Source organism: Xiphias gladius, chromosome 1, assembly GCF_016859285.1.
Source record: "Xiphias gladius isolate SHS-SW01 ecotype Sanya breed wild chromosome 1, ASM1685928v1, whole genome shotgun sequence".
Classification (NCBI taxonomy): domain Eukaryota; kingdom Metazoa; phylum Chordata; class Actinopteri; order Istiophoriformes; family Xiphiidae; genus Xiphias; species Xiphias gladius.
Genome location: NC_053400.1, coordinates 22,759,427 through 22,811,000, shown reverse-complemented (window position 1 = coordinate 22,811,000; position 51,574 = coordinate 22,759,427). Strand labels below are relative to the sequence as shown.

The 51,574-nt window shown below is 39.3% G+C and overlaps 3 protein-coding genes across 6 annotated transcripts; 2 read left to right on the top strand and 1 right to left on the bottom strand.

Moving 5' to 3' along the window:
* Nucleotides 1-2,373: 2,373 nt before the first annotated feature.
* Nucleotides 2,374-6,579, bottom strand: LOC120794615 (ATP synthase F(0) complex subunit C3, mitochondrial-like). Of its 4 annotated transcripts, none has more exons than XM_040135836.1 (5): nt 6,468-6,579; nt 6,080-6,173; nt 4,677-4,748; nt 3,306-3,505; nt 2,374-2,757 (listed from the first exon to the last, which is right to left on the bottom strand). In XM_040135836.1, the coding sequence occupies exons 2-5, from the start codon at nt 6,116-6,118 to the stop codon at nt 2,643-2,645; spliced, it is 426 nt and encodes a 141-aa protein (XP_039991770.1). In that variant the 5' UTR covers nt 6,119-6,173; nt 6,468-6,579; the 3' UTR covers nt 2,374-2,642. The 4 variants fall into 4 exon arrangements, with proteins under 4 accessions (XP_039991770.1, XP_039991788.1, XP_039991778.1 ...); XM_040135854.1 differs by lacking the exon at nt 6,468-6,579 and adding an exon at nt 6,348-6,461; XM_040135844.1 differs by lacking the exon at nt 6,468-6,579 and adding an exon at nt 6,284-6,407.
* Nucleotides 6,580-9,285: 2,706 nt separating this feature from the next.
* rrad (Ras-related associated with diabetes) lies at nt 9,286-12,714 on the top strand. The gene is made up of 5 exons (XM_040136568.1): nt 9,286-9,416; nt 9,660-10,050; nt 10,841-10,914; nt 11,034-11,238; nt 11,717-12,714. The coding sequence occupies exons 2-5, from the start codon at nt 9,678-9,680 to the stop codon at nt 11,992-11,994; spliced, it is 930 nt and encodes a 309-aa protein (XP_039992502.1). The 5' UTR covers nt 9,286-9,416; nt 9,660-9,677; the 3' UTR covers nt 11,995-12,714.
* Nucleotides 12,715-13,578: 864 nt separating this feature from the next.
* cdh16 (cadherin 16, KSP-cadherin) lies at nt 13,579-41,790 on the top strand. Its single transcript, XM_040136553.1, has 17 exons — nt 13,579-13,625; nt 13,738-13,836; nt 15,999-16,133; nt 16,390-16,519; nt 17,281-17,439; nt 19,048-19,244; nt 23,866-23,991; nt 25,642-25,792; nt 26,943-27,155; nt 28,970-29,046; nt 31,571-31,762; nt 35,518-35,759; nt 35,899-36,029; nt 36,870-37,109; nt 39,746-39,862; nt 40,529-40,645; nt 40,902-41,790. Exons 1-17 carry the CDS (start codon nt 13,581-13,583, stop codon nt 41,000-41,002), a joined length of 2,472 nt encoding a protein of 823 aa, XP_039992487.1. The 5' UTR covers nt 13,579-13,580; the 3' UTR covers nt 41,003-41,790.
* The last annotated feature ends 9,784 nt before the right edge of the window (nt 41,791-51,574 follow it).

Below are 51,574 nucleotides of genomic sequence, written 5' to 3'. Positions count from 1 at the left end.
CACATTCCTCTTTATCAGTTCAGTGACTACAAAAAAGTCTTTACAGCATACCTTCCTCTAAAGTTACCCATACTGCATCATCTAATGGGCAAATGAGCTACTTTGTCCTCATGATGAATGACTCTGGCCTAATTTTCATGAACTGTTGGGGTTTTATGAAGCTAAAGTGTAAGCCAGACAGTTAGGACTCAGCTTCTCCTCGGAGGGTAATAATGAGTTGCTGAAACAGCGGATTAGTAAGATGAATGTAAGCAGCCATGGCAGAAGGTGGCTGAGAATAAAATCAGCCTACTGCAAAACCAGTATGAGAGACAATATATTACACTAGCAATGCTCCAACCAAAAAGCACCCCCCTGTTGTTCGTTTACCTGATTATTAGGGGCTCCTTTTAGCTCGTCCGGTCTTAAAACAACCTCGGGAGCCGTGTGACAGTGACACGACCAAAACCACCACGGAGGTGTCGGCGTTAGCTTTTGAGCTTTAAAGCAAACTGTCCTCCACGAACTGTGAAACTGCAGTACTGAAAACATTTATTATTTAGACGTTCGGTTATCTATTACAACTGCATAAAATGTCCGAGTATAATTTCATAATTGTTAAATCACTTTCCTAAAATATGGGCAAACGCTTAACACTGACAAGTACGTCACTCAAATCCGTCCCCCCGCACCTTGAACTATTCTTTCGTTCCACCGACCATCCCGTCGCATTTCTTGTGGAAGGGCCAGTGCTCGGGGGTGAATAGAAATTGAATAGAAATAGAAAGTGAATAGAAATTCAGACCCTTATTGATGCTTCTTGGAACAGTCGATATTTTAATATAGTTTGTGTCTAAGTAGCTGTTTGTTTTAAAATATCCCAAATTAGCCCCATTTGTGAGTTAAATACTCCATATTTTATTCCTTTTTGTTCACGTAACATCTCAACATAAATCTTGTGAGGCAAAATGTTATTTTTTTCATCCGTTATTCACATGGCCAGAGTAACCTTCTAGGGGGCTCCAGGGTAAAGATCTGTTGTTGGGGCTCCAATTAACCTCCACTATACATGCCAGTTTCCTTATTCCCGCCAGATACTCAGCAACCAACCAGTACTCCAGATATTTTATTACTAATCAATTAGTTGATTTACTGATCATTAATTGGCAACAAGCTGATAACTGATTAATAATTTTAAGTCTTTTTTTTTATTAAGTAAAAATGTCATAATTCACTTCTTCCACCTTTCTGCAAGTTTGCTAATTTTCCAATTTTCTGTGATAGTAAACTCAACATCTTTGGGGTTTTTACTGTTGGTCAGACAAAACAAAGCCATTTGAATATGTTCACTTAGGCTTACTGATGGAATACTGATGAGTATACGGTGAACAATCAGTTATTAGACAAAATAACTCGAAATAATTGTATTGATAATAAAAGTAATTATTGGTTGCAGCCTTACAGTTTTCCTATGACGACATAATACTACCTTGCCCGAGGTATTCTGTTTGACACACAGAAAAAAATTAAAGCAAATTGATAAAAAAAAAAACAACTTTCCAACAAATGACCGCAATATCAACTAAGACAATGAAGGTCTTAAAACTAGATTTTGACACAGAGGCCACCAGACTAAACGCCAATCTGATATTGTACATAAGAGATGCAAATTTCTGACACATTTTTGATTAACCAAATTATGTTTACCCAAATAATAGAGTAAACCTGGAGCTTTTGAGGCCCCTAGGCAGTTGCTCACTTGACCAGACTTCATTACTTAGCATTTTCAAATACATTTTTGTGAAATTGTGGATGTCTACACTTTGCCTGTAATTATAAAATGTTTGGGGCGAAAAGCATCTGAACTCAGTGTATTTCCTCAGACTTTGCTGCTCCGCGGTGCTCTTCGCTTTCACTGGAAATATTGGATTTAAACGTTGGTCTAGCCCCAGGCAAACATTTTATCATTCTGGACAGATACCGGACAGCTGTTGGCTCACAAAAATACAATTTGAAGATACAAGCTTCTGCTCAACAACATACAGAGAGCTGAGGTAATGAATAACCATAGGGCAAACTCTAATTTATTTAACCAGAACTTTGAAGACTAGGTAATTTAAGATGATCTAATTTTCTGGAAATCATTTTTGCCCACTTGAGCCTAGTAATGCAGACAGAAATTTTTTTCATTGTCAAACTGTCACAGGTGAGTTTTTTAACTTAATGAGCTATATGTTATAATTGATCTGGGACTGTTACCTCTGCCAGGTCACAGCCAGGAAACTATTAGAGCTTGAAGGTTTCTCCATTTGGGCACCGTGTCTGTCTGAATCTAAATCAACTTACACAAATTACCCAAACATAAAACATCCACTACAAATGTACACACACAACTGATGAATTAAATGTTTTACTTCTGTTACTGGTTGCATGTTTGTTAACAAAAACATTTGATTAAATATACAGTATAATGAAAAAAAAACATCATTTAAAATGATTTGGGTTTGCCAGAGTTCCATACATCAGTGGGTTCAGACAAACTAATGACTAAGAATAATCAATACGATGGGCTGAGATCATCATACCATTCTGACCACATCTCAAACTACCAACTCTTGTTAACGTTGTGACGTGTATCCCTTTACAGCAAACGCCGAACTGGTTTACATGGCAAACAGAATGAGGAACGCAACCATCAGACAGAAGAGACCCATAGCTTCAGACAGAGCAAAGCCCAAGATGGCGTAGGAGAACAGCTGCTGCTTCAGTGAGGGGTTCCTGTTGAGAAAGAGAGAGGCAGCTGAGAAAGGTTGGAGGTACTAAGCGTTAAAAGTACAAGTGTTATGACATTTTAGTGAGCAGACAGTCCCAGTATCTTCCAAGGTGCCCCGCAAAGGACTTAATTGATGTGAGCAAATAATTCTATCAATAACAGGAAGACACTGACAATGCTTAACAATACACTAATATCTTGTTTCACCCAAAGTCATTTTTCCTTTCACTTAAACTTTAAGCGGTTAAGCAAAGTTATTTCTTGACCAAGTAAACATAAAGATTGAATTTGGAATCAAGTATTCCTGTGTTAGTTTTATAGATATTGCTTAAAAAAAACAATCATCTAATAGCAGAACTCCGATCAGATCTGAGCTATGACCAAAATGTAAATAACTTCTCGATGGCAAAAAGATTTTCTATCCACTAAATCATAGGATTTTCTGAAATTGTGGCTTGTACAGTCAAACAATCCAGGAAACATGACCGAAAACATTCCCTTCTCTGTGGAGATTTAAAAAATGTCCTTAAACTAGAGATGATGTTTAATTTACCTGGCATATCCGATAATAAGGCTACCGAACACAGTTCCAATTCCGGCTCCAGATCCAGCCACTCCCACCGTGGCAGCTCCTGCTCCAATGAACTTAGCAGCAGTGTCGATGTCATGGCTCACAGCACTGGTCTGGAAACCCCGCACCGCTATCTGCTGCTGGAAGGCTGCAGTACTCTGTGGTGCCAGGAGGGAAGCAGTCTGAAATACAAAAATTAAATGAGGTTAATATAAAGCAAAGCAGTACAGGATCACAAAGCGGCACTTGATATTTTTCTCCTCTGTATATAAAAGATTTATTTCTAAAACTTAACAGTTTTGAGTAGACCGCCTTATTGTTACGTGATGTAGAACATCCAGTATTCTATATATCTCTGCAATCACCTATTCAGTTGACAGTCTAAAGCAAATTATAAGATTTACCATCATCATTTAAAAAAAAAAAAAAAAAAAACTGACATTACAGACGTAATAAATTATATTTTACCAGCTCCTCTTTGAACAGAACAACAATAAAAATAAAAGAAAAATCAGCAGCGGTTTGCAAATGTGGCTGCTCAATGGCAGTCACTTTTGTTACCTCACTAGCTGCTTAAGTTTTACCTTCAAATATGCAGGTCGGCTATGGTCTATGCCTTTGTCTGGAACACTTAACATACCTTTAAAGTTCCTGCCACAGCCAAACTTTGACCCCTGAATCTGTCTCAACTATATTCTTGATGAATGTTCTCCAAAAACCCAAGTGAACATTGGTGCAGCTTAAGAGAGGTGAACAAAACTTCACATACTGGTGCAGGACTGGCACTGCATTTGTTACAACAGTAGCAACCTATGAGCAGCTAACGTGAGCCACATTAGCTGCTCATGTTAACTGTTGATGCAAATGCTGTTTGCTGATAATTACAAACATTCAGTGGTACTTCTCAATAGGAAACTTTTAAGGTAACTAATGCTACATTTAGCTTCCAATCCTTTCCTGTCACTCCAGTCTGTTTTTGTTTTATGGGAGACATAAAATCCTGCCAGTTTAAAATTAATTGACTTTGTTGGGAAGCTACATTAGACATTGTTATAATATGCAGTCTTGGGTAAGTATGGGTAAGTAAGGAAAAAAAAAAAAAAAACCCCAATTTTAAAATGTATTTAAAATACATTAGGAAGTTTCACAAATACTTTCTATAGTACTGTTAAATCACCTTGCATCAACATATACAGGGGTTTTTCATTGTCTTGTCACTCTTTCCATGAGAGAACAAGGTAATGGGAGCATCAAAAGAGATGATGGAGGAGTTGTAGTATCTGAGTGCCCCTCCTCTGTGAACACCCAATGTCAGTAGATCAGGTCTAATTCCTAGTACGAATGGCTGCTCACCTCTGCTTTCCTGGCATCTGACACTACTGCTGCTGATAGTGGTCTGTACAGTGCCCGGGATCCAGCACGGACCTGTATTAAAAAAAACAAAAAAAAAAAACAAACACACACACGCATGTTTAGTTTAGACAGTTGTGCTCTGATAAGGTGATTTACTGGTATGGTACACTGACATCTGTCTGTATAGCTTTAACTTTGCTGTGAATACATCTACTCTGCTCAGAACGGCATCACAAGCAAGTGGTTGCAGGTGAGAATGTAATGTAAATGTAATTACATTTACTCAAGTACTGTACTTAAGTACATATGTGAGGTACTTGTGCTTTACTTTAGACTTGTCTTCTCAAGCGACTTTCTACTTCTACTGCATTACATTTCAGATGGGAACATAAGATTGAAACTTTTTTTCTCCGCTACATTTATCCGACAACTTTAGTTACTTTACAAATTAAGTTTTTTGCATTCAAAACATATGAAGGGCTTAGAAATGCTCTGTTATAAATTAAACTACCCATCAGTACTCACGAGTACATCTGAAACAATCAGTTTCCATTCTGATAAACCTTCAGGTCATTTTTCAAGCAAAAATACGAAACATTAGAAAATGTGCTGATTTACTGCTTTTATTTTAATTATTTTAATGTATTTTTAATACTTTTGACAAACAAACAACGTGAAGGTGTCACTTTGGGCTCTGAGTAACTGTGATAGGCATTTCAAACTATTTTCAGATTTTTTACAAACAAAACAATAAGTTGATTAATTGAATCTGCTGTAGTAATAGAAATAATAATCTAATGATATAATATCTAACAGTATAACATTTACAGGGTCCTTTTTTTCTGCACGGGGTACTTTTACTTTTAATGCTTTAAGTTCCTGAATAGACATATACCTCTACATAGGTAACATTTTCAGTGCAGGGCTAGTGCTTGTAAAAGTATTTTTAGAGTGTGGTATCAGTACTTTTACTTGAGTAACTTGTCTGAATACATCCTCCACCACTGGTGGTTTGTAGTACGTATGGTAAACTATAGCTGAAATAAAGCAGTGACCCATTATCGTGTTGCTTTGCATCAATTCTGCTCAAGCAGCTCCGCCTTCGACTGTTCCGCAAAAAGAACAACGTGAAACCCCTTCGGTTTGGATGACCCTGATCCACACCAGCTTCGAAAAGGAGACAATGGACAGACCGAGGTTCGTCCTGGCGGCGTGCGACGCAAGGTCGCCCCTGCAGGTGGGAACTCCGGTGACTTTGGCCGAGGGTCAAACGGGCTACACAGCTGAGAGCCACTGTTAGCAGGCCACGTTACGACAGCCCGCGGCTTTATGCCTGGTACCGTCATGTCGACAGGCGCGGGTTGAGCACTGCGGCAGCGCCCGGCTCCTTCCCGGAGACTCACCAGAGAGGGCGTGGAGACGAACTTAGCACAGGCAAACATGACGATGGGACGCGCTGGACAGGTCAAACCGCGGGAGCTGGCGTTGATTCAGCGTCTGCAGAGAGCCACACGAGAGACACAAACAACGAGCAGTTAGTCGGCGCGCTAGATTAAAAAAAAGAAAAAAAGGAACAATTGGTGCAAAGTTAAGACACACGGACACACATGTAAGGTCAACATCGGCTGCAAGGCGAGCAATAACGCTAAAGACAAAGCAGGCTGCACAAACCGGAGGAGCGTGAGCGGTGCCCGCGGACACTAGAGCTACGAAGAAATCGAGTTAAAGGGAAGGGTCCCGGTTATATATTTAACTCGAACACAGTTTGTGACAGAGGAGATCAGCGCTCACCGGTTGGTAGTAGAGGTCGAAGACGCGAGAGGCTTGCGCATGCGCCGTGCCACGTTTAAAAGGGGGGGTCATTTCCGGTTTCCTGTAGTGGGAGCTACTTCCCAGTCCAGAGAGATCGTCGTAGCAACACAGCATGGTTAAATACCTCTTAAATAACGTTAAAGCTGTGTATTAACTTTAGATTAACATTAACTATCACTTGGTCCAACCCTGGCACTGTACTCAAAGGGAATATATTCCTCACCGCCAGATTTACACAGAAAGCTACTTATTATTTACTACCCCCTAGAGGCAATTTGATCAAATGGCTATAATGTACAGTTATATGCTGAAGTTTGGCCTAATTATGGCATGTGTAAAAGTCAGTTTTTAGTAACCACAGCTTGCAAACACTACTTCTAGCCAGCTTTGAGTTCTATTTTTGATTTAGGACTTTTAACGAACTCTCCCTGTCTTGCTCAGTATGTTTAAGATCCAATTTAGATTATTTCACTAAATATGAATATAAACTCGCATAGAAAGACCTTTCTGAGAATTCCTAAATGTAGACAACTTATACCCAAGCAGGTTATTTATATTCATTTCATCATTGGTATCATGGCCATTAGATGGTGACATAATTTTTTCCTTTTAATAATAGTTTACAGTAGCAGAAACAGTCCTGTTTACTCCAACCGAATGTGAATATTATCAGCTCTGATGGGCCTTAGCTGTCACATCCAGTTTATTTCAGGTAAATAGATGTGCCGTATGTGCCGTTTGTACCACTCGCACATTTATTTTCTTGCAAAAGTGAAATCCCAGGGATGAAAATGGCATCGCAGACTTTGCAGTGGGTCTAGGGGAAAATCTCTCCACTACCTCTGAGGTTGCACTTTGGGAACACTCACAAAGCCGACATTAGCAGTGATCAGTTGACTGTAACCACACTGAATTGGCCCTTAAGATATTTTTTTCCTGTCGTCACGTTACCTTGGCAAGTAACTCTTATACAGACAGTTATGATCCGCTGGGAAATCAAGTGAAGTTTGTCACAATTCTAACACACTGTATGTAATATTTACAAAGGTATTTACCTCAAATATTTTAAGAATCCAGAGGGAGCACTTGCCCACACTGTCCTTAAATTTGCAATTTTATAAAAGAGATACAGATCTGATTCAATATGTGGGCCTCCACTATGTGGAAGCTTTTCAAATACAGAATCAGAAAAATAAAAATACACACAGTCAGAGATTACCATGGGATACATGTGTTATATTTTAATTAAACTCAAGTAATTCCAAGAAAGAATATAGCAAAAATGCCTTAAAAGTCAAAGAAATCCTTTAAAATTGGATTTGCATATGATCCAGATTTGCACCAAGAGCTAGAAATAGAGGAATAATAAAATAACTATGCGAGGTTGATTTGGGAGTGGGAATAAAGTAAAATCTGAGACGAGGCGTTGAGACAGACATCGACTGTGATAAGTAAATTTGGGGGGGGAAAGAGCATTAATATCTATATCACTTTTATTTGTTTATTTGTCTATTATTCTATTGTTTATTTATCTAAATTTCCCGCAAGAGACAAAGCAGAAAACACACGCTAATGTTGGACACATACACACACACACATACACACACACAGACACACACACACACACACACACACACACACACACACACACACACACACACACACACCTACGCAGAGTTCTACAGCTGCGCTGTAACAGCTAAAATCACGAGGGGGCAGCAACACACCAGGCAGAGCCTACGATACACACTGGGAAATTAAATCTGAGCATTCGGATGTGCCTGAGGAGCACATCGTATTGAGTGTTGCAGGCCACTTTTCCTGCCAGAAAATATATGTAAAATCCACTGGATACAAGGTTAAACATAAGAACACATGCAGAAGCAAAACAGGTGAAACGGACCTGAGCTGAATCTGGACACTATAACGACAGTTGTCTCTATTAATGTGTTGGATAAACTAGATATCTTGAATTGAAAGCATTTTTTGCATTATTCATCTAATGCATGGTTCAGTAAAAGCAAAGATTAGGGTATAGGTCAAGCGTGTCAGCTGAGATGGATTATAACTGCAAATGCAAGGACTTAGCCTATGGCCTTCATTTTTCAGACAGCAAGGTTGTAGGTGGAAAGCTGGGGGCGAATGATAAATACATATCGCCGTCTGTAGGATTTGTGTGTGTTTTTAGCATTTCCACCACCAAATGTAAGCCTTTATTTTTTTTTTTGCACGTTTGCACATAGAGGAATTCACGTGTGATGGCGGCCTACGGGGCTCTCAAGGACCACCGAATCAATAACGTGTATTTCGCATGTTATAATGCTTTTGTCGTGAAAAGTGAGACGACAGCGCGAGCAAGTCCCTCGCGTTAAAACGGAACCCCCATCATATTGTATAAGTGAGGCAATGACCTCCGGCTCAAAACTGATAATCAATTAAGGCAAGACAAGCGATGATTTGCCCATAAAAGCCTTCATCTGGTCCATCTGGCCTGTGCATTGCGCCCTGATACACCGTAACATCTTGCACCATGTGGGTAATCCTTCCACCATCTCTGAATGTATCTCCTAAATTGACATTAAATATTTATATCAGTCTGGCTTTGAGTGGGCTTTCCCTCTTCAAGGATTCATCTCTGGCCGCCCCCTCAGAGGTAAGCTCCTTTTGGCTATGCGGAAGGGAGATTCCTCTGTCATGCCCCCCCCACCCCCACCAGAGCTCCGTCTGATGTTACCATTACGCACCACTATAACAAGCGGAGACGTGATTCTCTGGGGCGAATCCCTGCCGACGTCACTCCCAGTCCTATATATACTGGCCGAGCAGCCGCTCGGATCAGACTCAAGCGAAACCGCTTTTTCGGCCACGACAACTCCTCAGACCAAGGATTATTGGGTTGCCTTCGTTGGATTTAATCGCCAGCACCGGGTAAGTGTCTTTAATTGAGACCTGCTTTTATTTTGCGTGTTTATGGTGAGTCGAGTTGTATCAACATGCGGTCAGGTCGGGTCGACATGTCAGAAAACAAATCGTTTGGTTTGATAATTGCTTGAATGTAGGCTACTGTGGCTTTAACCCTCAGTATATCTATGCAGTCATTTGCACTTGTCCTTTATTCAAATGCGATTAAACATACGATCAGAAATTTACGCGTTGCACATCTGTCCACAGATCCTCGGTATACGCACAATGACTTTGAACAAGGGTGACAAATTGCGGAACATGGACAGAAGGAGAGGAAGCATGCCGTTCCCCATGAATCTACCCAACTTACACCGGAGAAGCATGCCCGTGGACGACCGGGACCTGCGCGCCACGATGCCACAGACTGGACAAACCGACGAGCTGTCAAACCTCCTGCGCTGCACGTCCTACTCCCCGACCGAGCAGCACCGGGGCAGCTGCGCCTCGGACTCCTCCGACTCCGTGATCTCCACCAGCAGCGAGGCGGAGTCCCAGGTGTACAAGGTCGTTCTCCTCGGGGAGCACGGCGTCGGCAAGTCCAGCTTGGCGCGCGTCTTTGGGGGAGTTGAGGATGCTGGTCACGACTGCGACGAAGCAGGTAAATGGTGATGCTAAGGGATGAGTCATCCACCCTTGCAACCCCCATATACACTCAGAGACAAATGCGCTCAAGATGTCCAGCGTCCATGAATACATGTGATAATTAGGCCTTTCCAAGGTCAGTTTAGTCTACACAATACTAAACAATATATCATCTTGGACTTGTATACCTAATACTTTATACTTGGAGACAGAAGGTTTAATGAATGAAGTGCAGTTCTGAGATAATAAACATCAGTACTTTGGAGGGCACTTTCTACTTTTAAAATGATCTAACCCTTAACCTTTAAAATAAACAGCACCACTCAAGCATTAAAACACGTTTAAAAATAGATGTGATTTCTTTTAATATTACATAAAAGACAAATGAAGCCTTATAAGCTTATAATTCTGAATTATTTTTATCCATGAGAATGGTATTAAAGTTTAGCTGATGGACCAGAAAAAAAACGGAGTCCTTATTTTTGCACGCAAGAGTGTACATGCATTGATTATTGCTATTTCCATCTACAGCGAGGCACCAGTCCTGCCCTCAGTAGTACAGCTGTCAGAAACACATCCAATAGCATAGTGTGAAGGGAAAATATAAAAGGCCAATGACGGCTCGATCAGAGGCTGCGATCAACTTTCTGCTTCAGTGTTTAGACTGCAGAAGCAAAAGTGTGATACAATCAGCGTGGAGAAGAAGCAGCAACACGCAAAAACACATCAACAAACACGACTGTTCAGATAAGAGTTGCTTCTCTCCACTCTATCAGTGTGTAACATTATATTTATTTTTTTCTCAGGAAACACTTATGACAGATCTATTGTGGTGGATGAAGAAGAGGCATCCATTGTGTTGTATGACATCTGGGAACAGGTGAGTTTTCCATTTATTTCTGCGACGTTTGTCCATTGTCATTGATTCATCGATATTAGATTAGTAAAGGATGGGAGCCATGAATGATGCTGAACTCAGTATCTGCTTCTCTCCTGAAGGATAACAGCCAGTGGCTGAAGGAACAGTGCATGAGGATGGGAGATGCCTACATCATTGTGTATTCAGTGACAGACAAATCCAGCTTCGAGAAGGCGTCAGAGCTGCGTATTCAGCTGCGCCGGGCCAGGCAGTCAGAGAACATTCCCATAATCCTTGTGGGCAACAAGAGCGACCTGGTGCGGTCCAGAGAGGTGTCTGTAGATGGTAAGTCGGAATAATTAACTTACCACTGAGCCTAAAACGTGCAACAGTTGTGTGAGATATTAAGCCAGTAGAAATTTTAGGTCAGGGGAAGTGGATTTTAGTTGCTTTAAAAAAATCTAATTTTTAACACTTGAAGCTTAAAAGATATCCCTGCGGCTGTTCATGATCAAATCTAATAGAACTGGTTGGGTTTGACCTGCTTTGGTTGCATCAGGCCACATTTCCCACTTGATTGCTCAGGTTCAACCCAGGCCTACATTCGAATGCCAATTCAAACTAAGCTATCTGCCAAAGTTTTAACACTATTTTCTCTTAGGGATAATATATGCGGATAAAATATATGCACTTTGGGGTTACCTAGAGCATAAATTCTCACTTTGCAACCTAAAACTACTTGAGCTTCTACCTTAATGTTTTCTTAAATGTTCAACTCCTCAGAGCTCTAATTTTCCTTTCTCCATTTTTTCCTGTATTGCAGAGGGAAGCGCCTGTGCGGTGGTGTTCGACTGCAAGTTCATTGAGACGTCTGCATCCCTTCACCACAACGTGCAGGACCTGTTCGAGGGCATTGTCAGACAGATCCGCCTGAGGAAAGACAGCAAGGAGGAGAATGCACGACGCATGGCCAACTGCAGGCGCAGAGAGAGCATCGGAAAGAAGGCCAAACGGTTTCTTGGCCGTATGGTCGCACGCAAGAACAAGAAGATGGCCTTTAGGCAGAAGTCAAAGTCCTGCCATGACCTAACAGTGCTCTGAGGAAAAGATGGGACAGATGGACATTTTTTCTTTGGCCTCTGAAGACCAGACGCTGTGTGTGTTTTAACACTAACCCTAAAGGACTAATAGAGCTGTACAGAAATATATTTTTATTTTTCAGACACCAACCGAAAAGCAAAGAGAGGACTTAATTAGTAAAACATGACTGACATTATTCAAGTCATATCATGATAATGGTGATAACCTGCATGAAGCTTTGCAAACATTTATTTTATTTCCTTTTTTGTCTGCCTTAAACATATTGCTGTCATAATATGATCAGTATGTATGAAAAATCCACAGAGGCTTGTTATTTCTAATGAGTTGCAAAGATTGCTTTGCTGTTGGGTTATTGTTGTGCTCCTCTATTGGAGGGTATTTGTGTAAATACGCACAGTATATGAATGATGCTGAATGCAATATACAGTACATCTCATCATCCGAAAAGACACGGTAAAGGATTACAATGCTAGGTCACCTGGAGTCATGTTTACTTGAAATGTGGTACGCAGGTTCGTGCCTCGGCCAAGTTAATGAGGACTAGTCTAAGATAAGAGAAAACTTCTGTTATTCTGTGTTGTTCCATAACATTGAATTCAGGTTTTGAATGTATGAGTAAAGCAATAAGTTATATTAGTCTTGTGAACCTTGACATTATTTGGAAACTCTTTGTTTACGTTGATTTCCTTTTTCAATAAAATATAAAATCAAAACATAAAATCTTCCCTGTCATTATTCCTAAAGCAACATATTCAGCAGAATGCAACAGAAAAGGAGTAGCTGTTGTGTAGGTGATTTACATCCGTATAAATATTCATTTGATCATATCAGTGGACTGGAACCTCACTGGCCATTGGTTTTACAGGAGGGAAACAAGGTAGTTAAGCATGTGTATCTGAAGGCGTTAACCATTAAACCACCAAAGGAGTACATGTGCTCAATTTTTCCATCCAATTTAAACTCCTCTCACACCTCACAGAGGGAGCACACACATCATTTGGAGAAGGTAAGACACAAAACCTTTTGTTTAAAATGGGAGAAGAATTTAGTAAGTTTTCCAAGTAACTGGTGGCACTTCTTTGCCATCTTTATCATTGTCATCTGCTGTTGTTCAGCTACAGTATATGCAAAGTTTGTTGTTATACTTTATAGGTTTGAATTGGAGTTAATGAAGTATATAGGGCATTACTGTTACTTGGACACTGCACCCTTGCCTATGATTTGGTATTGCTCAAAAAACAGCTGTATCTAAAAGATACTCAACAGACATTAAGGCTCCAAGGAAATAACATAATCTGTGCGTCCAACTTGATTTTCACTGACAAAAGTTTTACTTCCAAATCAAAGTGGCTTTACTGAATCTTCTGTGCTACTGACTATAGTGGGGGCTCATTTGTTGCTTTAAACGGCTTCGTAGGAGTTTATGCATTAAAATCAGACTGTTGTGCATGTAAAAAACGGTGAAGTCTTTGAGTATGAAAGAATTCCATGGTGGTGAATCAGTAACAAGACAGAAATTGTGTTGATTGTTGGGCTGAGGCCATGTGGTTTGAAATGCTGTGAATATACCACATTTACAGGGACTCATGGCTGACAGAAGATCTACACCAATGCCGATCATAGCTCTCATAGTAAGATGTCGTCATTAAAAAAAAAAAAAACATAATAACTGTTATGCTTTAATTTACAAGAGTTACTGCATGAACAACATTACTGAGACACACTTAATATCTTGTTTCGCAGCTGGTGATACTTGGCACATTTGCGCCATGCTCTGGGGCAAATGTTAAAATTGGTGTCCCTGAAAACTACGATGGTATTTTCCCATGGTATCTAGCCAAGGTAAGGCATTTCAATTTTCCTTGATTTCACCAAACAAATGCTCTCCTTGTGCTCATAGCCGCTTTCTGACTGAAGAAATTAAATGTGTAGTTCTTCTTACAATCTTAACCCTTTTTCCAGATGTAACCGAGGGTGATAAAGCATATACATCTAAGTGAAAAATCAGTCAAAGCATACCATGTTGAGCAGGAGTCGTCATTCTCATATGCAATATTCATAAATATAGTAACTTGAGATTCAGGTTGACAGTAATTCTAAGCCTAAATTGTAAAAAAGCATTAAAAACTGTTGGAAAGGTTAAAAATTCCTGCATATCAGAGTGATCTTTCAGTATTTGATTAGATTAATGCAAAGTTCACTGAGGTGTCCTCAACACATAATTACTAAATCTCCTTGAGATTAAACCGGGTAAATGAATACGTCTCTCGCCAGCCTTTTGAGCCTCTTTTAGGGATGAGGCATGTCGTGAAAAGACCGTCATAGCTCTGTAGGTAAAAAATGACGGTATATAGCGTGCCAGAATTGCGTCAGTCCCTTTTTTTTCTCTGCCTTCTGTACTCGAGGTTGAAGATGTATGAACATGCTGTCGTCATCGCCGGACTATAATTGGAGCGTTCACAATGCTTTTCAGGCGTCAGACCCAGCCTCTGCATTCAGTCCAGCTGGGTGGCAGGCAGGGTGTTTTGTTCATACATGTCACTCAGACATCCCCTGGACTGTGCAACAGCATGAGTATCTGGCACTTTGATTGTTCGTATTGTGACACCACCACATCTTGTATGAAACATGGTCATATTTTCAGTCTTTGTGTTTGACTTTGTGTCATTAACACTCCCCAAATAGCATGTTAATGGTCAGAATGTAGGAGTTGGATAATAACACCACTTTCTGTTCGAAATGGAAAGGACGTCATAATTGCCCCAGATTCATTCAAGGTAAAAGCTCTTCGTGACGGTCTGTTCACCGGAGAGGGCTACACTTTCTCAGTTCTCCGATTTGAACTTCTTGAATGATCCATTCTGCAAACCTTACAAAGTACAAAAGCAATGCAAGATGTTTTTACTCATCTTTTAGGTCACTGTGAATGACCAGCCCCAACACACCACTTGCTGTAAATGTAGACATTTGGATCCTGGGATATTTTCGCTTTAGGAGGACCTTCATTTATGGAATTCAGAATATCCAAATCTTGTGCCTACTTATCTAGGCTGAGCCTTGCTGCCAAGCATTACGAAGCTGTATACGAAAATTCGGTCATCAGACAAGCTGAATGGCAAGACGCTACCTAAAAGAAAATTTAAAGGATAATGTGGGCATTATTCTATATTTTTCTTTATTGTCAACAAATCCCTCAAAAAGACTAAGACCAACAATGTGTTGGCCAATCTTTTAATACCTGCCTCTCAGCCGTAAGCCTGTTTATTCCCACTGAAGACATAAACCTTTAAAACTGGGTCACAGCTTTATAGTATAATTAATAAAGAGCTCGGTAATTTCCTAAAACAGCTGGGTACTCTAGGTTTAACTATTCAAACAGCAATAAGTAGTGTATTTGTTTTTAGACAACAAAAGAGGCCAATGGCCTTGTGGGGAAAAAAAGTGATACAGCTTGCAACATGCAATACTTGCCAGTAGGGTCAATTCATTGTTGGTTTTGGTCTTTTCACAGGATTTATTTTTGGTAAGAAATATCACCAGACTTAATGCGGGAAAAGTCAAGACGAGCTGCAACTAGTATGGGTGCTGCATTATTGTGTCTCTTAGTCCACATTTCACCGCAGAGAGTAATAGTAGGTTCCATTTTAACTGAACATGTGACTTTTCACCAGAAAACCACCAAATCGGCATCACTAGGCCAAAATGTGAAACGGTCTTTCTTGCATTTTTAGTTTGTGAGCAAATACTACTAAAATCATTTTATGTTTTCATCATGCTTTGTGTATTGTAACTGATCAGTGTTTTAAGCCTTTTTTTTCCTCAACTCTCATTGGGACTGCCCGTTTAAATACATGTTAAAATCAAATCACTGGTGGCTGCAGTAACTACCCTGCTGCTGCTCAGCTACTCAGTCCTCCTACACTTTTTTTCTGTTTGTGCATATGGCTTACTTTTAAACAGGAAGACAAACTCATGTTTTATGTATTTTGCTCTCTTCTGTACAGCTCCATAGCCTGCCGGGTAATTACAGTGACCTGGTGGTAACAGGGGATGATGAGGGGATATTCGGAGTCGACGCTCAGTTTCTGTACGCTCTGAAACCACTGGACAGAGAGAAACAGCCATCTTACTCTCTGCAGGTAGCGCATCATATCGCCCCTTATCATATCGCATCGCAGTAGTGGTAGCAATTTTCCATGCATGTCTTAGCTCATGAATCGTTGTCGCACAATCATTCGTTCATGATGCATCAAATTCAAATCATCATGTGTGGTTCATGTGCTTCAGAATTAATTGCTCTTTCGATTTTCATCAGATTCTTATGGGAAGGCTGCGTGCCGATTGCAGAGGGCGCTATTCAAAGATGCTTACAGGATGTGCTTGTGTGTACTGCAGGTGTCCTTCAGAACATCAGTGCACCGTCAGAGCTTCACTGTCGAAGTGTGCGTTATCGACAAGAACGACAATGTGCCCACTTTCATAGAGGAGAGCATGAGAGGCAGCGTGCAGCTTGGGCTTCTCAAAGGTACGAGACCCTTGAGCTCTGATGTCACCGCCGTACGCAGCCTAATTCGACCTGGGTCACATTGGTCAATCCTGAAATGCAAAAAGTCATTAAATACAAATAACCATTTAGTTTTTCCTAAACAAAGGAAAACATAACTAATGTTTCCCTGGAAACTACAACTGACCCTTAACCTCAGTATTAATAGAATCAATGACGTGGAAAACTAGAACAGTTACATTTTGATTACACTAAAAAAGACTTTTCTGCAAACTGTCACACGGCTTAGCAATCACACTGGCTCAGATACAACATCCCAAATGCATTTTATTTGAATTAAACAATGTCTCCTATTCTTGGAAGAGACGGACAATATAACCATTGTCAGGACACACGAGTATGATTAATAATATGTTCTTTATCACTGCTTAAAATTCATGATGGTCCATACAGCTGCATACATCTTGAGCAGCTTCTTTTCTTGTTTTCTTTTTTCTTTTTCTATTCCAGATGGTCCACAAGTGTCAATTGCTAAAACCAGCTCTCCAGCTACTAAATAATGTTTAATGATATCATAACTTGGGTACCAATATAATTTTACCGACATGTATATACAAAACCGAACACATACTTCAAATGCTTGCATGTCTTTACTGTTATTCCTCCTGATTTGTGCAACCCATGTTCTATCCTTTTCTGTATAAATCACGAGAGACGGTGGGGAGAGATGTCTGTGATATAGAAGGTAACATTCTTGACTCGTCACCACCCGTGTCTCTCAGGGATCCCATTCATGCAGGTGGAGGCGCTGGATCGCGATGACCGCAACACCGCCCACGCTGACCTGCGGTTCAGCCTCATGGAACAGACACCCAGGATTCCCTCCAGTCAAATGTTCTTCATCGACTCCATCACCGGAGAGGTCTCCCTCACTGACGAAGGTCGGTCCCACCTCGTGACTGAAGGGAAAGTGTTAAGTTAATGTGATACTTTGTCCCCAAAGAGAAGTTTTGGTATGCATTTTGTTTTCCCAGTGAGGTCAGAATGCAGCTACAGTGCTGCACTCCTGATACAAGAACACACAGTGTCCTCCAGTTTAGAGTCAACTACCTGCAACTTCAGAGGCCTATTCTTTTCATGCACTCAAGAGTGCTTTCTCATTTCTTTGTTGCATGTTAGCAATGTCTGAACAAGCCACTTAGTTGTGGAACCACTGGTCTTGGTTTCATAATCCTTTAGTTTTCACTAACATGGCCACAAAAAATAAATAAAGTCAATTAGCATTTTGCAGGTATATTGATATCAGCCAATAAGTAACAAGAAATCACGATGATACAGAAATGCACAGAATGTAGCTCAGTACTTATGTTGGTCTCACTTCTTTAGGAAATAAATTTAAGGTATTCTAATCAAAAATGTTTATCGGATTTGTTAAAATGTAAAATATTGTTATCACTATCTGCCTCCATATTCCAGTATCTGTCGGGCTCTAAAAATAAATGCCGTGCTAATTTGGAATAAAGTTTTTAAAGTGTCAAGAGGAACCTCTACTGGTGGTCCTGAAGAGAAGCTACGTAGAATGACGCGAACCCTCACTTCAACGGCCCTAATACTTGTTACTTGTAATAACTGTAGTTTTTAAAATATGATTAGAAAAAGGAGAAAAGTTTGAATTCATGAAAATGAAAAAGGTTCACTGTTACATCCTTATCTCATTAGATATTTCAAAAAACTAGTATTTATCTTGTTAGGATTCGTTTTATTTGACATTCAGTCTTACTGCATATTATATATGAAATAAAACACAAATAATGTGTTAAGATATGATACAAAAGTATTGCAGTTATGTTGACCAATAATAGTTCTTTTTAGGCAAACAGGCATGTACATGCAGTACACACTCATACTTGCCCTAGATGCAGTACAGTCGTGTTTGCTGGTGCTATTTCTGTAGCTCTGCTATTGCCCTTTGTTACGGCTTGGCAGGAGCAGGATGACTTTCACGCTTGCCGGTACCTTCCAGCCAGCACTGCCGCTGATTTCCACACAGCTTCATGGTAGAAGTGAACATCGAAAATGACCCCCTTGATTTTCCTTTTCATCTTCAAGCCAGCTGTAACTAATGGTTATAATTACCCTTATAGTGGGTGTTCATGTTATTTCTCTTCCATTTAAGCGAGAAATTGAAAATTAAGTGATGAAAACAGCACTCAGGTGTTTTAGAAAAAGTTTAGCGCTTGATGTGTGTAATGTTGCATTAAGAAATACAGCCAGCAATTGGTTTTCTCTGTTTCCGTAAGCCTTCGCATAATTATGTTGTGTTTGTATGTCATTTTTCCTGTTTTTGTGTTTCTCAAAATTTGTTATTTTCCTCTGCATGACTTGTTTCTCATACACCCTGGGACACTGCACACGCACACGGTGTCATCAAACGCGGCAAAATAAAGAGTGTGGATGTCTTTGCAAAAGGGGTTAATTCTGAAATTTAGTTAAAAGAATCGTTTTGGAATAAAGTGTTCTTGTATCGTGCATCCCACTGCGACCACCAGGAGCCTCTACTCTGGACCCAGAGATGTGCGGCCGTTATAAGCTCTCAGTGATGGTGAAGGACATGGGTGGGAAGGCGAACGCTTTCTTCACCACCGGCATCGTTACTGTTGAGGTGACTGGAAACACCTGGGCATCGCCCGACCCTGTGCGACTTCAGGAGAACCTCCCAGGCCCGTACCCCATCCCCATCTCACAGGTGACGCAGCAAAACCCTGAGCACCACGTAAAGTACTCATTCGGAAGCACCTTAACTCAAATCCGCCACTTTAGCACGTTTTTTACATCTACTTTGATTTTTGCCATAAATCACGCAAACAACTTGGGTTAGTGCTGACTCCATGGTAAATGCAGTTCCAGCTGTTATATCATATTACAATAAAACAAACTCTGTCAATAGCCTGGACTCTGTAAAGTGGCATCAATTTGCCAGTTGCTGTTTTTAGTGCCTCATGGGTCCTCATAAGTGACCAAATACTGAATTATTGATGTTGTTCAAATGCCATGGATCCTTTCAGGCTACCTCCTGACTGAGTCACTTTAACTCACATGATCACCCACTCTCCAACCCACCAATCGACACCTCCGCCACCCTGAGGGGTATTATACAAAACTAACAGCTTAAAGGCAAAATCCACCCTAAAATGCACTTCACACGTGGTGTATTTATTTTTTACTTGATATCTCAATTGTTAAAATAACCTTGAAGGTTGCTTTGTCAAATTCAACAATTAATCCATCAAAAGAAAATTAATCAGCAGTTATTTCGATAATCAATCGATAATTTAGGTCATTTTTTCAAGCAAAGATGCCGAACATTCTCTAGTTTCAGCTTCTCTTTCGTGAGGATTTGCTGCTTTTCTGTCTTTTATGTTTTTGTAAACTGCATATCTCTGGGTTTTGAACTCTTGATTGGACAAAACAAGACTTCTGAAGAGATCATCCTGGATTGTGGGAAACTGTGATGAGCATTTTTCTCTATTTTCTGGCATTTTATAAACCAAATGAATAATCGATGAATCGACAAAATAATTCACCAGAGCAGATGATAATGAAAATGATTATTAGTTGCAGCACTAAATGCCAATAAAGTTTGTTGAAATTAAAAATTGAAACTAAACAATGGAACAGTCCCAACAATGCTACCTTATGAGGATATGGGCACATTCTCAGATCTAAAGCTAGAAATCCTGTGTTCAAATAAGATTTTGGATGCAGTCTCTACCTCAAAAAGGTTTATAAGCCCACAGCACAGAGTCAGTCGACATTTCATTGAGGACCAACTCCAAAAAGTGTCATCTGATGATATCTGATAATCAATCAATGCTCTGAGTTCTGGTTAAAAGATATCTTTTTAGGAGTTAACACTACTTTCTCAATCATTGCGTTACGTAATGTAAATTCGGTTTGAAGATTTCTCTCAGCCTCTTGTAACATATTACTGTCTGTGTCTGTCCCTGGTCTAACCTTTTGGTTGTTATAATATTATCAGCTACATGTCTATAAATAACTCAAAAGCCCTCGGAGCTTTGGTGACACATGGAAAAAAAAATAACCAGCAGTGGCAGTTATCCTTGGTGAGGAAATTTTATAAAAGTACGCCTGCTGGGCAAAAAATAAACTTTATTCATTCACTACTGAGGACTGTGGAAACAAAGAGGCTTATAGAGCTGATTTTGAATCTGAATTAAATGCATTGTGCAGGTTCTGAGAGTTGCTGTGACCAGTAGATACATCACAATCCACCCCCCACCACCTCCTGTTTTCTCCCGCCTCCCCCACACTCGCCCTCAGCCTCTCATCTCTCCTGTTCTAACAGCCCCTTCCACCCACTGAAAACGTGTGGATTCACAAGTGTAGGCACATTTCATTTTTTCTGTTTATTTTCAAAGCCCAGTTCAAATCTACAATCAAATTTCTCTTTTTCTCTTGTAGGTTTAATACACTAATAAATCAGTGCTCTAATACAGAGTTTGGTGGCTTTGAAATGGAGAATGAAACCTCTATTGTTCCGTCACTTAACCGTCTACATGAAAACCATTTAGTTACAATGTCCCATTTGTCCCCATCCAGAATCTAAATCAAACAAAAGTGGATTAGGTGAACATGGATGTTTATTTAGGGGAAGCCTCATTTCGCCCACAATGAGGGATTGCAGTGCTGTGCTCAGTAGGTGGTGGGACTAACCACTGTTATGACTTACAGTAATAGTCATGTTCAGAGACCCACTCTATGGATCTCTCCCCCAATACTGTCTCAGATAAACAGAGCAGTCATGTCCACATCCACTCATCTGTAACAAATGTTGTGCTGACTATGTCCGTGGTGTGATGACATTTTGACAGATACTGAAATCAATCTGTTGCTCAGCACACGTTATGCATTTCTGCCAACGTCCTCCTTTTGTGCAAAAGACAGTTATAAAAGTACGCTTCAAATTGCTGTTGTGCTCAATTTGACTGATTCTGCAATCAGATCAAAAGAAGCTCTGGCTTTAATTTTAAATATGAAATCCAGGCATTAGTTAGGGTTCAATCTGTTATCTATTGCATGTTTCTGATTGCCTGCCTAAAAGTTGGATTATGTAATGCAATCAGTAGAACTACTTGAACTGAGTAATGCGACATGGGGCATTGTGAATGAATGCTTCAAGGCTCTTGAAGGCATTGAATTGTCAGTTTTCACAGTCAAAAGAAAAATTGATTATTCGTTGCAGAAGTTGTTTGAGCCCCACCAGACCTTCGTCACAAATGATACTTGCATCAATAAGGGGCTTCAGGTAACGTTAGTCATCAGAGGTGATCTCACGCTGGTTTGAACAGCACCGACATTAATGCTGCTATGTTCAATATTTTCACTTTAACCACTGATAAAATGATTACGTGTAATCTGAAAGGTGTCACTCATAGTGACAAGTCCACAGTTCTCCTCAGCTCTTTTAGCCTCTTTCAGCTTATTGTTTTATGGCCAGCAACTTAACTGTTTTGGTTCACTCTCACTCAGCTCTCATCAGTGTTTTCAGTAAAAAAAATCTCTGAAAACACACTGTATGCTACCTGACCAGCAACAAATATCAGACAAAGTTATGTTACTAGCTGGTTAGGAAAGTGTAGCATTTAGTAGCTGAAGAGCCGGATATTTCCCTCAGGAGTTGGTGGAGATCAAACAGCACTTAAATGGGAGTGAATTGTAAAGTGGCCAGAAACGTGACTCCAAATAAATGCTAATGTTGCTCCATATGTGCTGGATGTGTAAATAAGCAACGGTTTGCTAACTTATTCGCCCTCTCAACTTTTTAAGGTGATAATGTATCAGTGTTTTGTTTACAGCTTGTTAACACTGCCCCCCGGAGGCCAAAAAAAACATTTATTGTGGGTTTAATGTTTTAAACCCCAAACACATCAATTCTCCATTTGTTTCAGTCTCTGTAATACTTTTGTTCTGCCTACCCTCCAAAATACAAATTGCAATTTGATCTGTCACCTGCTAAAGTAAACATCGATTGTTATTTTGAGGTTTGGATACTTATGATCTTCCAAGCAATATAAATGCCTCTGCTTCCTCCAAGATATCCAATATTTACCTGTATCAATATCCAATCATACCTATATTTTATATGGCTATAACTATAATGGTTATTACCATTACTGATTAATCTGCAGATTATTTTCTCAATTAATCTATTAAGTGTTGTTTTTGATAAAATGCCAGTTATAATTTCCCAGAGCCCAAGGTGACATATTTAAATTTTTAACACTCCCAAAGCAAGAGATATTTAGGTTACTTTTAGTAATGACAAAGAAAGGCAGCAAATCCTCACATTTGAGAAGCTGTAGACAGCAAATGTATGGAATTTGGCTCGAAAAAGTGGACTGAGACAATTAGTCATTGCAGATTCATTTTCTATCGATTGACTAATTGATCAATTGACAAATTGTTTCAGCTGTGATATTTTAGTATTTCCTGATTTTGTGTGTAACGCAGGCCATCCTGCTACTTTCTTTTATTCAGCAACTGATTACTCTCCACAGCACACACAGACACAGGGCACTCTTGACACAGCTTAAACACAAGCTATCGGGGGAGACAGAACGTGCTCTGCAAACTCAAACACTAATGGATGCAAAACAGATGACTTCATAGTTTTGTATAGAACTTTATATAAAACAGTCAGTGGTCATTAATCAGGCCTTTAAACATATTTCTTTAAAGTTCTGAGGTCTAGAAACTCAGCATAACACTCGGAGGCAGCCAGCTGTGTGAAGTGGCTTTGTGTATACAAAAGCAGAGCGTTTGGGCAGCCATCTCCAAAACAAGGGAGGAGAGTGTGACAAGTGAGTTGAGGAAATACACATGCCCTGGGTGTGCATCAGCTGTGCTGTGACTGGGCTCCTCTCCTTGTTGGGTGCTGTTTGATGGCTGCTAGGGCCCTTTCAGCTCCACTGCACAGCCCTCTGTCAAGGGCTATAAAGCAGAGTGGAAAATCCCCTTCAGCCTGCATAGTTAGTTTTGGCTGTGCTCTCTGTTCCACATCATTGTCAGTGCATTTGGATGGCTTCTTATCGTGTAAACAAATGGTAGCTTAGCTTTGTACTTACACATCATGCAGGCCCTGTTGCAAAGCTTTCCAGGTTTACAGTAGAGGTCTACTGCATCTTCGTTTTCATGTTGCTCCCAGATAGAAACCACCACCACCACCATTTTATAACGTAGACAAAACAAGATATCGACATTTTTTATGTCATGTTTACCTCACTTATGTGGAATTTTGTATTCATTAAAATTTTTTCTTGTTTGGCTCTATGTGCGTGTTTACGCAGGTCAAATGGAGTGGAAGTCAGGCGGAGTACAGTCTGGAGGGGGAGTTTCCAGAGATGCTCTTCACCATCAGTAGGGAAGGAGTCATATATCTCAACGCCCCTCTGGACAGAGAGACACAAGACCAGGTCTGTGCAACCGCAAGCTAAACATCTCCAGCACCTAGTAATGAGTATCAGTTTATGATTACTCTTTGAAATGTCTCACCATTAGAGCTGCAGGGGCTACTCTATTTCGATATGAAAGTGAGAAGCCTTTATTCCCATGTTTGAACTCTGTTATTTTGTGCTTGTTTCACACGTGACAATAAATGCGTGCATATGATATAATGATCTAAATATAAAGTTTGCTCTGTTTTAAAGCTCATTATTTTGTGGTTCTCACAAGATCCTCTCTTTTAAAACCAACAGAATCACACGTGACATGTTGTGCTACTTTTCCCTTTTCAAGTAATTCTCAGTGGATTTTATTCCCTTTTTAATCATTTTCAGCAACTGATAACTGAGAGCAAGATTGCTAATTCAAAATGCTGAAGAAAAACATCAATTTCTCATGCTGTTCATAAAAAAAACACTCCTATTTTAATTATCTGCCTTAATTTTACTTACAGCTTAATGATCTTAATGATTTCATTAAAGAGACCCTGGCACACATTATTGCAACAATGCTGAGCACTGAGCACAATCTATTTTTAAACCGAACAGAAGCAATTAGGGAGACAAACCAAAACCTGAGAAGCACAGCTCTGTTCCTTGAACATATCCTGCCTGTGGCAAAAAAAGAATAATTATATTATGACAAGGATTATAAACTCGCTGTAAGCTAAGAGAAGGGTCATTATTTGTGGTAGAATTACAAATTGCATTTTACTCTTGAGTTTTGCACACAACGTCAGCTCCTGAGAGCTTTGAATGGCTCACTGAACAGTACATTCTGGCACAAATGCCCAAGTGGCCAAAGAACAACACAGAAAGACTGAGCTACATCAGTGGATGTGATTAGTCTTTAAACAGATGCTTCTAACACATTGTATTTTCTGTCTTCTGTAGTGACCATGTTATGGAAGGTTGAAAATGCTCCATCAGCCTGACAGTTGTTTTAGAGTTTTAGGTCTGTAGCTGACAGGAATAAGATACAAGATAAGATTTAGCTTCATGTTTTTGCTACAACACTTTTCGGGACATTGAAATGGATTAGTCATTTTAAAAGGTACATAATGTTAATTGAAGTACGCTCAGACAAAAAAGAGGAAAAGGTGGAGCAGACATAAGGTTTTTGCTACTTTTCTACCCTCAGTGACTTAAAGGGTTGCAGATGCTTCACTCCAAAAATGATTGATAATCCGTGGACGTGCTAAAGAGCGTTTTGTCTGAATACAGCTCCATCAATCAGTCTGTATCCTTCGTGAGTGATGGTGCTCATTGAGCCTTTTCACATTTTTAGCTTTGTGCCTCCACCTGCCGGGGGGCAGAATGATGAATTTAGAGATGCCCATTTATGCAGGTTGTTTGTCACTTTCATCCATCCATCCATCCATCCATCCATTTTGTTTACCAGCTTACCCTTATTGCAGGATCCTATCCCTTCATGCACTGGGCACTGGTTACCAGTCTACCAGTCTACTGCAGGGTGGCTTCATCCGTTTCATTACCTACTGTAATATGAATATGAGTATCAGTGCCATGAATGTGACGCTCTACAGGATCTACCACTGTGGTCACAATATAAAGGCACCACAACCAGTTGACCAGATACGTCTCGTCTTATTGTCTTGTCAGTTCCAGATCAGCATTGTGGTTGAGCGTCCAGATGGCAGAGAGATTGCCAAGCCTGTGGAGTTGAGGGTGATGGTGGGCGACGCCAATGATAACAGACCCACCTTTCCACAAGCACAATACCATACTGTGGTCAAGGAACTGGCTGCTCGGGGTAACTGACGGCTTTTTATATATTTAGCGGGCTCAAAGAATATTTGGAAAAAAATCTTGGTTTGTAAAAATGCATCGATATGAGTCTCAGTTTTGCTACTCCAACATGTGTTACAACTGGGGCTTCAATGATTAGTCAATGAATCGATTAGTCAATTGACAGAAAAATGGAGACCACTGCATTGTATGCTGTTTTCAGCATTGTAAAAATGAAGATTTCCTGGTTTTCTCTGTCATATTAAACTGAATATCTTTAGGCATTGGACTGTTCGTCGGACAAAACAAGACATTTGAAAAAGTCACATTGGACATTTTTCACTATTTTCTGACATTTTATAGACTAAACATTTAAGAGAGAGAATAATTCGCAGATTAATTGATAATTGGTTGCTGCCCTAGAAAACACTGCCCAAAACTGCTCTGAGTTATCAGTTTATAGTAGGATGTTTACTTATTACATCACAGTGGTGATTCAAAGCAAAACTAACATGCTGTAGTGTCAACAGTCACAATGTTTCCAATTACTGGTGAAGCAGAACAACATAATAAAACAACATAATGAGGCCTCTGAATAATGTAAATACTCACATTTACTGTAAAATGGGAATATTGGTTTGCAACAAGGTAGAGAAACCCTGTCTGGAAGTGACAATACAATCATGAAAGGACTGAGAGTGCCAGATACCTTTTGTGAGAGCAGATTGGGATTTTGCCAGGACAAGGGGAAAACATTGTTACTCCTACCCATGCTCATAAAAAGCACAGTGTGCTGTGACCTATCAGTTCCTGGCATAAAAGCCTTTTTGTTGATGCTTTGAAATGGCTGATTTCCTGGAAATGAACTAGACAGGTCAATCTGTTAATCTAAGTGGAATCACTGAGTGAGGATTAAATGAGAACGCTATTGTTACAGAGAGGAAAGCCTCTTTTGATTCGTTGGCTGTATTACAGAAACCTGGAAAACCTGGCAGAGACGTTTAGTCTTCAGGGAAAGTTGTTTGAGATTCTGATTTAAAATTTAAAAAAAATTAGAAATTCAGCAATTAAAAAAAAAGGTATCTTAAAAGATCATATGACAGCGAATCGGTTCGATGCTCTTGTCTTTTAGAGAGCCTACTTTTACCCTTCTTTACTGGTGTATCTTTCCCCAGGGACAGAGATCCTGACAGTGCAGGCAGCCGATAATGACGATCCCAAGACAGACAATGTGCGGATCTTCTACCGTTTAGTCGGGCAAATTCCAGAGAGTCCCCGTGCCCTCTTCAGAGTGGACCGTGACTCAGGGGTCATCTCCGTCCAAGCTGACAGTATGGAGGGCACTGCACCCCAGTACACCCTCACCATCACTGCTGAAGACGCCAAAGGTGACTATGGATCATGCAAAATAAAGCCTTCCTTATAATGTGAATTTTCCTTTTACAACCGCACTAAGTCTCACAAAACTTTGAACTATGACTTGCGTCTTTAATTTTATGCACTGGTATTTCCTGTTCCTGAAATAGAACATTATGTTGGGAGGAACAGAATATTAGAGATGAAGGTAATTTTTTTTTTGATCAAATAGTTTTTTATTGATTTCTAGGAATTAAAGTCGTTGGACTTTTAAGTTAAAAATTAAAACTATGAAAACTAACAAACTGTTCAGAAACACACATGCACATATACATGCAGTAACTATTAATAAACATCTAAAAAAAACATAAACACATAAATAGATTTATTACATTGCAGATCACAGTATATCTGTACTTCATATCCTTTAAAATGAGCAAGTAAAGTGATTTTTAAAAATTGTTTCTTTAAAGTCTGGTTTACCCCCTTTCATATGTTACCTATGAAAGATTTTTGGCTGGATCACAACAGCAGGGCCAGCTCTATAAATGCAAATGTCCGAGACTGACTGACAGACTGGCTGACTGATGGAGTGATAAAGTTACACCATTGTTTGGCTGGCCGAGTGTTGGAGTTTCCCCATTGGCCATTGCTCTTTCAAAATGAATTGATGCAAACAGTTTCTTTTGCATCATCAGGGGGTTGTTTGCAGTAGGGGCGGGCGATACCCCGATATTTCTGTCCGATAATAAAGGGCCAGAATCGCAGATATCGATACGGATACTTTTTATTATTAAAGGTGGCTTATGTACTTGCATGTAGGGGAGAGCAATGTATCATGATTTATAAAGTATATGCATCATCAATAGGCTAAATCTTAATACACGCATGAGGTATATTTTTTAAATTATATTAAAATAGTTAATTTAGATATCACATGTAAGTGGGCTGAATTATCTGAATTATTTTACTATTTTACTATTTATTTTATTATTTATTTTATTTGAATATCTGAATATGGTCTATATTTAATCAGTCTGCTAAAGTAACAGCTAATAATGACCAATTCCAGTTTGAAAATGTAACATAAACCAATACTGAAGATCACATTTGACTAAAATACTCCTTCCCTCTCTGAAAAGACTCTGCCAGTGTACTCTGAGTCAGACGTCTTTCTGGGGCATTTCCCTCCTCCCCCCTTTCTTTTCTGTTCCAGCTCAGAGTTCTCTTTCTCGTAATTTTTTAAGTGTTTAAACAAATTGGTCACAGTTCGCAATGTTTTCATTTACAGCTGTAAAGTAGCTCCGCACGATTTCTCCTACTTGTTCAGCCATCACTGTATTCATGTGTCGGACTGGTGCCGGTAGTCAGTCCAGCCAGTTATTTAACTGGTAATGGCGTAGACTACATGGCCAATAACAGGGCCCATTACATGTCAGTTATAATGAATAGAGAGTTAGCAATCAAGCTGCACATTGTTGTAAGGACACGATGTGCGAATATTAGGAGAGAGAGGGAAAGAAAGCAGTGATAAAAAAACAACTCAGTTACTGTGCCAAGGAATAACATAATGTACGCTCACCTAAAGCCGCTTTCACAATAGCGGTCACAAACAAAAGTTTATTAGATTTATGAGCCACTGTGTCAGTGGCATCCTTGATGCTGTAGTGTCCAGGGGATTTATGTATGCTAGCCTCTGGTGTGACAAATAATGTGGTCTGCGTGACTCATGGATCAGGGTATGATGAAGGCAAGATGAGGTGCTTCCTGTTTGCTCAACATACTTTATTTGTGTGGTGGGCTGACCTTGAGTCACTAACAGAAGCTGTGATGATGTCCCTGGCAGGTCTAAACAGTTCCTGCACTGTGGTTGTGACGGTCCAGGATGAGAACAACAACCCACCGGTCTTCTCCCAACATGAGGTATGAGAGCACGTGTTCAAACAGACTCACATACGTCCTGTTCAGGACATGATAAACAATACCGTTGGAAAAAAGGCAGGCCAAACATCACAGGCCATAGTAAGTGGCTATTGGGCTGCAGACTGTGAATCCGCTCTTCAGGTCGCTGATCTAATTTTCCTGGCAGGGAACTAGATATGCCCTCTAATCTCAGGCTTATACCGACGGGACCATGTTATTGGAGGAGTTTTATTCAGTTCTTTGTACTCTAAGTGGACAGTGTTGTTAGAGTTGAATCCGATACGGCTTTCTTTGGAGACTAGTTGCCATTCATTTATTTATGGCCAAATCTACATCATGACTAGACAGTGACATCCAGTACCATTAACATGTTAGAAATGATGTAAGAATCTATGTCGTCGTAGATATTACAATCTCACAGAAATTTCTGTATCATCTAGTTCTCTATTTCGGCAGCTTACTGGTATGAATCTACACAAGCTACTCTCCAGCAAAGAAAATGTTTTACTTTTAAACATACACTCTTTGCTTGAAAGGGGGCTGTAAAAAAAAGTTTTTTTTTGTCACAAAGAACAGCAGCTTCGGTCACAGTGTGTTTAGTTATAACAAAGTACAGTGCTGATGGGTTTTAACAGCAGACAAAAGAAAAAAATGATCGTCTACAAAAGCTTCTCTGTGGTGATTTCACGTTTTCCACCACTCACAGCTGAATCTACTTCTCCACATCTTGCTCACAGCCACCTTTTAAGTCCCTATTTCACAAAAATCACTTTGGGGATTGTGTTACTTTTAGATCGACAGTTGTGGGGTCCCCTGGTGGCCTTGGCGTTTAGCCGGCGACTAGGACCCGCAACGTCCCATGTGGTCGGGGATCTGAGTTGCATGTCATTTCCCATCTATCTCTCCCCTCATTTCCTGTCGCCTCTCTAGTTAGCTATTAGCTGACTAATAAAGGCATAAAATGAAGAAAAACATAATTAAAAAGACTTAAGCAATTGTGTAAATCCAACCCGACTGCTTATACACTTTAATTTTCTATTGCATCATAATATTCTTTGTGATCTAGTGATTCGGTTGAGCAAGGCATCGCTAACGCGGCGGTCACAGGCCCAGCATGAAATGGGACAATGGTTTGCCTCATTTTGGTGTGGCTGCTGGCATGAAAGTAAAATAGGCTAAAGATAGGCAGTTGCAGAAAATCCCCTCACTTCCACCCACATGTGCCGCATAATAGAGGAGAGAAAATTCATGAGGGTTGGGAGTTACGTGGGAGAGCCATCATGCTGTGAGAATGGGGAACCAGTGTCTTGCTGTTCTTTCTGTTTGAGTGTTGCACTGAAATAGTGTCATTTAAAGACTGCGTGGACATTATGAGCTGTGAAGGACCGTTTTATTTTGAGCGAGGAGGGAAGGTACTGCCTTTAAATTTAACCGCGGAAATTGGCCGTAAAGCTTCGACATGAATGTCCAAACCGATAACAGAAGGCAACTCCGGTTGTCTCCGTATAGCAGTTAGCAATTGTACAATATATTTCTTTTCTAAAAATTTGTCGTCTTTATGTCCTTGCTCCATCCAGTTGATACAAACTAGCAATTGTTGATGCTACATGCTCATTTTCAAACAAATGCGCGCACTTGCTCAGCTAATTGCCAACACAGCGACACACACACACGCACGCACAGGAACCACAAACGTAGAGGTGGAAAATGCTCTTGAGCAGGTCACGCCCGAGTAGTGCAGCTTTTTCCATGGCGATGTGAAGGCAGCGCTATAGGGAGTGATGTGGGAGGCGAGTGATGACAGGACTGGGTTCAGAGACGCTGTGGATGGGGCAGCCAGATCAGAGGCATGGCTGCTTCACTAGAGGACATCTGTGAGTGGCAGATTAAACGGCTGTCTAAACACACAGAGGTGTGTGAATAAAGGTCAGCTAACACCGGGAGGGCAGGAGGGGGCAAACATACACCCATCAACCACAACGTGAAAACAAGATGCCAGTTTTAATGTCATGGCTGATCAGTGTATACTCACATGTAGTCACATATTGTCACAACCGAAAACTGAACAGACATCTGTGACTTTTATCGGTGACCACAAAGCTACAACATCCACAATTCTCTGGCAAAACTTACAGTGGCCTGTTACTGAAAAAAGTCTCTAATATTATTAGTCAATGTTTAATGCAACTGTTAATGCAGAGCCAGTATATATTTTTGTAACCTTTTTGTGGGAGCTACATTTTAGAATTGTTTGCTACAAATGGTGTGTTTATAGATTAGAAGAGAATATTGTCGGATGCATTGGGGGTGTCCGGTCCTGTCCAAGCTGGGGTTTATGTGAGCTGACTGTTTGGAGACCACTTTGTAAAATCTGTTAAAAGAATTGCTAATTAAATTTAATTTTCTTCAAATGCATTCCCATACATAGGCACACTTAAGTGCATTTTTTACATAGGAGTTTTCTTGTCGATAATTGGATGGTTTCTGCTCAGTGATCATACATTTTCTGCCTCCGCTGCAACAGTATGGCCCCTTTCACATCCCAGAGGACGCTCCAGTGGGCACCACAGTAACAGCTGTGCTGGCAGGGGATGCAGATGTTCGAGGAGGAGACAGCTGGCAGGTGGACTACCGTTTAGAGTCTGGAAACGAGGAGGAGGTCTTTGCATTAGTGACAGACAAGCAGACCAATGAGGTCTCACTTGTGCTCTCGAAGGTGAACAACACAATACATCCTCCAGTTTTTGTACACACGCACACACACATTTTCACCGCCTTATTGATAATATAACAGACATACCAAGATCAGCTGAGACAAACCGATTCAGATCATAAATGTTAGTTGTCGTCTCTTTCCTGTCCAATTTTTTGGCATTGTGGCTTGTGTATGTCCTTGGTGTCTGTGCGGTCCTAGGAGATCATTCAGTAGCTGGCTTTGTCAAAATAGCAGTCACATTTAACTCATGTTATTTTAATGAGGACAGGATTTTGTTATCACAGTATGTACATGTGGAGCACCGACGGAAAGGTGCGAAAAGAATATTCCAAAATGTCAATACTTCAGTCAAACGTGCCTCAAATAAAAAATGAGTCCAGGTGACAATGGAATGTTTTAGCCTAATAATCTCTCCTGTCCTCAGGGCGCATCACCTTTCGCCTGCCTCCTATAATCCAGCAGGGCGTTTTAGGGATGCGTGGGGGAATGAGTGTGTGTCTGTCTATGTGCGTGGGTGTGTGTTTTCGTGTGTACCCTCTAATGGCCTGGTCTCTATAAGAGGGCGACGCAGGAGACAGTTTATTATTTTCATCCTCTCTGTGGGAGTTGACGAATGTGATTGAACTATGAGTTGCACAAGGTCCTCTGAGATAAGGCAGGAGATGTCTAACAGCTAAAAATGGTTCTTGTTGCATTGCTTCAGTTTAACACATGAGGATTTCTGTTTTTTAGAAGTGATATACAGTCAAAATCTTCTCTCTGACAAGCTGTGATTAAAGCTCTTGTATTGACCTTTTGAGGTATTACTGTAACTAAATTTGTACCACTAGAAGGGAAACTTCTGTTTATTTAGTTTACTCTCCTAAAAATTAAAGCCTAAATCCTTCACAAGCAAAGCCCCAAGTGGATTAAAATGCAGCACCACAGGGCAGACACATTTCATTATTAGAAATTACACACTGCCCAAGTGAATAATTAGATTGTGTGAACACTAATGGCAGTTTACCACACAGGCTAGAGGCTGCCGATTGAGGTAAATGTATAATGAACCAGGGCAAGTGAGGGGAATCTAATCAGGGTGGAAGAACCGTAGACATCAGACATTTTACATCACATATAAAACCATTTTGTGAAAGAAAAATGAAATGAAACTTTAACTTGAAACATTAAGTGAGACAAGACTCGTAACAGTTCAGTTAATCACATCAGTTTAACGTTAACCATTAATGAAGTAATGAATGAATGAATGAAGTTATCACCAAATAAAACCTTAGTACAGATTAAACTATCACCATCTAAGTGGGTGAATCATCAGTTTAAAGTGCAAATTTTGTAATTTAAGAAAATCCGTCATATGACGTTAGAAGGAATAATGTGCTAACTTTAATCACATGGTTTATTATATGCTTCATTTAAACCCCTAACTAAAAACAGAACAGTTGCAATTATATCTGATGAGCCAACAGTGCTGGACCAGTTCTGTTTTATAAGGAGGCAGGTAAGACATGATGTCACAGACAAACTGGCTTCTTAAATTTGTGAATTCAACTCGGATTAATTTCCATGAATCTGCCCCATATAAAAACCAGAAATTGATTGGCGAGATTAGGTTTTAGAGATTAAGACTTCTAGAAAAAGGCTAATTCAACATTATGAGGCTAAAGTCTTTGAACAGAAAAATTCTGACTCGAAAGGAAGGTGAAATTAAGAGTGTGTGGAATCATAGTATCTCATGTAATGGTAGTGTAGTTATTTAAAGCGGCTATAATGCATATTTTAAATATTAACAATGGATCAAATTGCAACGTATACGTGAAAGGGGTCACTGGTTGTGACAAACCCGCAGAGAATTACTACGTGATCCAACGGCTCCCCTCAGCTCTTTGGAGCTTTTAAGCGTCCTCCATCTCATTATTTTGGGTTTCTGGCCCACAGCTTCACTGTTGTGGTTCACCCTCACTGCTCTCATAGTGTCCTTTTCGGCAGCAGCAGGCAGCTGTTTCCAGTCAGAAATCTCAGAAACCCACTGCACGCTACCTGCCCAGTGATGGACAGACAAAGTTAGCGACTAGCTGGTGAACGTAGTGAAGTATTTAGCAGCTAAAATGAGAGTGACTAATCTCTACATCTGTTGGATGTTTAAATAAGCAATTGTATGCCAACAATTGTGTCATAACAACTTGAAGGATGATAATATGTCAGTGTTTTTTTTTCAGCATGTTTCAGCTGCACTCTAATGGCCAGAAAATAAAGTTATTACATTTCTAAATAAAATTTTGAATGTAATGTATTGAATTATCAGTAGCACAAGTGAGACAACAATCAGATGCATGTCAGAAATATACAGTATACACTATGATTATTTGTTTTACTGTAGAAAGACGTTTTGGAGGTTTTTAAATATTTGGTAGCACTGTAAGGGTTTAAGTGAGGATAAGGTTGATAATAATAGTTCACTGGTACTTAATTCACATTTAAGGGTCAAAGAAACTAATAATATAACAAAAGTAGTATCATCATGTGTAGACTCTGAGAAATATAATGGTTCAGGTGACTGACTATAGCCTCCAAAGTCCATGTGCAGCTTCTGGTGCACTGATGCACTCTGAGTAGTTTGATGTGTCACTTCCAGTCAACAGCAGCACTCATGCACCCTCCAAAGTGTTTCTTCTCCCTGGCAACAGAGCGGCATGATGTCAGGCAACGCTGGTTTAATAATATCTTGTTTTACGGACAGACAGAACACAATTAAGGTAAAAACCTGACAGAAAATACACGCTTCAAGGCAGCATTCATGAGATTACATTAAAATGATCAAATACATTAGAGATTAAGATAAAATTTGACTCCTTTGCCTTTAGTTGGATACTTTTGCCTCTACAATGTGTGAAAACTTGAAACGTCTGACAAGTATTCAAATCAGTCACTGCACTGTAAACACTATAATAACTGTGGCTAATCTTTCCACACCCTGACTATGAAACTACGTTTTTAATCCGTCAAACAAAGTAAACAGGTCACAGTTACTATATTTAGTGTGCAAATTATGGTAATCCTATCACTTGAAATCTACTACTCCCAATTTTGTTGCAAACGTTTGGCCTCAAATATAGTACATATTGTACATCTCAGAGAAGAAGTAAAAGTTGAAAAGTTTATGGATAGATTCATTTGCTTATGCAGGATGTTTTAACTCTTTTACAATAAAGAATTTATATGTCGAACACCCTACAATGTCAACATCATTTCATATACGTATGTCTAACCGTCATACAAATCTGCTAAGCAATGTATCCAGTTTACTGGAGACAGGGGGCTGCACTGTGTCCCTGTCCTGCTTGCAATGGTGACATGCTGTTTCTCTTTAACGTGTGGCTTTTGGACTGTCTGGCAGTGTCCTTATAAAATGTAACTGATTCCAGAGAGATTCAAGTACTACCTTTAATTTATTTCATCAGCTGTAGTTCTGAGAGGTTCTACATTTTTTAAAGTAATGATGATCTGGATTTAATCTTGGGTTACTGTCATTTACACCTCCACTGTTTTGGGTTCTTTTTGGGTGAACTGGCCCTTAAATGTGATTCTCCTACATTGTGGCATTAATTTTATACTTTGCAATAATTTTTAAGAATTTCAACAAAACTCTATTAACCCATATTGATGGTAACTCTTGTAACTGAGATCATATCACCAATCATTTTTAGAAAAATTACATATTTTGTCATGCCTCTATGGGTGTGTGTATGTTTTCACAGGTGTTGGACTTTGAGCGTGAGAGTGAGTACATCCTGGTGCTCAGCGCTCAGAACCCAGTGGCTCTGGTCCGAGGCCGATACGGACCTGCATCAACAGCAACGGTCTCTATTTATGTCGATGATGTGAACGAGGGTCCGATTCTGTCTCAAAGCCATTACGAGGTGACCGTCAGAGAGGGCGAGGAACCAGGAAGGGTTATTGCCACCATACGAGGTTATGACCCTGATTCTCACCCAATCAGGTAAAACCTGGGATTGATTAGCCCATCTATCAATAATTATCTAATTCACCAGTTCAGAAAGACGGTCATGAAGTACCACAATTCTAATTTTACAGAGATGCACGTTTTTTTTGTTTGTTTTTTTTTATTTTTGGTGCAGATATTCTCTTCAAGGGGACACCAAGAAATACTTTTCAATAGGCAAATACTCTGGAGAACTAAAGACTGTGCAGGCCTTGGACAGAGAGGAGAACAGCACATACACCATGGAGGTCATTGCAGTGGATGGACGTAAGACCGCTTTCATCATTATTAATACCACACAACTATTTGATTAAAGGGGTATGTGCTTGAGGACGTGTTCCATTCATGTGAATTATTAATTTACCTACATGTTATTCTGGGTTTGAAAATGTTGATAATATGATTTGATCTGTGGATATTTTACATATTCTCTTAAATGTGACAAGCCATTGGTTCAAAATGATTTTTCTTTCTACTGAATAATCTTTATGTTACTCTAACTCTCATATGCTGCTTTGCACATTCTGCACACACACACACACACGCACACACACACAAAAGCACACATGCCTACACTTACACACATACTGTAAGTCACATCTATACAGACAGAGAGTCTTAAGAATACAGATGTACAAAAAAAGGAGACAGGACAAAGTTGCAGAAGAGTGAGATCAAGAGAAATCAATATGAGTGCAAGAGAACAGAAAACAATCCAAATAACCAGCAAAGAAGGTTAGGCAAGGTGAAGAATTTTGCTGCAATGTACTGAGTGGTGTATCATCATCCAGAAAAAATATAACATTCAAATCTTGGCAATGAAGCTGCGACATCTCTTGCCCTCTGCTTCTCACAACAGCTGCTTTCATTTTACAGAGATTACCTTAGTTTGAGCATGGTAATATAATAATTGAGATATGTATTCAAATTTGTTCCGTACACAGCATGTCAATGTGTAATAACCTACTGTACTACAACTCCGTGTATGTCAACTTAGTCTATAGATTAGCAAAGCAGTTATTATTTGTGAGTATCTTGTGATTAAGAGGACATGTTAGTTTTATATTTTTCATGTAATCTTTTTCACATCTCTTGTGTCCCCCCCAGGAAACTCTTCCCTATCTGCGTCCACCCTGGTGACTGTCCAAATCCTGGATGTGAATGACAACAGTCCAGTGCTGGTTGGAGACTATTCCTGGAAGTACCTGTGTACGCCTCGCTGGGAGGACCAAGCTCTGGTGCTGGCCTCACGGGACAGTGATGGACCACAGCATGGAGGACGGCTCAACTTCTCCCTGCGCAGTGATGCCACAGTTCGACGTAACTGGAAGCTAACACCAATCAATGGTGAGGTGGACGCAGACTAGGTGAACCCAGTCGACCCACAGCATACGGTATTAAAGTTATGATTCACGGTGAAAAGAGAGGAGAGGCAAGTAAGATCAGGCTGTTAGGAGAAGCTTCTTTTCTACATTGATTTGGTAGGTTAAACAAGATGAGGTTAATTGTAGCCAATCAAAATCAAAACAAGCTTTTTATCAACTATCAAAGTGGACACATTTATATTGTATTAGGTGTTTCAATTATCATTTGGGTTTTTCAATCAAGTGTTTCAAGTATCAGTTATGCCCAAGTACTGTGGTCTGATTTTGATCCAACATGGTCTCAAAGTTGGCCAGAGTCCTGCAAAATACGTGTAATTATCAACCCAAATCCAAGCCCACAAATCCTAACCAGATCTGGCGACCACGGACAGCGTGGGCCAGAGCTGGCTTACAATTTGTCCTCAGTGCCAGAACACAGCAAGCTGCATTGAAACTTGTAACATGCCATCACAGTTACTATATCAAATATGTTTGATTTTTTTAAATGACTTTAATACGGATAAATATATACTATATACTATACTATACTATATATTATCATGTCATCTGAGATGGTTTAAAATGGATTTATGATTCTTTCTACTAGTATGGTCCAAGTAAACTGCCGAGTCCAGTTTTAATAAGAATCAGCCTACTTCTAAATAATATGGAGAGTAAGGAAAGTGAATTTATTGGTGAAGACAGGTTGATATCAACTAGCCACAAGGCCACGCAACGTGAAATTACTGATAAATGAATATTTTGGATACATCCAGTGGACACAGAGCTTACCACAGTGTGCTTAATGTTTTGAGTTACTTTGACTTATGTGAATTAAAATGTGTCATGTGTCATGAGTAGATAGCCAAAGAAACAGAATGATCTGGCCCTGAAGATGTGTAAATTCTGCTTTCTTCCTGCATCATTTCGTATGTGGGATAGAAGATAAAATGTAATTATCCTTTTTCTGCACTTGTAAACTGCTAAGTTGTAAACTGCTAGTGTTGGGCTCATTTAATGCAAACTATGTACTGCTATGACGTCTATCATTAAGTCATTCAAACAGCTCAACCACTTCCCTCTCAGGTTTTTTTTTTAATCTCCCTCCTTCACTCCCCTGTTCCTGTTGGTATTGATTGAGCCCAGCTGTAATTATATCATCTGTGTAATTTCTTTGGCGTCACCACTGGGTTCCTGCCAGCTAATGGAGGCTAAAAGAGGAATCTCCCAGAATGCTTTGCACCTGTTCGAAGCCAGTAATGGTCGTACCAATAATGAGTACTTGTGCCAGTATAATGACAGTTATAGAGTTGCCCGTTTGTGTGACAGACACAACCACAACTTCACATGAAAAAAAAACACGAGTGCATGTGTGTGTGTGTGTGTGTGTGTTTGTGCATGTGCATGTGTGTGTGTGTGTGTGTGTGTGTGTGTGTGTGTGTGTGTGTGTCTGTGTCTATGTGTTTGTGTGTAGCATGGCCATTCATCTCAAGCCTTTCAGAGGCTCTCAAATGTACCATGTTCAAATGATTGACAGTTCTTTTAATGCAGAAATTCAGTTAATGAGAGAGCACACTCTTATTCTATTCCATAAGTCCACTCTTACTAGCTGTTCATAGCAGTAAGGAGAGAAATGTGATCCAGCCTGACTGTAACTCATTTCATAGCATTGTAGTGTAAAAATGCTTTTTGGTATCACAGTCATCCAAAATAGTTCTGGGCAGTTAGCTGGTCACAGATCCTCCCTGCGAAAGATGTCCCATCAGAGGCGAAACAGTGCAGATAGAGGATAAATACATTAACGCCCTCTTGAGAAGAACTGCACAGCTTGTTCCTCCCTGGCTGATAAATGGGACTTGAAGGGGATGATGGTGAGGTGCAAGCGTAGAGTTTAAGACCCTCTGTTAAGGGTTCAAACGACTTGATAAAACGCTTCTAGTTACTGGGCAGGTCTTTTACGTCATGCAGCCAGGCGTGTATTTTAGACTGATTTGCAAAGATAAGATAAAGAGTTTCAAACACTCCAGACCACTCCAGACACACAGCTGAATTAGCCGCCCTCATTCTGTGTGTTGTGTAGTTATGCAGTTGCATGGATGTGTTTTTGCTTGATTTTTGTTCCTTTGTTAAGTTGTACGTGACGACTTTTTCGTAAAATCTGGACATACTATATGTATCAGTGTTGCAGTTCACTCCTACTCGATGTAACAAAACGTTTAGCTTATTTAACAACTTATAAGAATTTACTTTTCTAAGCTGTGATGCACTGGACAGTGCACTAGCTCGTCATTTTAGTGCTGCACAGGAATCAATGCTTTTTGTGCATATGTTTCTCACTCCACCAAATACAAGTATCAGGCAGTAAACATGTATTTATTTCTCTAACGTCATCAAAAGTACAACAGACTCCAGTTTTGAATTTAGAGTTCAGGGTTCTTCTGTTATGTCATTATGGCTTTGATGATAAGCAAATTTAATCAAAATGTAATTTAAAAAAAGAATCATAATTCAAGCAAAATGAGAAAAGGCTTTTGTCTGTTTAGTAATTTTATAACGAAAGTTTAATCAAATTTTGATGTGTCATTTCCTTAACCAACAAGCAAGTGTTTTGTCCTTCAGATACTCACACCAACCTTTCCTTAAACATCCCATACCTGGCCCCTGAGGTCTACACTGTGCCCTTCACCATCTCTGACAGCAGCTCCCCTCCCAGGAGCACCTTCATAAACTTGCCAGGTAATGCTGACATTCCTGCTGATGAGCCGAAGAGAGCACGGGGAGGCTGTGGGACAAGAGCGGAGGAACAGTCAATGGAGATCAACTCCTGTGTGCCAGCTTGTCCTAGTTCTGTTCTTGTTTAGTAATGGTACAATGGGGCTTTACAAATGATTTTTTCAGGCTTGTGATTACACAGCTCTCTCAAGACTGTGTTCTGCCAAATATAACCTTCTGACACCTTATATACATACCAAAAACAACATATAACTTCTCATGCACAGGTTAGGATAAACCATATCGCTAAAAGAATGAGCTGTGTAGGTGTACGGAGTGCTGTCCATTGGTTAACCTCCTGGGCCCCTCTTGCAAAAAATTCACTTGTGAAAATGACATTTTGTGTTTGCCCCTTCTACATGAAATTCATTTTTCATACACGATGTATAACAAATCTGTATAACTTAACAAATCAAGTTATACTCTCCAAATGCATCTTCCATTATTTATAAGTAAAATAGTGCTTTTTAGCTATAACTTAAATTTTCTTCCAAACACCAATCCTAAACATAAGACAGAATTTTTTCAGCGAGTTGTATTTCCTGTTTAGTCAGAACTACTCTGCTGTGTGATCTTAAAAAGCCCTGATCTGTGAGTTGTTTTGGTTTTCTATTTTTCCTCTCCTGTTAGTGACAGTGTGTCCCTGCAACATCAGAGGGAACTGCAAAATGGCTGCCAAGCAGTTGCAGGGCATGCCAACTCTTCAGTCTGCAGTGGGCATTCTGCTTGGCACCTTTGCAGTCATAGGTAAGCAGAGAGGCCGATGAAAACAGTTTTAATGCCCGCTAGAGCACATCGTAAACACCTGTGCAAATGAGAGTGCATAATGCATAAGCTCCACTGTACGTAGCATTTGGTAGTCTTTGTTGTTAGTCCATTGTACTAGATTGCATTTTCCAAGGCTTCGTGTACTGTTTATATTCACCATATTTTACAGACAAATAAGCAATAACACAGCAATGTTGTTGAATATCTCAGTATTTTATTTTTTTGTAAATTCCAGGTACTATCCTCATTGTAGTATTTGTGAGACTGTCCTACCAGAACCCCAAAAGGCCGAGCAAAACCAACCAGGAGAGAGTTCCCCTGAAGATTTCGATCTGATTAAGGCGATACTGTATTGTCTGGCCCGCTTACTCCCCTGGCCAACTGGACTAATGTAACAGCGTTTCCTCCAGGGCAACGAATTCATCAAGTGACTGTGAATGTCTAATAATGTATATTTCAGTTAGTGGGTAAAAGTTCAGAAGTAAACTGACCTGAAAAGTAAAATCACAAGATATTTTAGATGAGTCTGTTTCTGTGCCTGGGACATGATGTCGACTTATGTTTTCAGTTTGTCATTTTTTATTGCTGTAGACCTGTTAATCTGTTTCAAGATGGTGAATATTTATTATAACAGAGTATTAGGGCCATGGTTAGGAAAACAATTGAGAGATCTCGAGAATTAATTCATAATATTACAAGAAAAATGTTGCTCTTTTTTGTGAGTGAAGTCGTAATTTTATGAGGAAAAGTTGTCATTTTTGAGAAAAAGGTAACATTTTGAAATTAAAGTCATAATCATTTTAAGTGAAAAGGAAAAAGTTGTAACATTTGGAGTTTCAAGTCATAACTTTAAAATGGCAGACTTCTTTCTTGTAAATTTTCTACTTTATTCTTGAAATATCAAGACTTTTTTTCTGTTAATATTTCAACTTACTCTCAAAATCTTTTTCTCCCCCAAACCTTGTCCCTCATAGTCTGTCGTAATTTAAACTGCATGTACCTGTTATTCATTAATGTTAACACATCTGGTCATTGAGCCATGTTGGTATTTCTTTGAGAATTAATTATGATAAGTTGTTACAAAAAGATCGTTGTAAAACCATAAATTAGAAGAAACATGCCTGTAAATGCTTATGTGGGACTGTAACACATCAAGAGAATTAAAACAAGTTGCCAGCACCACATAACTGTATAATTTCATTTAACTTAAAATCTCCATATCAATACTTTTGTTCTATTCATTCTGTCCAAGTATATATGCATGCATTGAGCCTCTCATACCTGTAGCAATGGATTAGGTCATCGCTCATTTACTGCATGAAATCTTTTCTTTTCTACTTTGTAGCTACATGCAACCTCGCACAGTATAAACCATAACACATTTAATTTAATGAGACAGCCTGAAATTGTCCTGTGTGTAACTGCATTAGCAGTGCTCTCCAGTCTCTGTGATTAAGGCTTTATAAACGCTGACCCAGACGACCTAACGGACAAGCAAAGCTATATTCAGACCAAAGTGTTGCTATGAATAGCTCCACAATTGAAGGTCCGCTGAATGACACTCACCCCACAGTGTCCGACGAACTAATCACCTTCCATTCACAAAAGACAAAGCTTTACAAATTAAATAGATGTTACATACCCCTCCATTAGCCTGCTTTGACAAAGGTTTAATTAATTTTGGATAATTTTTCATACTCAACTGTGAGGAGAAAAAAAAAAGGGGCAGCCACATTGTCACTGATGGACTAAAAATGAAGTCCCTCTCACAGACACCATATTTGAAACTACTAGGTGGGAGGCTTAAAGCTACCAACGAAATTCTGGCATAAAACTTCTGCTTTGTCGAATCAAAAATCTCTCTTTGTTTTTTGTTTTTTGTTTTTCTGTGGCATTCACCTCTATTATTTGGCTCAGTGTGCTCTCATCAGCCCTAGTTCGGGCACCAGTGCAAGCCACTGTTTTTACCAATCTATAATAAAGCAACCATACGCTACATTTCCAGCGTGAAAGGGCAAAAAGACAAAGTTAGTAACTAGCTAGTTAAAAAAGTCAAGCAAATACCAAGATAAATACCAGGATTTTTTTTCTCAGTAGTTGGTGGAGACCAGACCAAAGCTGAAAGATGAGTTAATATTTGACTTGCTTGGTAATGTTGCTCCATGTCTGCTGGATGGGATTGTTTGCTAATACATTATCCAAAAAGGCTTGGTAAGATTCTTACAGGACTGTGTTTGTCAGCGATTTTGCAGTTCTTCTGTGTTGTAGTGCCACAAAATCAGTCTATGCAGCTTTAAGTGCAATATGATACTTCTTTAATTGTGACTTTGACATAAGCCCAATCCTAACTAAGGCTTTTGAAATCCCAAATCTTCGCTAAAAATTAAAAAAAATAAATAAAAAGATGAGAATTTTGCACAGCAGACATTTTGAATTATAGGAAAAGCACACTTATGACTAATAACATTAATGATATGCTCTTTTGTATTCAAGTGTCCCAGGAAGCCATGACAGTTTGACAGTGAGCCAGCAAGAACAATACCAGGACCCTGAAACTGGAGCAGCTAAATGGAATTCAGCCATCATTCATTTTTATTATTTATACATGTGCTTTTCATACTGTGACATGTCAAAATGTCTTCAGTGAAAAAAGCCTGATAATTCATAATAAACATCTAGAAACAGCTATTTTAATATTGTGACAGTCACTATCACCTACAGAAACTATAATATTTAGGTACACATTGTACTGATAGTATCAGTAATAGATTAGCCAACGTGTTCATGTTCTCTCTGTAGCTTGATACACAGAATTAATGCAGGCACAATTAAAAAATAGAGTCAAGAATCACAGATTGGAAATTATGACAACATACAAGCTTAAACAGGAACAGGCCTCAACTGTGTGAGTAAACTATCAAACAACCACATTTTCAGTTGCTCATCATCTCTGTTGTTCCAGTTGGCATGAAATGGAGGAAAAATAACGTAACAATGGGGCAGAAATGAGATGACAAAAACAAAAATACCCACATTTACATATTCTCTATTACAAATATGCATATGTCAAGACTAGATGCTCCCTCAACTGGACATTTACCAACTATACGGACAATCCTTCTGATAGCCTATGCACCCACTGCCCATTTATATTAGGTTATTTATATCCCCACTAACTGTTCCAATCAAAGCACAGCATAGCTCCAACTAAAGGAAAAATACACTACAGAGGACCCTGAGGGAGATGAGAGAGCAGAGGGGAAGGGATTAGCTTGTGACATGGGGTCAAGCGTTATGTTTTGGAGGTAATGAGCCTCCAACTTTAGCCCTGATGTGTTCCAACAGATCCTCCCAGGACAGAGACGGTTTAGCTGGCTGACTTGGGGTGCAAGGCCACAGAGAGAAATGAGGGTGAGATTTCCAATCACTCCAAGTAGCTTGGGAAATGAGAGATAATTCACCACATATGGAAGGACACTTGGGGACAGGCACAGTGGAGCAGAGGCCGGTTTTCCCCAAGTGGCTGGCTGGTTTTCCATTGCTTGGTTACCGGCAGACACAAGTGTTTTCCCTAATCCCTCTCCCCTCTGTTCTGAGTTTCCCCACAGCTTTGGCTATTTTAAGCTTGCTTTCAGATGGTGTAGTTTCACTTTGGCTCCAAACTTGACAGTTCTCCCATCTGTAGCTGTTAGAAGGTTGCTGTGTATCATTACTGCTGCAAGTCACTTCTGATCATTCTTCTGTAATAAATATGATGCATAACTCTTTCCTGAAAATACTCCCAATAGCAGTTTTTCCACCTGAGTCTCCCTGAACCATTGAAGCATCTACAATCAACATTTTATATTAACATGGATCACATGACTAATTGTATTTGAAAGGAGTTGGTCATACTGATGAACACACAACAGATTATCAGCTCTTCAGTTTTCCTCAGCTCTACAGAGCGTTTTAGCGTCTTTCATCTCATTGTTTTGGTTTTGTCTCCCACAGCTTTATTGTTTTGGTTCACTCTCAGCACTATCATCAGCATCATTGTTGGCTCCAGCAGGCAGCTGTTTACAATAAAAAAAACTCTAAAAACCCACTGTACACTACCTGCTCAGCGCTAAATGATAGATGGACAAAGTTAGCGCTTAGCTGATGGAGCATTTAGCGGCTAAAGAGCGAGATATTTGCCTCAGGAGTTAGTGGAGACCAAAAAAAGGGCTAAAAGAGAGTGAATATTGGACTCACATTCATGAGGTGGACATGAACATGACTTAAAGTGAATGCTAAATGTTGCCCCCTGCTGGGTATGTAAATTGGCAACTTTGCTAACATGTTTGCCACATCCACTTCATAAGATGATAATGTCAGTCTCATGTTTACAGCTTTTTTCTGAGCAAGCGGGCAGAAATATCAATTATTGCAAGTATAAAGGAATAGTTCAACATTTTGGGGATTATACTTACCAAAAGTTAACGAGAAGATTGATACCACTCTTGTGACACTAGCTCAGCTTAGCACAAAGACTGTAAACAAGTGGAAACAGGTAGCCTTGCTCTCTTCAAAGGTAAGAAAATCTAGTCCAAAGCGCTTTAATTGACACGTTATATCTTTTTTTGTTTCTCTTGGCAAGAAAGAGAATAAGCGTATTTCCCCAAAATGTTGACCTGCAACATTTTGGGGAAATACTCAACCTAACAAGTCCCTGCTACCTCTGTGTGTTCGAGGGAGTTTGGACCTTAAATCCAATTTGTATTTGTTGTGATATGGATCTACTCAGAGGCTGGGGAAGACGTATCTGTGAGCTCCATTTTTTTGTTCACTTGAGTAATTTGTCGTATCCCCATACACTGCAGCGGTGTTGATATGAGGTACAGATTGAGGTGCAGATTCATATACAATGCTTGTTTTGACAATTATTTTGATTTCAGTGTGTTTGATTACATTTCATCTGGAGGCAAACACCTTTTTATCATCGTATATAATACCGTTGATTACATTCAGAGCATACAGGCCCTCATTTGAATATCTGTGGAATAAAAGGCCCCACCAAGAAAGGTAGAAGAACATGTAGGACGTCTGCTTCTTATTAATACTGTGCAAATGGAAACTCTAATTCTGAAAGGTTAAAAACATGAACGTTCTCCATTTCAAATGACCTCAAGAAATACTGCAATAAATGGCCTGCAGTTTGGGAATAAACTTGCTCTTAGATATTCCAGCATCTCCTGTTCTTTTAGTAAATTATGTTTGACTAATACAAATTGCCTGCAATTACTGGCAGTGGAGAAAGGTCATAGACTATTATGGTTTTCCATTTGCACGATAAATTGATTCACTGACAAGAATGGTGCTGCATAACAGTGACACAACACTGGTGCATTATGTTGCATCACTGTGACTAATGTGCTCCAGCTGTCCACTTTTACTGTAACCATACTTTAACAGTCGATCTGGCAGAAACTTGGGGATCCACTGCGGAGTTTTGACAAATAGTGCTCGTCTTCGCAAGGGAAGCATGAAAGAAAACAATGAAGAATAAACTCAACTGGGTTGAGCGGAGCTGACCTGTGACTCTAGGGGGCTGCAAGGCTGTATTGTCTCACATAACACTGTCACTGGCAGCGTGAGAAGCTGTTAGTCCTGTTTGCTACAGCTCTGGTCCAGCAGTGGTGGAATGTAAATAACTACATTTACTCAAGTACTGTACTTAGGCACACATTAGTTGAGGTAGTTGTTCAGAGGGAAATTGTATACTTTTTACTCCATTACATTTATTTAACAGCTTTAGTTACTTTACAACTCACAGACACACAGGACTTTACTTTAGGCACGTTAATATGCCAGTATTGCTATTTCTAATTAAGCTAAGGATCTGAATATTTCATCCATCACTGTGCTCCAGACTTAAGACAAGAGCAGATTTTCAACTCATTTCCATTTTTAAAAAAACATGTTAAACGCTCGCAGGGTTACCAGATCTATTGATAGCGACTGTGAAAGCACATTGAGAGTTCCAATTAAAGAAAATTACGTTTTTTTTTGGGCAGCAAAATTGCTCATTGAGACACATGAGAATTGAAATGTTCAGAGAAAAAGCACTAAAGACGAGTTCTACCTTCTATTTTCTATTATTCATTCAATACAGTAATTTGATGTTCTGAACAGGAAAACGGTTAAAACTGCTTGTCACATGAAATGGACATTTGACAGAGTATGTGCGTCACTCCAGCTATTTATGGCATTTCAGAGACTGTAATCACTCTTTCATTTCAGACTATCAAGACAGGAAGCTGGAAATCAGCAATTTGATTCTAGAAGCAGCTGGAATATACGCACATAAAGCAAAGCAGACGCTGCTGCACTGCACTGTAAAGCTGCCACCCTCTTATATGTGGGGTTTTTATTTTAAATCGTTCAGTGGTGGATCAGCAGTATTGTCAATTAATACAAATTTCAGAATTGCTATCATGCATGGTTTGGTTATATTTATTGATATTTTTCATAAATTCATGAGGGGTTAGGTGTTGACATAAACATCAGTTTATAAATTTGATATTTTGTTAAGACAGATTTAGTTTAATCTGATATGTGCCTCTCCCTGTCTTCCAAAATGTCACATGTAACAATTAAAGATTAGGTAAAGATTAGCTATTCAGCTCCATCTGAACACTGGGCGAACATGCACCCCCTACTATAGGAGTGAAATCATCTACTATGCAACAATCCATCTGAGACAGTTGACATATCCTGACAATAGAGAAACAGACACATTAAAAAAAAACAAAAAAAACAAAAACAAAACAGAGTACAGTAGCGGGATATTTATTGCTTAATCATCCATCATCCAATCATACACTGTATTATGTAGAATTCTGAATGTAAAGGTTGTTAAAGGGATTAGGCTGGCAATATACTAGACAGTTTTTTATTGTAAACAAATCCCATGAAAAGACCAAAACCAATAATGTGTTAGTCCGTCCCTCAGTACTTTCCAACTTTTTCACTCTTCTGTGGCTTCCAGCGCCAAACCAGAGTCACAAATATAAACTCTTAAAAAGGCTCAGTAATTTCCTAAAACAGCTGGGAACTTTTGTTTTTTAGCAAACCTTATTCAAACTGGAGCTAAAAGTGCATTCGCTGGGGAATATTCTTAGCTTTTTGTGCACTGGTAAATATGTACAGCAGAAAAATGCTGTACGTGGGATTGACCCAAAATAAACTTTAGTACCCCTTGTTCATTGTAATGAAGAAATATGCTTTGCAGTTCAACTAGTTCACTGATGTGTATTTGGGAAACAATGAAGGCACAGAGAAATAAGCCGTATCAGGCTTGGGCTACAAAGATAATAGTAATTCGTAGATGAATTCATTTTTGGTCTTTTCATTAGGATTTGTTGACAGTAAGAAAAATATAAAATGTCCCCAGGCTTATCCTTTAATTCATCAAATACAACACAATTTATAAAACTGCAGGACAACAGAAAAACATATTATTATGTATGATTACTGCTTTAATAATGGATGAAAGGGGATGAAATGCAAAAATTAACCTGCATTTTTTTTAACTGTATTGCCCTGTCTTTTATTAGCAGCCAGTGTCTATGGCAACAAGGGAAGGCTGGAGTGTATCTTTTCACTTTTCGAAATTGTACAGAATTCCACTTTGTATGATGATAATGTTACTTGTTGCTGAATATTCAGCAGCATTAATGAGGACAGTGGTGGAAAGACACTAAGTGCATTTACTCAGGGTTTGTACTTAAGTAGAAGTATTCCTGTTTTATGCCTCTTTATATTTATACTTCACTACATTTATTTAACAGCTATTGTTACCAGTTACTAGTTACTTTTCATTAATTCTACATATAAAACATGTGGTCACTTTATAAAATATAAGGCACTGTTGTATTTTTTACATTAAATAACCGAGACAAATGAAGTATTTACAATTAGCTCTGCCTCAACAAGCTACAACATTATAGTACAGCTTACATATTGATACAGTAAATAATAATTTTCCAATAATATGATAATATACAGTATCAGTAATAGGGACAATTCTACATACGTAGTACTTTTGATTTTGATACTTTAAGTACATTACGTTGCTAAAACTGCTATACTTTTACTGAAGTTACATTTTGAGAGCATGACTTTCATTTGTAATGGAGCATTTTATAGTGTAGTATTGCTACTTTTGCTTAAGTACATAATATGAATACTTATTCCAACACTGCATGAGGAATATTATTTTTAATTGACAAAACAACCTAATTAGTAGTTGTTCGGGAACTTTCTATCATATCACATGGTCTTTATCAACAGCTTGCCCAGTTACCATGGAATTGTAGATGTTAACTTTTTATCTAATCACTGTAAAGACTTTTCCGTGTTGGATTAAAGTTCATCTTTAGAAACGACCTGGCAAAACAATCTCGTGTTAATTTATTCAATTTAGTTGCATTTTCAATCAGTTGACCTTGCACACAACTAACCACTTCATTAAATGTTTATTTATATTTATGAGGAAAGCTGCTACAGAGCATCCGCAGACCAACACCCCCTGGTAACTGACGGCAGCAGAAACTCCACATTAGCAGCGAAACAATGACATGAAAATTTTCCAATCATTCATTCCTCTCAGACTCACTCATCCCACACACATCATCTACAGGCACTGAAACATCTCCATCTTGGCAAAGACATTTGCATGATTGCACTCCTCAGACTCAACAAAGATTAATGCATGGTTCAGTAAGCGATTAAAAATAGAAGTGATGACCACCTTTTCACTGTATGGTTAAAATAATCATTTCATGGAGACACAATAAGAGCAATAGGCGCTCGCACGTGGCAGCCCCCGCATTTGGATTCTCTAAAGCTTTAGTATAACAATGCTGTGGTCTTGAGAAGGGAGTAAAAACGCTATACACACAGACAAAGATGCAGACACACATACACACAGTCCACCTACACCATCTCTATTCACTGTGAATGTGGCCTCTGCCCTCAGCCATGAACCGAAGCTTGCGTGGGATGAAACCTAACTGTCAATGCGTGGGCAAACTTGCTCTGAAATATTCTCAACGTAACACGTCACAGAAGGATTAGAAGGCAAGAAAAAAGAAGGAAAAGGACCGAGGAGGACTCAGTATTTCCACTGGAAGTCCTGAGGGCACATTGACCTTCTCCTGAGAGTTTCTTTTAATGTGAAGTGCACAGGGCTGACTGATCCACACCTCCCAGAGGAGTTAGACTTTTAGCGGCTTAAAACTAAGCCATCCAGTCGCAGCTCTTACAGTGCTGCCTCAAATTTCCCTTCATTCACGTTTAGATGTCTATACAGTGTATAGCATTGCTCTTTGATTGGTCACTCCGTATAAAGTAGGTTCCCAGGTGCCTCTTAACGACATGTTTGTTCAGCAGGTTACTTGGAAGATCTTAAGCTGTCCACGAACTGAACTCTGAGTTCTATCTTTTTATGACTTTCGTCCCCCCACATTTTGTTTGTATCTTGAAACAACTAAATAAAACAGGGAAGCAACATATAGCTACATAAAATCAAATTCCATACACAGCACATACTAATTTCTGCACTACATCCCATGGATGCTATGCAAAGAGATTGGTGTATACTTTTTCCAAAGTCAAAGATGACAACACAAAGAAGCTGCTGATAAAGCTCATGTGATATGAAAGAAAGCACCAGAACAGATACGATTGGGTTGTTTTTGTCAATTAAAACTATAGTATTCCTCATGCGGTCGTTGGAGAAGTATACAAATCATGTACCCAAGTAAAAGTAGCAATATCATGCTATAGATATACTCCATTACAAGCCATGCACTCAAAATGTTACTTGAGTAAAAGTTCATAAGTTTTAGCAACACAATTAAAGTATCCAAAGTAGAAATACTAATTTTGCAAAATGGCCCCTGTAACTGATATATTATTATATTATTGGATAATTATTATTGATATATCAATATGTGAGCTGTATTTTAATGTTGTAGCTGGTGGAGGTGGAGGTAATTTTAACAACTTCATATACAGTTGGGTATTTAATCTATAACAGTACTTCATGTTTTATAAACTGATCACATGTTTTGTGTGTAAAATTAATATAAAAAGTAACTACTAATAGCTACTAAATAGAAATAGTGAAGTAAAAAGAAAAAATATTTGCCTCTGAAATGTATCAAAGCAAAAGTATAAAGAAGCGAAAAGCAAAAATGGAAATATTCAAGTAAAGTACGAGTATCTCAAAGTTGTACAAAAGTACAGTACTTTCATCTCGTCATCTACCTACTCATCTTTCTTGCAATGGGATAATCTCTCATAAGGAAACTTTGACATTTGTTTATCATACCACATTGATTAGGGTAGGTTGATATATATCGAACCCCACCCACAGAGAAAAAAGGCAGGCAAGTGGCATACAACAGGATACTAAGCAGTGTTTCATTTTTACCAGAGACAGGGTTAAACACAAAAATACATTATTTTTGATCATTTAATATTTTAATGTCAAGAAAATTGTCAATCTCTGTTCGGACAAATGACCATAATGTTTTGATCAGTGGACATGACCGAGGCACTCTACAAGCAAGTTGCAAAGATAAAAGAGAAAACATTTCTCTATAACGAAAGCCAGCATCACCATGCAGATCTCTGTGCAATTCGTTTTCTGGCTGGACCTGTGGTTACGGTGTGGGATTTTTATTAGAGTTGCTTATCCTTTGCATTATGTTGTATATTTTAATAGATTTGTAACATGTCCAGGGTGTGGTGCTGACTTTTACCGATTGCAGTCTGGTAGAGAAATGGATAGATGGATGATTGACGAAGGAATGGGACAATAAAAGCTTTCATCATTCCCTAAACCTGAATATATCCTCTCCAAGGTCACGGTGGAAC

What these genes read in the sequence shown, in the direction of transcription:
- LOC120794615 (XM_040135836.1), bottom strand. Translation starts at nt 6,118, where the DNA reads ATGTTTGCCTGTGCTAAGTTCGTCTCCACGCCCTCTCTG. An exon ending in TCGTCTCCACGCCCTCTCTG is followed by an intron (nt 4,749 to 6,079) that starts GTGAGTCTCCGG and finishes TTTTTAATACAG; the next exon opens with GTCCGTGCTGGATCCCGGGC. An exon ending in CTTATTATCGGATATGCCAG is followed by an intron (nt 2,758 to 3,305) that starts GTAAATTAAACA and finishes CTTTCTCAACAG; the next exon opens with GAACCCCTCACTGAAGCAGC.
- rrad (XM_040136568.1), top strand. Translation starts at nt 9,678, where the DNA reads ATGACTTTGAACAAGGGTGACAAATTGCGGAACATGGACAGAAGGAGA. An exon ending in TCACGACTGCGACGAAGCAG is followed by an intron (nt 10,051 to 10,840) that starts GTAAATGGTGAT and finishes TTTTTTTCTCAG; the next exon opens with GAAACACTTATGACAGATCT. An exon ending in CAGAGAGGTGTCTGTAGATG is followed by an intron (nt 11,239 to 11,716) that starts GTAAGTCGGAAT and finishes CCTGTATTGCAG; the next exon opens with AGGGAAGCGCCTGTGCGGTG.
- cdh16 (XM_040136553.1), top strand. Translation starts at nt 13,581, where the DNA reads ATGGCTGACAGAAGATCTACACCAATGCCGATCATAGCTCTCATA. An exon ending in CACTGCTGAAGACGCCAAAG is followed by an intron (nt 27,156 to 28,969) that starts GTGACTATGGAT and finishes TGTCCCTGGCAG; the next exon opens with GTCTAAACAGTTCCTGCACT. An exon ending in TCTCACTTGTGCTCTCGAAG is followed by an intron (nt 31,763 to 35,517) that starts GTGAACAACACA and finishes ATGTTTTCACAG; the next exon opens with GTGTTGGACTTTGAGCGTGA.